The 72,089-nt window shown below is 39.0% G+C and overlaps 1 protein-coding gene across 1 annotated transcript; it reads right to left on the bottom strand.

Moving 5' to 3' along the window:
* Positions 1-35,054: 35,054 nt before the first annotated feature.
* LOC148047034 (vomeronasal type-2 receptor 26-like) lies at positions 35,055-46,521 on the bottom strand. Its single transcript, XM_087707691.1, has 6 exons — positions 46,508-46,521; positions 45,294-45,539; positions 42,245-42,464; positions 39,162-39,386; positions 36,975-37,101; positions 35,055-35,965 (listed from the first exon to the last, which is right to left on the bottom strand). Exons 1-6 carry the CDS (start codon positions 46,519-46,521, stop codon positions 35,055-35,057), a joined length of 1,743 nt encoding a protein of 580 aa, XP_087563817.1.
* Between the last annotated feature and the right edge of the window lie 25,568 nt (positions 46,522-72,089).

Genomic DNA, 72,089 nt, shown 5'->3' with positions numbered 1-72,089 from the left:
GCATGGAAGTCAATGTCCTCATGAACCTTTGTCCGCTGTCAGTATCTGGAGCAAGGAGACCCACTAAGGTCCACCTGAAATGGAGGACCAGGTTCACCATCCCTGGGTACTGAAGTCCTTCAGTCGGGATCATTGGGTAGAAGAAAGGAAACTGGATTTTATCACTCAGAACCTGGGAATCAAAACCGCAATTGATCTGAAAAGGAAAATAAATAAAGAAATGCTATTTTATTTAAGTACCATGACATCAAAAATCTAGCCCTAATCGAAGAATTGTTTCACTGCTAGCAAAGAATAACCTTTTGTAGGGACCTGTTTGGTCATTCTGCTCCTATTTTGCTTCTTCTCTCACTTCAACGTTGTATTTTTTTTTCTTGCAAATAGCTTGCAGAGATGCCCAGTCAGCATTAGGAATATACAAGGGAGGAATCTGTGTGCTCGGATCATTCTCTCATTTCATAGATTCATCCTTACTTCATACAATTCCCTTCATACAATTCCCAAATGAACTTGGCTCTTCATTTATGGTAGAAGATGTTTGAAAGTTGCCTGTCTAAAAATATATATATATATTTTCAATACAGACACACCTGTGGTATTTTGTAGGTTTCCAACATGGTAGAAATCTGGATGGAGATGTCAGTATTAGCCTCTTCTAGAACAGCCACTGTGTTTCTCTGCCTTCCACAGCTGTAGTTGGGAACGTTGCCCTCCCCCTCCGAAAGCAGGTCCAGCAAAGCCTCTGAGGTCATTGGTTGGTGGAAATTATTTTCATAGATGTTGTAACCAAAGGTGACATTGAATGAAGTACTGGGATCCTTGTTGATCTCCTGGATGGCAAAAAGGAAGGACAGCATTTTCCAATACTCTGGTGCTGCTTTCCTGAATATATTAGAAGATAATCAGTAGGAAGAACATTTAATTAACCTCTCTGAACAATAATAGTTTTAATCCACCCAAGGCTGAGAGTTTTGAGAACATTGAATTCTGTATGAGACATAATTTTTCAAATCTCATCTATTGGATTGTTTAATCTTAATTTAAGATACTGATCACATACATAATATATCTCAAGCAATCTAATTATTATAATTTTGCCTAATTATTTCTTTAAATTTTATACTTATAAAGATTTTTTTAAATAAAATAGAATATTAATAAAAAGAAAAAAGAAAAGCAAGAGAGAAAGGAAGAAAAAGATGCAAGGAGAAAAAGAAGAAAAGCTTTTGGTTTAGAAATATATGAATGATTTCCAGCCTTCTTTTCAACAGATAACTTGTCATTTCTGTAAATTCTGAATTTTTCATAATCTATTCGTCCCATTGTGGAGATGCCATGATTTCCCCATTGTTATGCATAAAATAATCTTACTGCGATTACCATATTTAAAATTCATTCATCCACTATGAATCTTTTCTAATTTAATATTCAGAAGTAGCAATAAAAATAATGTTGGTTTATATTTTAAATTATGATACAGTGTAAACTGAATACAGGTTGCCGAAAAATTCCATCTCTATTTCATATCCAAACTGAGTAGCACACTTAATAATGCAATCTGTAACCTGTTACATTTTACATCTGTAACATCTTACATGTTATAACTGTAACATGTAAAAAAAGAAAAAAAAGTCAAGGAAACTTTGGTCTATTAACAGGAAAAAATGGCAAGAAGGTGACAAGCAGTGGGGAGAAAGCAGAACTGCTTAACAGATTTTTGTGCATTTGTTTTACATAAAACGAAAAAACAAATAACCTATTAAAATTAAAATGCAAATTAGCAATGCAAGTCAAAGTAGTCAAGAAAATGGTAAAGGAAACCTATCCACTCTAGAAGAGTTCAAATCATCAGGACCAGATGGATTGCACCCTCACCTGTTGAAGAAATTGGCAGATGAGATCTCAGAAACATTTTCAAAGATCCTGGAGAAACAGGAATTACTAGAAGACTGGAAAAGGGCTGATGTAGTCCCTCTCTACAAAGAAGAAAAGTGGACCCAGGAAACTACAAACCTATCATCCTGACACAGGGAGGTGCAGTATTGTAGGCTAATTCTGCTGACTGCCAGGGGTTCGATCCTCACTGGCCCAAAATTGACTCATCCTCTCATCTTTCTGATGGTTGATAAAAATGAGGATTCAGATTGTTGGGGGCAATATCAAGGTTTCAATACTTGAAAAAAATTCTGGAAGAGATAATCAAGCAACAAATCTGAAAACACTTAGAGGAAAATAAAGTTATAAGCAGAAGCCAACATCGATTTCTCAAAAACAGATCATTCCAGACAAATCATTGCATTCTTTGACAAAGTAACAAAATTAGTAGAGCAGAGAAATGCTGTAAATACAAATACTTAGATTTTGCACAGCATTTGATAAAGTAGATATTTGCACAGCATTTGATAAAAGAGCCAAGGTGGTGCAGTGGTTAAATGCAGCACTGCAGGCTACTGCTAGATCAGCAGTTCAGCGGTTCAAATCTCACCGGCTCAGGGTTGACTCAGCCTTCCATCCTTCCGAGGTGGGTAAAATGAGGACCCAGATTGTTGGGGGCAATATGCTGACTCTCTGTAAACCGCTTAGAGAGGGCTGAAAGCCCTATGAAGCGGTATATAAGTCTATTGCTATTGCTATTGCTATAGACCAGAGCCTACTTCTTGGCAAGCTAAAAAAATGTGGGCTAGACAGCAGGACCACTAGATTAGCTTGTCATCCTTAATGGAATTGTATCTGCATGGAGGGAAGTATGCATTGGTGATAGAAGGGGAAATCATCAAAATTGCAGATGACACCACGCTGATAGGAATAGCCAACACTCCAGGAGATATGTTCAAAATACAGAAGGATCTTGACAAACTTGAACCTTGGCCCTATCTAACAAAATGAAATTCAATGTAAAGAAAACTCAGGTTTTACATTTAGATGAGAAAAACCAAATGCATAAGTATAGAATTCTTGGAGATACCTGGCTCAGCAGTAGTAACTGCGAGAGAGATCTTGGAGTCCTACTGGATTATCACTTAAATATGAGCCAGCAGAGTGCTGCAGCTGCCAAAAATGCCAACACAGTTCTAGGCTGCATAAATAGAAAGATAGAATAAAGATCACATGAAATATTAATACCACTTTATCATGCCATATTAAGACCACACTTGGAATACTGCATCTAATTTTGGTTGCCAGAATGTGAAAAAAGATGTTGAGACTCTAGAAAGAGTGCAGAGAAGAATAAAAAAGATGATTAGGGGACTAAAGTCTAAAACATTTGAAGAACAGTTGCAAGAATTGGGTATGTGTAGTTTAATAAAAAGAAAGACTAGAGGAAAAGTGATAGCAGTGTTCTTATATCTAAAGGGCTGCCACAAACAAGAGGGGGTAAAGTTATTTTCCAAAACACCTGAAGGCAGGACAAGAAGCAATGGATGGAAACTAATCAAGGAGAGAAGCAAGCTGGAATTAATCATAAGTTTCCTGACAATGAGGACAATTAACCAGTAGAACAGCTTTCCTTCAGAAGTTGTGAGTACTTCATCACTGGAGGTTTTTCAAAAGAAACTGGGGAGCCACTTGTCTGGATATACTATAGGATCTCGTGCTTGAGGAGGGAATTGGACTTCAAGATCTCTAAAGTCCCTTCCAATTCTGTTCTTATTATGTTATTCTGTTTCAGGCATGTTCACAATAGAGACTTTAGTGACATTTAACTCATCAAATGATTAGAATCCTGGAATCCACTCAAATGGGATTCACACATATAAAAAGGCAATTCTTATCTGGAATCTATTCACTTAATATTTGAATTAATAGATGACTCCATACAGAATAAAATTAAACATTTCTGCATTTTTCAAGCCCTTCTTGTGACCTTATTGTGCATAAGAATGGAAGTCTTTTGTCCCTCCACATTCCAGCCCAGCTGAGTGGATATCAATAAAAGTGGATGCTTCTGTTTCAAGATAACATCTCTACTGATTATTTGTATATGAGTTTCAAATCAGTTGAAAAGAGGCAAATGGATCCCCAAGAATGAAATGAGACAGAAGGAGAGATAAACTAGCAGATCAATAAGATCAAACCGTGAAGGAGAGGAGCCTGGAACAGTAGACCTCAGGGTCGAATGGAGAGGCTCTAATTCTGTGCGGAAACTTTAACGTACCTAAAAAATTGAGTCAGGGGAGTTTTGTTGAAGCTTAGTGGTAAAAATTTAGCCTTTCTTGCAGAGACAATGCCACCAATGATTAACTCTCCTGGTCTGTAATAGTTCTCTGGGTGGACCTCATCCCTCTTCAGAGTCAGGTGGCATTTGGCTGCGAGGCTCACCAAAACTTCCTGGGGCAGCAGAAGCAGCAAAAGCAGCAACATGATTTGTGTTCCTGACTGAGTTTCCAGCCCTGGGTCTACTTGAAGGAAACACGGATATGCTGGAATAAACCAAAGCCTTTTTAAGACAGAAGTGTCAGAGGTTTCTTAATCCAGACCGAGTCCAGCCAAGACTTCACATCTGAAGGGGAGGGGAGTAAATACAGTCCCTGCCCGTCCTAAAACCCTCCAGATTCTCTCTTTCTCCAGAAACATTTATTCTCCCAAAATTTTTTTTAATGCAAGGACATTTGGCAAAAATCCTTTGATATGATATCAAGGTGAAAGCATATTATGGCTGTGTTTGTGTGACATCCAAAAGCTTTTTTCTAAATGTCTTTAGAGATTTAGCATCCACACAGCAAATAAATCACTATGATTTGGATAATAGCCACAAGGAGAGACATCAACTCCTAAACTCTGAGTGAATCAGCAGGCAGGTGCTTAATGGGAAGAGTCATAGATGGGGTGAAAATCTGTCAATGTGCCAAGGAGTGAGAGAGAAATTGCTTCCCAAATGTCTTTTAGAAAACCTTTTGGAACCTTCCATTCTCCAAAGAGAATTTTAGCATGAATTTGACATTTCAATCCTCAACATGAATGTAGTTGATACTGGTTTTTGGTGGACTTTGGCTGCCTTTGTTAAGAGATGGGTGGATGCTCTTGTTCATATAATTCCTTCTTCTCTCTTATAAGATACCAAACCAGAACAAAATCTTTGAAAATTACTTTCATTAATTATAGTCTTGGAATATTTGACTTCAGGTTCTACTATTGGGCATTTCCATTCTATAAAAAAGGTAGATATTATTCTTTGAGAAAAAGAAAGATGTTCATTGTTTGTGAAGTTGCAACTCAATCATAGAAGAAACCAGAAGATGATTAGTGTCAGAGACCAGTGCATAAAGAGAGAGAGAGAGAGAACAGAGCAATGTATCTATATCATTGGGGATCAATTAATAAATAGGCAAAATTGGTATTACATACCATTTTTAGATGTAAAACCTATGAAATCTGTTGAGCCCAATGGAGGTAATGAAACCAAATAAAATCTACCATCTATAATAGCAATAGCAATAGCAGTAGACTTATATACCGCTTCATAGGCCTTTCAGGCCTCTCTAAGCGGTTTACAGAGAGTCAGCATATTGCCCCCAACAATCTGGGTCCTCATTTTACCCACCTCGGAAGGATGGAAGGCTGAGTCAACCCTGAGCCGGTGAGATTTGAACCGCTGACCTGCTGATCTAGCAGTAGCCTGCAGTGCTGCATTTAACCACTGCGCCACCTTGGCTCTTATATAAAACTTGTCTACTTTATTTGACTCTCTAGAGCAGTGATGGCCCATATCCCAAGTTCATTATTAAAGTTGTTCTACCTGCAGCCATCAGTTTCTACTCTCAGAGTTTGGCTAGCAGATCCTTGGTGCCTCTGGGTTCAAGTTGTTGCTTTTGGTTGCTAGACTGACACATAACAATGCTGCTATCATCTAGGATATTACCTGCCATCTCTCACTGAAGCCTTGTTGGGTCCAGAGGAAAGGATATTCCATTGGAAATTTGTTCAAACCAGAGGTGGTATTCAGCCTGTTCACACCAGTTTGCACAAACCGCTAGTAGAAATTTGGCCTGGATTGCCAAACCGGTAGCAACCTGTGGCTGGCCGTAGCCCATGTTTACCCACCCAGTTGATGCTTCCTTTCCCCACCTGCCTGCTTGATGCTCACTTGCCCTGCTTGCCTCCTCAATGATCGTTTGATACATTCAGCCTGCTCACCCACTTGCTCCACTCCACCCAGTCACTCCTCACCTATACTGTGTGGGTCCTCGCTTGAGCACAGTCTCTGCTCTGCAGCTTGGGTGCCTGAAGCACTGCACCCCAACTGAGTGGCCCTGATCAGCCTGCCAGTTAAACCTGCGAGTCATGGCCTAACTAGCTGCCCCTCCCCCCAACTGTTCCAGCCTGCTTCCCCAACTCCCTTCCATGTGCCACAGTTCCTCCCTGCTTCCCTGCTTTCCCTGCCTTTTTTGACAGAGTGAGCTGTGATTTTGTTTGGATGAAAGGGTTTGTGGGTGTTTAAGCTCTTGGCTATGAAGTGAGGAATGCTGCCTGTATTGTGTTATAAGGAGGAATTGGAAACAGATTTCTTGTTAATTTTTAGAAGACAAAATCATGGGGTTTAATATAGCAGAGCAGCTCCAACTAATTGTGTTAGACATTCTCTTGACTTTTTTTTTGCTGCCAACTTTAATGGTGGACCTGTCATACACCCTCCTGTGGTTGCATTATCCATTCTTCTTTCTCTGCAACATTTTCTCAGTAGAAATTTTCGCCTGTGCACGTGAGTGGGATGGGGTAAATCCAGACTTCAAAGTTTCAGATTCTGTATTATGTATAATCTGGCTTTCAAACTTAGATAGATAGATAGATAGATAGATAGATAGATAGATAGATAGATAGGTAGGTAGGTAGGTAGGTAGGTAGGTAGGTAGGTAGGTAGGTAGGTAGGTAGGTAGGTAGGTAGGTAGCCTTACACTACAACTGAATCCAAAGCTTCTGTTACTAAGCAAGACAATTGATAAGTGAGTTTTGCTCCATTTTTTCACTACAATTGTTAAGTGAATCACGGCAGTTAAGTTAGTAACACAATAACACAGTTGTCAGGTGAATCTGGCTTCCCCATTGACTTTCTTGCCCAAAAGATCACAGAAGGTAATCACATGACTCAGGAACATTGCAACTATCATAAATACATGCCAGTTTCCAAGTGTCTGAATTTTGATCACATGATCGTGGGGATCTTGCAATGGACGTAAGTGTGAAAGATGGTCATAAGTCAATTCTTTCAGTGTTGTTTTAACTTTGAACAGTCACTAAATGAATGGTTGCAAGTACCTGTAGTCTATGTAAATTTATTTCTTCTGTGGTATCTGAAACTTGTTATTTAGTGTTAGGATCAGGGAGATTGGTTAGCAGATAACAAATATTCCACCTTTCCTTACATGAAATCTGCCTATATAGTGGAGTACCCCAAGGCTCTGTTTTAGGCCCAGTACTCTTCAACATCTTCATCAACGATTTAGACGAGGGAATAAATGGGGAACTCATCAAATTTGCAGATGACACCAAGCTGGCAGGAATAGCCAACACTCCAGAAGACAGGCTTAAGATACAAACTTGACAAACTTGACAGACTTGAACATTGGGCACTCGCTAATAAAATGAAATTCAGTGGTGAAAAAAAGGTTCTACATTTAGGCAACAAAAACGAAATGCACAGGTACAGTATAGGTGGTACCTTGCTCAACAGTAGTAACTGTGAGAGGGATCTTGGATTCCTAGTGGACAACCAATTAAATATGAGCCAGCAGTGTGCAGCAGCTGCCAAAAAGGGGCACCATTTAGGAGTCTTTTAAGGCAACCGTCTCCATCTAAAAGTTTGTTTTGGTTAGGAAGGTTTGTTAAATGTGTGTGCTCCCTTTTTCATTCCAATTCTCAGCCACCTTTGGCCATGAAGTCAGCTCAACTGAGCAATGACTGGAGATAGCTGGCAGGGGGAATTTGGCTATGGAGAGGTGAGTGTGACCTTTCCCTACTTATGTGGGTCATTATGAGTCTCAGGCAAAGACAAGGAGCAATCATGTTGTCTGGTGTGAACCTTTAGAAGATCTTATGATAAACTGACTTGAGGACCTAAGTTTGACATGAAAGGTTTGTCTTGGGTTGAGATATGGCAACCCCTTGTTTAAAAAAAAACAGTCCATGTGTTTGTGTGAAGTTATTTGGTAGAGATTCCCCAAGACCAAAATGAAGTTTTTGTGTGTAAACCTTTAGCCATGTTATTCTTTAGAGAATGGAGGACATGCAGGGCCTTCAGCTCATCCAATTTCTTAACAAACCTCTCTGTCTGCAGCTCCTGTACAGCCTCCGCCATAGTGAGTTCCTCACTATTGGGTGTTTAGAAAGAAGGGGACAGAGTGAGGAATAAGGAGGACCATTGATAATGTCTGCTTGTGTTCCCTCTTCTTGCATCAGAGCTTTGAGCCAGGAAATATGCCTGCTGCCTTTGACTCCCCTTTTGGGATGGAGCTTTTCACCAGGAAAGTTTCATCAGCCTAATTTGACTGACAGTGTTAGCTTTAATAAATGAGGTTTTCTGACTTCACTGCCAAAAAGGAAATATTTTACTCCAAAAGAGAAGGGAAAGTTATGTGGAGTGTAGGGAGAGGAGAGACAGGGCCCATCACCCCCACTGCTGCTCAGGTCTCCATTGAGTTATGGCAATTTACTATTTCTGCTTATCAGTAACAGTAATGAATCAAGATACAGTTTTTGTGTGAAGATATTGGAAGCATTTTTAAGAGGGAAGTTGAAAATGTTTGTGAGGAATGTTTTTCGGGGAAGGAAGAAATCCCATGAACAGCAACGGATGCCAGTGATTCAGAAAGGGAGGAAGAGGGCACAGAACAATTTCTTTCTCTTCCTTCCCAACCTCTATTCAAAATCAATGTGCTGCTTTGTCAGCCTCACCGGCACATGGTGCCATCTATAAAATATCTTATACAATTTTTTTATTATAACAAGATTACTATTATAAATATTAGGATTTAATACTACTATTATATTTTTATTAGAAGATATGTTAAGAGGGAGAAATGAATATGTTTATCATGTTCAATATTAGTTTTGTAAGATCAGAGAATCAATATTAATGTAATGAATACTGTTGTAAATTTTGATCATTACTGCACAAAGATATTTGTACACAGACAACACACTGTTTAATGGAAGATGGAAATAAATAAATTTATCTCTATCTCTATCTCTATCTCTAATCTATCTATCTATCTATCTATCTATCTATCTATCTATCTATCTATCTATATCTATCTACCTACCTACCTACCTACCTACCTACCTACATACATACATACATACATACATACATACAACCCAGACACAGAGAGACAGAGAGACAGAGACAGAGACAGAGACAGAGACAGAGACAGAGACAGAGACAGAGACAGAGACAGAGACAGAGACAGAGACAGAGACAGACAGACAGACAGACAGACACACACACACACACACACACACACACACTCCTGTGTCCTTTCTTCTGTTCATAACAAAGTTTTTGCAATCTCCACCTCAACGTGTGTTTCATTGAGCATGGTACACCAGATATGAAGCCAGCTTATTGGGACAACATAACTGAAACAGTCTATGGATCAGTGGCTCTACTCCACCCTGCTACAGAGTCAAGGGGTTGGCTCCAAAATCAAGTATCCCAAGTTTGGCTGGATTTGATGCTTGGACTATAGACAGAGACTTTTTTCTTTCTGAAGTGGCTTCTTTGCCCATGTCAAAATATGAATCAGTAACAAATTAAAGCAAAGCAAAGCATTTATAATGGGTTTGTGTGTGTGTGTTTAAGTGTTTTTATAGGGTATAGAAACAAATGATCCATATATTTGATATTTGTGATATATCAGAAAGCAAGTGATCAAACAATAAAAGGCATCAATTACCTGTGAGTCTTGAACAAGGGAAAACATTGATTCTACATAACATTCCACATGTAGCAAATTTATGGGTTACCTTAAATTTCCCAGGTGAGTTTCTATCTTTCTTGAAACTTACAAATGTATTCAAGGACTTTCAAAATACCTACACTATGTTGGAATTGCTGAAATAGCAAGCTCTCACAAATTTCCAAGAAAAAAATGTTTTCTTAACATTAAAAAAGAAGCCTAGATTGTCATGTTAAAAGTGCTAATGTTATCTTTAAAAGGGTTAATAAGAAAGCCAGAAAAAAAATCTATAACTGTTTAATAGATAATATAAGAATTAAAGATAAATTTACTTATTCGATCATGATTATAAAGTGTTTACATTAATTTTGAATGATTGATTATAAAGCAAATTACAAGTTTAGGCATGAAGATCAGTGTAGATTTTTATCCAGAAGACAAAAGACAACATGAGAACTATATTGAATATCATAGTATATTTACAAGAATTTAATGAAAAACAAGCTGGGTTAATATTCCTGGATGTAAAAGAAATAATGTGGCAATTCGAAGAGGATAGGTGATTAAAAATATAAAATACAAATAAATAAATAAACAAACAACAAACAAACACATAAATAAAGTGAAGATATTGACTTTATTAAAAACATAAAGAAATTACTGTATTTTTCAGAGTATAAGATGCAACTTTTCCCCTCAAAAAAGAGGTTGAAAATCTGGGTGCATCTTATACACTGAATATAGCATTTTTTGCCTCACCAATCCCTGCCCCTTCACCAAAATGGCCATGCATAGCCTCTAAGAAGCTTTCAGAATGCTCCTGGGGGTTGGGGAGGGCAGAAATGAGTGAAAAACGGGCCAGTTTTTGCTCAATTTTGTCCTTCCCCCAGCACTCTATAAGCTTCCTAAAGGCTATGCATGCAATTGTTTGACAAAAAAACAGGCCCATTTTTGTGAAAAAAATGGGACATTTTGGAGAGGTTAACAGAGTGCAAAAACTTTTTTTTTGATTTGCCTCTTCAAAACCTTGGCGCATCTTATTCTCTGGTGCATCTTATACTCTGAAAAATACGGTAAGTTTTTATATTCATTTCAGAAGACTCAAATTATGGTTAAAGGTAATGATCTAACTAAACCATTTGACCATCCAATAGAGGGATATAAGACAAAATTGTCTACTACCCTTTTTGTTTTTCATTTTGGCTCTTGAAGTATTGACTTATCATGGCCCAGGAGGAAGGAGAGCAGAAGGGGAGTTTCCATTAGGTTAGTTGCCTAGCAACAGAGTCAAGATTCCGATCACTGACAGTTGGTTGCAGCAACATTCCGAGGAGAGAAAGCCCATATAAAATAAACTGGGTTTTCTCTCTTCTCTTTGCTGGAAATAGAAATAATGTTCAGCTCAAGTGTGATTCTTGTGTATGAATTCACTCTTGAATCTTAGATGTTTGGACTGGCTGATACTTTGAACTTGGACTAGCTTTAGATGTCTCTTTTGCAAGGTCCTCTTTGAAAAACAGACTTCCTTTGTTTGACATTGCTCAGTGTATATCATTAGAAGAAGATTCTGGTTCAAATCCAGGCTGGGTCTTCCAAGGAGCACACAGTGCAAATTGCTTGAGGCAGAGGCAAAGTTCATTTGACATGGTTACTTTTATAGAGCAGCTTTTCTATCATCCCCAGAAAGCACATGAACTCACCTTGCCTTTTGGGGGTTACTGGAAGGCACAAAGGATCTGGTACAGAGGAAGACATGGCTTCGCCCCCTGGGGGAGGTTAAAAGTTAGCTTTTGTCTATCAATGGTGGTAACCTTGAGGCTGGGGAATTTATGGTAGGAAATGTGTCATTGGAATGGAGAACTTGTAATATCTAGCGAAGATAAATATCCAATAAATGTCCAATTTCCTTCCAACACTACACAGACCTCAGGGGAATGGGAAGACTGATACCCATACAGTTCTTAAGGAGATAAACTTGAGTCCTTCCTAAATAATTTTGAAGACATCTACCAAGTTTTTTCAGGGCCCAGGGCATCGCTCATATGTGTTCTCTCTTAAAGGGTTGATTAAGTCAAATATTAGCTAACCTATGTATGGAAGACATGAAGGACTACCAACAGTTTAAACATATTTACTTGAAGTAATTGGTCTCTCAGCAGAAGAAATCAGAAGGAGATGTTTCTCACTGAGGAAGGTGAACAAAGAACTGAGGAAAGAGCTTAGTTCAAGCACAAGCACTGGCATAGAGGGTTTTTTTTTCATGAAAACTTTTATTTCATTTTCATTTTCCTTTTTATACAATCACTTAAATACTGTGCAATTAAGAAAGCAATAAACACAACTCATAACACTTCTATCCTCCATACACCCTTTCTTCTCCCCCTCCAACTTTCATTTCTCCCCTCCAGCATTCCCCTCTTCTACTTCCCCTCCCCCTCAGACATTCCTTTCTACCCTTCCCTCCATCTCACCCTCCTTACATTCCCCTCTCACTCCCTCTTGACTCCTCCCTCTTCTTTCCCTCTACTCCTCACTTCGGTGTATTTCTACTATTGATTAATCTATTCATTTTGTAATTTACACTAAAATTATAAGAAAAGAAAAAAAAAGGAAAATAAAAGGAAAAGAGAAAAAAGAAAAAAGAGCAACAGTATACAAGTGCATTCATTGTTTTGGAAATTGATTCTATATTTCCACCCTCCCCCCCCCCCCGTGAACCCCCCTCCCTAGCCCCCATCTGACTTCCCAGGTCCCATTCCCGACATAACTCTTTATCAAGCACAGTCTGGAGTATATTAAAACCAAATAGATTAGAAATTAAAAGATAAAAAATAAAGGAAAAAAGAAAGGAATAATAAAAAAAAAAACCAAAAAAAGAAAAAAAAAGAGAAAAATCAATAAACTCTCTACTTTAAGCTCAGCTTCCCATCATTATTAAAACTTAAACAGTGTGCATCATTCCTAATCTCAATTAATTTATTACTTGCAGGATTTCAAACTATGTTGAAACCAAGTGAGTTAATCAAATAAAATTCTACACTAGCTAGGGGCCTTATCTCTTTATCTAAATATGTGTCCATTTCCAAACCTTTAATTTGTCCCTTTTACCTTCTTCTCTATAAAGCAATTTAAACACCTCAAATATTTCTCTCGGTTTCCATTCCAACTCCTCTCATCCTGCCTCTACCCGTGTTCATATATATATATTATTATCATCCATATTCCTCTCATATTTGCTCTGCCTTCCTTCGAACTCCCTGATTATCTCCTTCCAAACATTATATTCAAATAAGAATTTCTATAAAAATCAACATTCTGGCTCAAAATAAGCTCTAATTAAACCTTCACTACCCTCCCGTCTGCGCCACCCTTCCCAACTCCATTCAACCTAAACCACAATCCAAAAGCATCACAATCTCCGCCCTCCTCACCCAAGAGAATAAAACATAAACAATTTATATAAAAATTCAAAATTATCCATCAAGTCTTTTTTAAGTCCCATACAGTATATTTTCCGAGGAAATCAGCATCATTTCTTTCAGCCTTAATGTCTCTTCATCGGTATACCACTATACCATTTTATACAAGACAGAGTCACAAAGTATTATTCAGGTTAAAATTAAGCAAATGTTTTGGAAGCATAATTAAATCCTTGTTCTCTGCTCTTCTGCCCTTCCGGAGGGGAAAAACGATACCTCCCGCCTTGTAGTTGTGTGTTTGGTTGTTTCTCTTCTACTTCTCCTTGTCTTTCTCCAAGTCCGGGTAATTCAGGAAGTCCCGCCTTTAGGATCTTGTAGTAAAAGTCTCGAGCTTCACAAACTGAATTGAGGTGATGTTTTTGATCATCAAGTGTAACTGTAATACCAAATGGCACCTCCCATCTATACTGTATCTGATTATTTCTAAGTTCTTTAGTTAGGAAAACATAGTCTTTCCTGGCTCTTAACATTTGGGGTGGTATTTCTTTAAAAACGATCAAGTCCTGTCCATCAATTCGCAGCCTGTTATTGTAAAACTCTTGTAGTATCGCGTTTCTGGATTCTTTTGTGGCAAAATATATAATTATATCCCTCGGAAGCTGTCTCTGTTTTGCTGTCCACGAATTATGGCGGTAAATTTTTTGGATCTGCCAATCAAAGTTGAGTCCTGGACTTCCCACCAAACGACTGAAAGCCTCAAAAAAGGTCTGCTTCAAATTCTCCTGTTCGTTTTCACGCAATCCCCTAACTCTTATTGCAAATGCAGTCTTTTTATAGTTTGTCATAACAAGTTGTCTCTCTGCCTTTTCAACTTCCTGTTGCAACATTTCAATTTTAGATGTCAGATTAGAATTGGCTTCTTCCAAAAGTTCCAGTTTATCCTCCATTCCTGCAATATAATCTGTCATCACAGTTATGGTATCCTCCTTTGTTTGAGCAATCTTGGCATCAAGTTTATCACATAATTCCGAAATAAGTTGCTTCATTTCCTCTCTAAATTCTCTAAGGGCTTCAAAAAGAAATTCTTTCGTTAACAAATCTCCAGTAGGGGGCGTAGAAGGCAAAGACTGTGGCTTTATAGCAATTACTTGGGATGTATTGTTAAAAAAACGTTTAGATTGCTTTGACTTGGGAGCCATTATAAAAGAAAAAAAGAGAACAAACAAAGTCTCTGCGCACCTTGATTTAAAATAAAATACTTTCAGTAAACTTTGGCAATTAATAAAGAGAGGTCTTCAAGAAAACAGTGCTGATTAAATATATCATATATCAACTGCAAAAGCTATAAAATCGCCATTTTGAAAAGCAGTTAAACAAAGGAGTTTTTTGTAGAATTGAAGCTGGTATTTTGAATAATAATAAACAAAAAGGTTCTCGGAATGGTCGCTGCTCGGATCGATTTTAAATAGCTTAGATTTGTCCTGAGGGGGGGGGGAACGACCTGCCTTGAGCTGAAAAAAACAGCTGAGAAGATCTGGCTGGAGTAAAAAAAAAACTCAGCTTTTGTTGAACCTCTTCTCCGTTCACAGCGAAAAACAAAAGGCTGTGAACTACAAAGAGAGTCTAACGACTGAGTTCCTCCCTGCCCCTTTCTTGCCTGAAAGGAGAGATATCTATAGATTTTTTAGATATACAGACCAGAACTCTGAGGGCAGCTCCTTTGAGCCACCGGCAATGGCAGGCTCCTCCCCCGGAAGTCTCGCATAGAGGGGTTTTTTTAATGCGGATTTCAGGCAACAGATCCTTTTTCACCTCTATCCATGGGCTTGGGAATTGGTTAAGCCTGTCTGATTTATTTGATCACCTTATCTCAAATTTCAAGGCATTTCGAATAGAGGCAATGAACAGAGAGGGATGTCACACATGAGCTATCTGCAAACACAGGCAAACTTTATTCCCAGTAGTACTCCAGCTATGACCTTTCCCCTTTCTCCCTTGGTTGTTTCTTCAAGGAAGGGAGAAAAGATCAGGGAATTGATTTTCAGCTCCACTTGCTCCCCTGTTTGAGTTTCAGCTCCAACTCTTTTGCCACCATTGGACATGACAAAGACAGTTCCAGGAACTCCTCTAGGAAACTTCTGGAGAGTAACATTTCAGGAATGACATTTTCTATCCTACAGTCTTTCCCCATTCCCATACCCATGGTACAAAGTGCTAAACACTTTCCATTTCAAGGACCAGAGTATCATGTGGTGTGAGGATATTTTCTCTTGTCTTCCCTAGATTAAGTCTTCACAGAAGTTGTTGAACACTCCAGGTGCTGTTTTGCTGTTGGATCATCACTTTTAGGTTATGTCCAGAAAGTGATAGGACAGTGATAACTCAAGACCAAAGTCATGAAATTCTGAGATCCCACAAAGTCTGTAAAGTCACACAACACCCGCAAACATAACTGGCATGGATCATCTAGAATGTTACAACTTGGGTCCACCTGCACATTCTTGACACCCAGCTGTAGTTTCTCCATCTACATTTATTAACAAGTCATAGAAAGAGAGTATGTTGAAATTTTCATATATACCCCACTTTAGGCAATGTATTCTTTCTTGCTTTCTTTTGGGAATATTTTCTCCTCTGCATTTCTCTCATGTTGATATAACTGTCTTGTTTCTTAGCTATATTTTACTATGTGATGATTATATTGGATTGTAATTTGATTAGTCTTAAACTCTTTATATTCCTATCCTTTTCATTTGTAACAACTTTAATTATCAAACTGATACAAAGGAAGCAAGGAAGCAAAACAATAACTGCAATGGGATGGAAAGTCATGAAATCCTTCAAAATATACTGCAGCCAAACTCACAGCATTAATGCTGTCTGAGCTCTGAAGGACACTTGCCTCCTGCTCCCCCCCCCCCCATAGCCAGAATTCCTATGAAATTATAAACTCTGGGGAAAGTCACTTTCAGTTGTTTAGCAATGGCGGCTTTAAACAGAGCAGATGTTGGCCCAGATCTTCTTTACTGTATCTTTTTGATAAATAACATATTCTTTCTCCAGACTGGAGCCTTTTTTAGGTTGCAAACCATAGACTTCTGGTCTGTAGAAAAAACTGCTTATCAAGTGAAACTAGCTTGTCATTATAAAAAGCTTTACTATGCACAGCCTTTGCATATTACCATTCTAGCAAAGATGCTCATTCTGGAAACCATTCTACCAGATGGCTAAATCATCCATACAGTTGAGAGCTACGTTTATTGTTACATAAAGACTCCTTCAAATCCAAAAAAAGAAAATAAAATAAAAATGAGATGGTATGAGCCTAAAACAGTTTCACTATTATTTATCTATTTTTAACATTAGATGTTCTTTAGCATTTAGATCTGGTCTCAGGATGATAATATAGCATTTGGGGAAGAAAATACAGCCCAGCAGCCCAGCACTGGAGGATAAGATGGAGAAGATCTGCACAACTATCATGGACTTTCCTTTGGTGCTCAGGTAAGTGGGCACAAAAGTGACCCAGACACTGCAAAAGACAAGCATGCTGAAGGTGATCAACTTGGCTTCATTGAAGGCCCCAGGCAGGTTTCTGGACAGGAAAGCTACAGTGAAGCAAATGGCAGCTAAGAAACATGTATAGCCAAGGACAACATAAAATATAACAACAGAGCCTTCATTGCATTGAAGGATGATCACTCCAGGCTGGGAGTGGAGGTCAGAATCAGGGAATGGGGGAGACATTCCCAGCCACAGGGTACAGATGAAAATTTGAACACCAGACCCAGAAAGGATGATAGAGTTGGCCAAGCTCTTCCCCAGCCACCTTCTCATCCTGTTCCCTGGTTTTGAGGCCATGAATGCCAATACCACTGTGATTGTCTTGGCCAATACAGAAGACACAGCTACTGAGAAGACAATGCTGAACACTGCTTGCCGGAGAAGGCAGTTGGCTTTTCTTGGTTGACCAATGAAGAGTAAAGGAGACAAAAAGCAAAGCAGGAGGGAGACCAAGAGGATGTAGGAGAGGTCCCGGTTGTTGGCTTTGACAATGGGAGTTTCTCTGTATTTAAGGAATATGACTAAAACAAAACCTGTGGTTAGGAACAAGAATAGAGCAAAGGAGACAAGGATAATGCTCAGATGCTCTTCATAGGACAGGAAGGATATTCCTTTGGGGATACACTGGACTCTGTTCTCATTTGCATATTGATCATCTGGGCATTTAGTGCACTTTTCTGTATCTGAGAAAATAGAAAATAGTATTTATTTTATAGTCTCTCCTTTCACATTTCAAGAAAACCTTTCCTGGAATGACTGCTTATGCTGAGATGTGGGAAAGCCCTAATAAATAGTAAATAATACCTGTACATACACTTATACTGTACATCAAAAATTATATATGCATTTATATAAAGAATTATGGAAATAACACCCAAAGGAGTAATACCTGGCACCACCATTACCTTTCACTGAGTCCATCCACATTTTCATCCTGCTCCAAACTCACCCTATCTTAATGCCTCAGGGAACAGTCATTTCTCTGGAAGTTAAGAAGGGTAGCGGTCTGTCAGATATTAACAGGGAGGTTGTCCTGTAACTATGATAGTGAACCTATGGCATGCATGCCACATGTGGCACGCGGAGCCATTTCTGAGGGCACACAAGACTTTGCCCTGTCAGCTCCAGCTCACATGTGCACACTGAACAGCTGATTTTCAGCTGTTTTTCACCTACCGGAGGCTTCTCTGAAAAACAGCCCAATGCAGACTTCCAGTTTGTACATTATGCTGTTTTTCAACCTCCGGAGGATTCAGGGAAGCACCCTGAGGCCTCCGGATGGAGAAAAACAGCCCAAAGGGAACCCCAAAGTTTATTCTCAAACTTCCGGTTTGCGTGTTGGACTGTTTTTGCCCCCATCCCCAGCCACCATGAAAGCCATGCGTACATGTGTGGGGCAGCAGGGGGGGCATGCCCATTCACAGGGGGCATGGAATGGGGGTGTTAGATTATGGGAGTGATCACGTGAGTGTACACCATAATATTTGCGCGTGTGCTTTTGGCACCTGAGGCGAAAGAAGTTCACCATCACTATTCTATTAGATGGCGGCTGCAATAGAAAAGTCAGGCTTTCTGTGATACACAAGTAGCAAACTTTTAGGGAACAGACCTGGAGTATCCCTTTCATATCTGCCTTAGAGGGACAAGTAGGTATCCTCAAAGAATGGACCAATGCTATGTGGGTTTTTAAAGATAAACCTAATTGATCTTGGGAAGAATCTGGGAGCCTGTGCAGCTCACATAATGGGGCAATAGTATTATAGAACATAGGGGAACAATACACAGTCCGTTCCATTGCATTCAGAGCCTTTTTTAAAACTGTACACAGCATTATTTGAAAGAAGAAGGATCCATGATGTGAACAAGGACTCCTCGGCCAAGGAAAAGCACAACTGGTACACAAGAAGAATCTCTGTGAAGATTAGTCATAGTGTCCACCTCCTTTTTTCATGCTTGTCATGATTCTAGTAGGACTCCTAAACTGTGCACCTGGGACTGCTACCTGTCTAGAATAAGAGATGGATTTGCTGTATATATCAATCCCTCAAACCCCAGGCCGAGGAAGTGGCACATATGCTGACCAGCAGAGTAAGATTCTCACAGATGTTCAGGTTAATTTTTGAACTCTCTTCTCACTTCTGAGCTATCAAACTTTGATTGAAGTTACTATTTCTTGGGCTTTCAGCTTTACTTGTAATTGGGCTTATGACATGTTGCTGCATTCAGTATCATCCCAGTCTGATGTCCTGTTATCACCAAAACATTTTAGAATGTAAACCTGAGAGAGCCACTTGTCTCTCCACAGTGGAAGGACATTTTTTTTATCTTTTTCAACCATGATGGCAATAACTTTTCTGCCTCATCACACTGCTTGCACACATTTTAATAAGGCACAGAACCCTGTGTGGGTATATATCAGAACCTCAAAAGGGAAATAAGGGGAAAGATTCGTCTGCAGTAACCTAACAGTGATATTAAATGAAGCTGACTAAAGCATCTATGAATGTCAAAAAGAAAGAAGGGATTTAGAAGAGCTAACACCTGCCTTGAGACTAATCAGAAGAACCAGTGATAGGAAAATATTGGTCTAGCTAGCTGGTTATGTATTTGTAACATTGCTGAAGCAATTTGCAAGTGGGCTTCTTATTGGAATACGGAAAGCTAACTTTGCTTAGCTGTGGTCAAGAAGGACTGGGTTCAATAAAGTTCAGAGGTTAAAAAGTTCATCATTAGCAGGCAATGCATACACAGAGAGAGAGCTAAGGTAATTAAGAGCATCCTACATGCTCATTATGGTTTGCTATCCTTTTTGGAAGTTAAAATCCACCCCCCTCCTAGAGAAACAAAATATTTTAGGAAATACTAAAAAAGCAGAATATTTCCCCTAAAAAGAGAAGTAGAAACTCAAGAGAGATAGAAACTCAGCCACTCCCACCTTTGCCAATGGGCCATTAAAGGTCTGGCCCACCCGTTCTACATAACAAAGATAGGATTAGCCTTCTACAAAAACTCACCGCAAGGCACCTGGGAAAATTACATCAGCCAGCAAGGCAACCAAACTTGGACTCAAAGCACAGCCTACAGAATTGCCCCTGCATAGCCCCATGGGAGTCTCACAACCAATCAGAATACAAGCTCAAGATCAAAGGCCAGAGAGGGCATAAAACCAGAGGCTTTCAGCATCTCAGCCATTTTTCTTCTTCACCCAACATCTTGAAGCGTGTTATCACCTTTTCTGCTCAGGAACTCAAGCCCTGTGATCCTGTTCATCATTAAAATCTTTTCAAGCAGCCTCCACGTTTCCAGTGTCTTTTTCCCCACTTGGAACTGAACCTAGAAGATTATTTCATCGAACACCCTAAAGTGAATATCTTCAATAAATCAAGAACAAGTGAGGAAAGTGTGCAGAAATAAAGTAATGAAGTCTAGTTTCCTGTCTTAGTATGGACTGGGTCAACAAACTAACACCAAGGTGAGAGCAGCCACAATACTAGAGGCCTTCTGGAAATCTCTTAAACCATGTTTCTTTCAATGAGGCTTGGAATTTTCTAACAGGGTCCCTGAGCATTGGTTGAATCATATGTAACATATTGAAGTATTCACTTCTCACAATCTTGTAGTTTTTTTTAATGTTTCATTGTTTTAAACTGGGTTTGCAAAATGTTTTATTGTTGTTTTTATTGTATGCTATTCGATCTTGCTTTCTATGAGATGGGTGGCCATGTAAACTTGAGAAATAAATATATTTAAACAAAAAGTCAATAATTCAGAAGTCATTAAGCATTTCAATGGCTCTAAAAAAGAGAAAATGAGGCAAAATATTTTGATTAAAGATTCAATAACAATTTTAAAAAAGTGACACCTCAGCTATTTTTGTTAGGTATAATTACTGACTGTACAGCTGTAGAGATTAATTTGATTTTGCACTTGATAACTGCAGCTAGATTGTTGGTGGCACAGTACTGGAAGAAGGAAGATTTGCCTACTATCCAAGAATGGACACTGAAAGTCACAAACTTAGCAGAGACGGCTAAAATATCTGCATATCTTAAAGACTATTCAAACGAGAGATATAAACGAGACTGGAAAAAATGGAGGGGGGCAAGGATAGTTGATGCGCCAAATATAGCCTCTCAACTATCAAACGACAACCCGGCCTTCACGTGGTGCCCCCTGTTCCCACCAATCGGGCTCTGTCGACCCTTGGGACTGGCGTCCCCTTGGGTATATCCAGCCGAAACAGCTTCCATGGATCGCCATAACTTTCCATGGAAGTCGCCTATACCCACGTTGGGTGAAGAGGCGTCGAGTGAGTGAGTGGGGGAAAAAATGGATTGACTATATTCAAAATAAATATGGGTCTAGGAAATTTCATATAGCTTATGATTAAGATCAGGAATGATACAAATTGTTTATAGTTAGCCTAGCAAGGAGGAGCTAAGCTCAATTTAAAGACGTTATTAATTTTCTACTTTCTCTTTAAGGATATTTTAAACTGTTTTTGTTAAAGACTTGTATTGGTTCTGGGAAGTGGGGGGGAGTTTGGGCAGGGTTGGGGGGGAGGTTGGGAGGGAGGGAAGTATACTAGGTTGGAGGAGGGGTGTTGGATTTTAAGGTAATATGATTGTACATGTATACTGCTATCCCTTAGTGTTTCTTTCTTATTTTAAAACAAAGATATGTTATGTATATTGAAATGGAATTATAAATACCATCAACACAAAATGGAGTTTGCTCAGAAGCTGAAATACACCAAGTGAATGAGAGGAAGAGTGGGAAGCAGAGGAGAGAAGAAAGATAGGAAGAGAGGGATAGGAGAGAGGGTAAGGGGAAGATGAAAGTTGAAAGATATAAAGAGGAGTGGTAAGGGGAGAGAGGAGAAGGAGAAAGAAAGGGGAAGTAGAGTAGAAAAGGATGATGGAGGGAAGAAAAGAGGTAGAGAGGGGGAGGAGTGAGGCGGAAGAAAGTGTTGGATAAGGTATAAATATGGTGTATGGAGAGCAGAAGAGCCAATAATTGATTTTTTTTCTGGTAGTTGATGGCAAGATGAATTGATGTAATTACTTAATAATACAACGTGATATTGGTTATGTAATAGTATACATGTGATTATATGTTATGAAAATGGAAAATAAAAAAAAAATTATGCAAATTTTTTTTTTTTTAAAAAAAGTGAGCGAACTCCACAAAGATACAAAATGGGTATTAGGCAGATTATTTTTTAATTCCCCTTTTCTCCTTCCTTTATCTGAGGTCTGCTTCCTTTCAATTCCTATACTGTAGGTGAATTTTTTTTCTCTAGAGAAATACAGCTATGATCCTTTTTGGTTCATGATGTAATTGTTTCTACCTCACTAATGACCATGAAAATTGGAAAGATAAGAAGTGGGATGGCTCAGTAGGAATAATACCAAAGAATCCATGGTGGTGGTTATGCTGGACTGGGATTGTTGAACTGAGCTTCAAACAATTTTTGTATTTTACCTCTCAAACTTGAACATGCATAATTAAAGCACTGGAGAAAGAAAAAGATATAGATTTTATCCCTAATAATGGTAAATTTGTGTCCAAGGATTTAATGTTGAGTCTGCTATTTGGTTTTCTCATACACCTTGAACTAACTTCTCTCCCTCTATGGTGCAGAAATAAGTAGATATTTCTGTTTATGAATCTCTGTGAACTTAACACTTTGTTTCCTCAAAAATAAAATCCGGTCTTATTTTCTTTGGAGCTTGAAAATAAACACCCAGACTTATTTTCAGGAAGATTTTTTTTAAGTGCAGGATGCAGCAAGCAGAGGGGCTGATGGGAGTGGGAGCACAGCTACTACTGGCCCCATCCTCTCCATCTCACTGTCTGCTTGCCAGCAGCTGCAACTTCTCAGCATGCAACTACTCATCATGCAACATCTCAGATGAATCATCTCAGCATGCAAATGGGTGAGGAAGAACCATTGACCCAAAACCATTCCTCATGTTTCCAAGAATTCAGTTCTTCCTAAAAAAGTTATACATGGAAGGACACTTCCAAAATGAAGAGAGATTTCCTTGGGCAGAAGTAACCTTGCCCAATCCATCATGTCATTCTATCTAATCCTACCTCATCCTTCAAGATCTTTTTCTTATTCCTTCCATTATGGAAGAAATTAGGCATTTTGAAAATTAAGAGCAACCACAAAATAATTAAGTTCAGATGTGTCTGTTTTAACATGAACATTGATCAAAATGCTCTGGATGAATCTAATACTCTTTCCTGTGGTGTCTCCCACCTTCTTGAATGGAGATAGTCCCCTCTGGACAAGAAATGCAGTCATAACAGCAAACTGGCTCTCCTTCCCGAGTCTGCTTGAAAAATCCAGGACGACAACTTTCCACACACTTTGATGGAGGAAGAGGCTAAGTAGGAAAAGAATAAGCATGAAAGGAAATATGTCAGGACTCAACATCCATGGAAAATGGTGGTCAAAATTAACATTAGTTTAGTAGCCTACATGATTCCCTTTGATAAATATGAAATCTCTAACATGATCCAAACAGTTGCAGGAAATAAAACTACTGCCAGATTTAAAATGGCCCCCAAAACAGCCTGAAGACATCCCCAAATATGGCCTAAAAATGGCCCAGAAAAATGCTCTGGAAAATGTATGTGCGTGCCAGAAACCAGAAAAGCAGCTGGTGTCTATGCATGGCCCCACAGACAGGGCTCTGCATGCGACCTCAGGCACATGTGCCATAGGCTCACCATCATGGTTCTAGACTAAATAAAACATTGTGAAGCTGCTCCCCTTTGAAAGTGATCCAAAACAGTGTGCCCATTAAGATTCAAATGACAATTTCCTTACAAATTAACTTTGTCAACCTTAAAGGAGATATGATTTGTTTATCATTACATTTATTTTTTCAATTTATATGGCTGCCATGCTGGTAAATTAAGACTAAAACTGACTGTCTAGAACTGTACTGAGATGAGACAGAAGTGAGGGCATGAGAACTGTTCCCTTAAACAGGGCAAGTCAAGCATCTTTTGCTGCAACACATGGGACATGAGCCTTGGGTCAGAAAGAGATATTTCTAAGGCTCAGTTTGCTAGCCAAGGAAATGTGTTGAAGAATTACAATTAGATGGCATGGATGGGTGAAGAAACTGAAGTAGCTTCTTGGATGAGAAGCGAAACATCTTCAAAGAAAAACCAGAAGGTCCAGTTGCCTCTTCAAAAAGCACCTTTGGGACAACCATGATCTGGATGACTGAGAATCTCTATAGATTCTGATCTACAAATATTCTCCTTTATTCTAAGGGTTGTACTCCCCACATTCAAATCTCTTGATTGTTTTTGATGATTAGGATTAGTCCACTTGAAATGAGTCCTAAGGCTTTGCAAAACATAGAAAAGACACCAATATTTTGCCCACCTTTTTCAGCCATTTCAGTTGTGAAAGAATATTTTGGTTGATAAGAAGTTTCTGTCTTTCAAAGCTCCCCAGGTCCTTTATGATGCAATTCTTCTTTGGGAAAACCACCCAACTCCAGATGTTCATATCTGCTACCAAATCTCCATTTCCGTCCAAGTATATTTTCATCTCAGAAAGATTGCAAAATTTATTCTTCTGCAGAAATGGATGAAGCTAGAATGGAAAAATACAGGAATTTTAAATGCAGAAACCTTCATTTCTTATCCCATGTGATCTTTACACATCTGGATTTTTCTTCTACAGTTGTCCAACTAGGAAATATCCTTCTTAGGACAACAAGTGTCAGCCTGATTTTCAGAATGGAAGAAGAAAGGTTCAGCAATAGTTGTCAGTCATAGACTGATTAGATATATATTGACAAACATAATAATGTGTCAATTATATGGAACATTCTACAGCAGGTCACAGGTAAATTGAATGAATAAAGGAATAAACTGGTACTCTCTGGAAGTAATTATGCAATTACCAAAAAGCTAAGAAAACAAAGGTTCAGAGAAATTTCTCAATCATATCTTGACAAAATACATATTAACAGATTAAATAATTGACAAAAAATGTCCATTACAGGGAATAATAAATTGAACCAAAAGAAACAAGCAAGCAAAAATAAACAGATTATTCATTTCCTTAAAATTTGTCAATGAGAAGTTTTCCAGGCTAATATTCTGCAAGGTAGTCCAGATGAGAAATATGACTAGATAAGCTAATTCTACTTTATTATAGCTCTGTATTAAAAGATTCTTGCAAGCTTGAAATTTATTCCACCAAACTTTCTTTTGACAGCCTGAAAAGTTATGTAAGATCATACCTGAGTTTCTTTCTCTGCATATTTAGCAGCTATGCCCCCTCTTATCAAATTATTCTATAGAAAATATCTCTTCACCTCATCCCTCAAATCGTTCCCACATATAATTCAAATTTATTAATAAATTGTGGGAATGCTGATTATATAACTTGATTTCAGAAGAATATTGAAAAGGTACTTCATGATGTTATGATCAGAAACCTAGTTAAGTAAGGGCTGGATGGTGTGCTAATTAAATTGACAAAAACTGACTTTAAAATTAAACTCAGATTGTTTTCAAAGTTTCTCATAAACTGGAGAGTTATGAATAACAATTAGTCCTTGGTCATTTATTATACTTTTTCTTCATAAATACAAACAATTGGAGTTCATGCTTTTGTGATTCAACATCAATACTAACTTCTAAGCAACACTATTCTGATGTCCAGAAAATATTTATAGGTAAAGGTTCTCCTCACACATATGTGCTAGTTGTTCCCAACCCTAGGGGGCGGTGCTCAACTCTGTTTGAAAGCGAAAGAGACAGCACTGTCCAAAGATGTCTCCATGGTCATGTGGCCATCAGAACTAAACACCGAAGGTGCACGGAATACTGTTACCTTCCCACCAAAAGTAGTTCCTATTTTTCTATTTCCATTTTTAACATGCTTTCAAACTGCTAGATTGGCAGAAGCTGGAACAAGTAACATGAGCTCACTCCATTATGCGGCATTAGGGATTCAAACCGCCAAACTGCTGATCTTTCTGATGGATAAGCTCAGTGTCTTAGCCACTGAGCCATTATGTCCCTTGAAAATATTTATGAGTTCCTGCAAATTGAATGTGTATTGACAACGTGATGGAAATAATGAAAATGCTTCAGAAGAATCACAGGAAATGAGACCACAGCTTAAATACCAGCTACCCTTGTATACACCATGCTTGGAAGAGACTTTGCATAAAAAACTGGATCAGCTTTAGGAAGGGCAAGAACAGATACGAAGAGCACTGTTAGCCTTGAGGAAAGAACAAAGAGAAGAGGCATGTTGGTTTACAAGAGGTGAAAATCAAAAGGAGATTGGGAGCACTTTTCAAACTAGCAAAATCAGTTGGAAAATGGAGGATACAACACACTAACAATTACTGAAAGCTGTTGCATAGAAGCTTTTTCTTTTCACTATTATTACAAAGTGTGGGAAATGAAAAAATGAGTTCAGTTGCAAGAGAGGAGATGCTGGGTGAATGAGAGGGAAATCAATTTCAATTTCAATTTCAATTTAATAAAATTTGTATGCCACCCACTCCCTTGGGACTCTGGGCGGCTTACAGGCAAGATAAAAAAGCATTTAAAAATGTAAGATAAAAGATACAATTATTAAAATTACACACCATCCATTCTGTCTAAGTGGGGCTGGATATTGATCAATAGCTCCAGGCCTGCCGGAAGAGCCAGGTCTTGGTGACTTTACAGAAGGCCGGGAGAATGGTAAGGGTCCGGATCTCTACGAGTAGATCGTTCCACAGGGCCAGCGCAGCTACAGAGAAGGCCCTCCCCCAGAGAGCCTCCAGCCGGCATTGTCCGGTTGACGGCACACAGAGGAGGCCCAACCTGTGCAATCTTATAGGTCGTTGGGAGGTAAGTGGCAGGAGGCGGTCTCTCAGGTAGCCAGGTCCTAAACCATGTAGGGTTTTAAAAGTAACGACTAGCACCTTGAAGCGCGTTTGGAGACCAATAGGGAGCCAGTGCAGCTTGCGGAGGATGGGTGTAACATGGGTGTATCTAGGTACACCCAATATCGCTCGTGCAGCTGCATTCTGGACCAATTGCAGTCTTAAATCATCCTTAAGAGAGGAAAACTTTTAAACCTGAGTCAATGAACCAGTGAAGTTCAGCCTCACCTTCAATGATTGTGTTAATGCGCAAACTAAGCTGCCCTAAATCAGAAAATATTTAACTGGAATTCCTGTAGAGAGGAAGGGTTGGGCAAGATAGTCTCACAATCGTTTTCAAAGTTATAAAAGTATCTAATGCTAATCACAAACCTACACATACAGTAACTTTTCTTAAAATGTATGGATCCTTTTAAAAAAAAAATTAAGCAGAGTTTAATAATAATAAATCTCTTTCATGGTTCCCAGTCTTGAGAAGATTATGCTTCAAATGATCAGATTGGTGAAACCTTTGTTGGACTCATGTAGGACAGGGAGATTGAAAATGGCTCCCCTGCTTCTCCTTTGGATTCCTTCTAAAAATATCCCCTAAGTTTGATGGATCCTTGTTGGGACCTCTTACCTGCCATGGTTGAAGCTTTGGAGCCCCCAAACGCTCTTCACCCTCCTTCCTTCTCCTCCTGGATATGGAGGAGTATGCCTCATTCAAGGCATAGGCCAGAGTCTTAATAACACTGTAAGGACGGGGGTCAACTCCAAATTTGTAACTGTTCTCTTCATCTTTAGTCTCTAGTGGTACTTTCTGGATGCATCTTTTTCGGCCTTTGACAGAAAAGACATGCTTTGAAAAAGAACAGCGAAAACACTTATGCAGGGGTTTCACAAAGATCGATGATTGATAAGTTTTGTCATATCCTTTTTCCTGAAGATAAAAGTTCCAAATACTATGGACATGTTGATAAACTCTGTGACTTCTCATTGGTATTTCTCTAAAGAGTGTGATGATCCATATTTTCCCTTCAATGGGTCTTGACAAACCTTCAAGCGCAAAATGGACAGCATGAAATCCATCCATCATGCTACTATAATCTGTAAAGAAAACGAAGACATTGGCTTGTCTCCACTTAGAGATGGCATCCTTGAGGAGTGCGGTAGGCACACTCATTGAGAATTGTTGTGATGTAATAACACAAATTCCATTCTTAACAAGCACAGGAGTAAAAGTCCTCATGAAATTATCTCCCTTCTCTGTGTCTGAAGCAAAGAGACCAATCAAATTCCATCTGAAATGGAGGAGCAGTTGGACAATTGCTGGGTAAACGATGCCATCTTTTGGGGCCATCCGGTAGAAATAGGGGAAATGAATTTTATCACTCAGAATCTCTGAAACAAATCTACATGTGATCTGAAAAAAAAAACAAAAAAAAAACCAATGAAGAATGCTGTGTTATATCTGGGGTAAGATCAAGTCCAAAATATTAGCTTTTAATAAATCCAACTTGGTTCTCATAAGCAAATATTGTTGATTAGTTGTGAGACCATATCAAGATGCAGAATATAAAACACAGAACATAACAAGGGCTGGTATAAAAATGGAATAAAAAAACATATTAAGAAAATATAATGGAAATCATATTTCTTCACAGGGTGGGATTCACTTATGTACTTTCCCCACTGGTTCACAAATTCCATTAGTTAGTTGTTCTCATTGTTAGGAAATTTCTCCTTTCTTCTAGGTTGCTTCTCTCTTTGATAAGTTTCCATCCATTGCTTCTTGTTCTGCCTTCCAGTGCTTTGGAGAATAGCCCCCTCTTCTTTGTAGCAGCCCCTCAAATATTGGCACTGCTATCATGTCACCCCTAGTCCTTCTTTTCACTAGACTAGCCATGCCCAATGTCTGGAACCATTCTTCATATGTTGCAGCTTCTAGCCCTCTAATCACCTTTCCAGTCTCAACACTTTATCAAAAATATGACCAAAACTGGATACAATATTCTAAGTTTGGTCTTACTAAAGGCTTTATAAAGTCGTACTAAAACTTCACATGATCTTGAGTCTATCCCTCTCTTAATGCAACCTAGGATTGCATTGGCTTCTTTGGCTGCTGCTGCATATTTAAGAGGTTGTTCACTAGATCCCTCTCACAGTTACTGCTATTGAGCCAGGTTTCATTTAATCTGTATCTGGACATTTGATTTGTCTTGCTTAAGCATAAAACTTTACTTGTAGAGTAATGTAGAGAAATGTGTTTCATTCCATTATTACATTTGTTTCATTACCAAACTGGATAGCATCTCCAGTGTTAGAAAGGACTGAGATTAGCTCTTATTTTATGGATCAATATCTTGTCCTGTCAGTGTGGAGTGGTCTTGGTGGTTCCTTGATTAGACTGTTTTTAACTCCTAGGGTTTTTTTTGTCTGAGTTTGTCACCCAATCTCAGAGAAAATTACTTTGCAATTTGCTTTCTTGGTTTTCCATTAAATAACTATCCATGGCTATGCTTTCATTTTTTAAAGACATTTTTCTTCCTCTTGTTAAATGTCGAAACAGCCATTGCCATCTTCCACCTATCTCTGGTACAGGAGACATTATTTATATACAGTATGTAAACCAACCTGCCAATAAAGGGTCCCACCATCTGGCATATTTTTTGAATGATTTCAGCCAGTAGGAAGTCATAACTATGGACTCTCTTTCTCTTCAAATCTTTTATGACCATTGACAAATTAGGGTAAAAGTAGTTAACATGTTAGCTAATATACTTGTACTGTTTTCAATAAAATAGATTCTAATAAGAATGAGTCCATAAAATATGTGTGTTTCATCAAGGAGCCGAGGTGGGGCAGTGGTTAAATGCAGCACTGCAGGCTACTTCAGCTGACTGCAGTTCTGCAGTTCGGCTGTTCAAATCTCACCGGCTCAGGGTTGACTCAGCCTTCCATCCTTCCGAGGTGGGTAAAATGAGGACCCGGATTGTTGGGGGCGATATGCTGACTCTGTAAACCGCTTAGAGAGGGCTGAAAGCCCTATGAAGCAGTATATAAGTCTAACTGCTATTGCTATAAGAGTAAGTAAGAAAATCATTGGGATTCTGTTCATAAATCTGAGATTTTTCATCATTAGTTTGGCTGATGTCATGTACAAAATATTAATTTCCCATCACTGCTAGAATTTTCTTTTGTACAGAAGACCCTTTGATTGGACAGAGGGACTCTCTTCACCTTCAGAAGTGTGAAGCCGAAGCCCTCAAAGCAATGGAGATAGTCACATGACAGGATATGGTTTCTCCAATTTTTGCCCCATCCCCACTGAGGATTTCAATCTGTAGTCTAGGAGAAATTGGCAGCATAAAAAATTAATAAATAAATAGCCATGATGTCTACAATGGCCACAATAAGAAGCATTGCTTGAATTCCACAGAGAAGGCATGGTTAGATCTATTGCCCCCCATCACCACCCCACTCACTTTACTAGGTAGAAACACACAAAGACAAACCTGTGGGACTTTGTAGATGCCTACTAATGTTGACATCTGAGTGGAGATTTCTCTGTGAGCTCTATCAATAATTGCCAGAAGATGGTCTTTCCTTCCACAACTATAGTTGGGAACATTGGCTTCTCCAGTAGAGAGCATGTCCAGTAATGCATCAGAAGTGCGTAGAGTGCTCAGATAGTTGTCATGGACATTGTAGCCAAGTGTGAGATTGTTCAGGCGCCAGGGATTCTTGTTGACCAATTGAATGGGTAAAACGAATGGCAGCATTTTTGCCAGATTTATATGTCTAGTACTGTACACATATTTTCATGTCATCATCACCATAAAAACAAGGACAAAATATTTCTTATTTATTTCTATTTATCCCCATTAAAAAATTGAGTCTTAAGCCGATATTGATTCAAAACCATAAGCAAATGATAGTCACCCATTACTATATTTGTCAGTTTTGAGAAGACAGGATGGAGATATTCTTCCACCATGGTTAAGAATCACAAAGAAACAATTATTTCTAGTAGTTCTAATTTTCATCTCCGCACTAAGCAGGATTCAACCATTAAAGTAGAGCCACCATAAAAGCAAGAGCATGGATGAATAAACCAAATGAATTCAAAAATCAAGCCATCCATATTCCTATAAGCAGCCTAACATTTAATATGGGGTGGCAGACATAACTACTCTTTCAGTAACTACATGAAATAAAAAACATTATTCTAGGAATGAAGTCAGAACTGGAAGAGGAAGAAATCCTCTGGACTTCTGTCTCTCTATTTTGCAGTTTTCTTCTGTCCTGTCACTGCATTTGAGTCTCATAGAAATTAAGGTAAAACAGAAGAGCCCTATAAATCAAAATGATCCAAGACCTTATACATATGCCACAATTTAGGAATAAGTGAAATAAGAAAATTGGAGGAAGAATGTTAGAAATGCAAATGGAGGAAAAGCAACTCCATCACACCGAATGACTTACAGAGGGGAAGGAATATAACGAGCCCCATTGAACTCTAATGACTCAGGAGAAGGTTTTGCTACAGTTTCAACCACACTAATGATGTGGTCCCCTGGCCCATAATAGTTCCATGGATTCCCTTTGTCCTGCTTCTTCAAAATCAGGGACATTTGGGTCTGAGCCTCCCATAGTTTCTCTGGGTGAGAAACACCAGCAGCATAAGAAGCAGAAGCAGGAGGTCCATTCCTTCTTGGCCTGAAGCAGCCACTTCTCTGTTTCTAAACCTCAAGAAGTTAGAAGAATTCAAAGCACTCTCATAAGGTGGGAAATGCCTAAGGCTTTCCCAATTTAGACAGAGACAAACTGAGCTTCAGAGGAAAAGATAAAGGTATATTCAAGTGTACATCCCCTGCCTGTCCTATATCTTGTGCAAAACACCCAGCATAACTAGAAGTATTTATCCTTTCCTGGATCAAGATTGCTTCCATGTTGCTTCAGTCTGAGTTTACATCAAAGGCAGTCACAGGAGAAATTTCAGACAAGATCTCAAAGTACAGGATGGTGATAATTACAGAGAGGAGCAACTTCTCTGGAGATCTGAAATCTCTTCAAGGACTCCACGTGCAGAGGAGCAGCTGGAGAACAGCATGTTAATACAAAATCATACATATAGTCCTGGGGGCACAATTCTGCCATGGTTCTTTCCCTTCCTACTGGGACATGATAGGAAACAAGTATTTGGAGGATAAGAGTTCAACCTCAGGTGAAAAAAAATCTGATGTCCTTTTGGGTGGTATCTTCTCTTGTGTGAACTTCATCATTAACAGAGATGACTGGGGCAAAGTCACCCTCATGCTTTGTGCTTGGTACTCCTCTATGCTGAGTGGTGGGATGAAGGTTATGTATGCATCTATCCTGCCCCTAACTTGACCTCAATGTGCCCTTCAATAATATTGACCATAGCATCCTTCTGGATGAGATCAGAAGATTGGGATGGGCGGCAAGACATTGCGATGGCTCACCTCCTTTTTCTAGCTTCATTACCAGTTTGTGGTAATTAGGGAGGCGAGCTCCTATTCCTTGGCCTCTACTATGTTGGGTGCCTCAGGGCTCAGTGTTCCCCTATTCAACATCTACCTGAAATCATCATGGTGTGAGCTTTTATCAGCATGCTATTGATACTTGATTTTATATCTTGGATCTTGGTGAATCAAGTGATGCCATGAATGTCTTCTCATTTCCTGGATGCTATGAAGGTTTGGTTAGGGAATAATAGACTTTAGATGAAACTGGCAAGATTGAGTAGCTTTGGGTTTGGGAGTGTCCAGATTGAACAACTCCAATGTGTTCTACATAGGACTGCCATGGAAGAATATTTGAAAGTGTCAACATTTGCAAAATGCAGTGGCACAGGCAGTTATGGATAGTTACAGAATAGCATCTGTCATATCACTGCTCCATAACTGCTTTAGTTGTCAGGGTGCTTAAGGATACAATCCAGGGTGCTGTATTTAACTTTTAAATCACTTTATGACATTGGACCAGGTTATTATCTCAATCCATGGCAGACCTGTCAGGGTAGCCATCCCATCAGACCTGGCAGAGTCCATTTCCTACCATTCAGTCAGAGCTGAAGAAGCTTCTTGGATGAGAAGTGAAACATCTTCAAAGAAAAAAAACAGGAAGTCCAGAAACTCCAGTTGCCTCTTGAAAAAAGCACCATGGTGCTCAGAAAGACATTTTAATCAGTTAGTCATGGGGAACCAGAGACTGTGTATCCTTGAGACCTCAGGAAGGAATCCAAGAGAAAAGGGGGCAGGAAGGGCCTCCAAGCATCTCCAGGGTAATTATGAAGGAGGAGTCCAAAAAAGGACACTGATTCATTATTTTTCACAGCTTGTGGGAACCTGCAAACATCTTAATGTCACATTTGAATCAAAAGATGGCTTTGATATTTTACTGTCACCTTGCCCTGCTTTCCCCATTGCCTTTTCAGTCTTACTTATTAAATTAGTGCAAGGCAAGGCTGATTAAGACCCCTCAGTAAAGTGTGATATTGAGGCAGCCGGGAGAAAATGGCCAAAATATCACCATATCACCTCGGTATATGAGCCCCTAGGTTCAAACTAGCTTTTGAATATCAATATAGACTTAATATGGATTTTTATTAAGTTGCAACTAACCTTACAGGAACAGTGTGGCAAGACGCTGTAAAGGAGGGGCACAGGAAGCCAGGCGTGGGTGTAAGATTGAACAGAGGTGAAACGGCCGATAGCTTAGGACATTATAGGAACTTCTCTTGTTGTATTTTTCCTATGTACTTCTCTGTTTGTAACATTCCAAAATGAACTTCTCCTTTTCAGAATGTTATGTTTGTCTCGTGTATGGAAACCCCTTGATAATGCTCAGTGTGGAACACGGCATAAAAGTAGCATCCAGGGTGGAGCCCAGGAAGTTCAGATTTTGGTGTGTGAACACGCTGAACTTGATGCATCAATAAACTTGCTTCTCTTGCACCTTTGTGGTATCACATCCTGTTTTTCTTGAGCATTGTGGCGAAAGCCTCAATCTGCTGCAACAATATGATTTAGAAAAGGAAAATAAACCAGAATAGAGCACTTCCTCTGAAGACAGCTTTGTATATATCACTCCATACCATAAAATATCATTTTATGTTCTTTGATATACATTGATTTAAATACAGTAAATTATATTCCTGAAAAATGTATTCAGAAGAGTAAGATTTTTTTTTACTTTACTTTTATCATTAGATTTTTCTTTATGTTCAGAGTTAGCCTTAGTACAATAATAAACAGAGCCCCGGTGATGCCATGGTTAGAATTCAGTATTATAGGTCAACTCTGCCCACAGAGCCAGGGGTTTGATCCTGACCGGATCAAGGTTGACTCAGCTCTCCATCTTTCCAAGGTCAGTAAAACAAGGACTGAGATTATTGGGAGTAATATGCTGATTTGTAAATTGCTGTAAAGTATTATGGAGCAGTATATAAGTCTAAGAGCTATTTCTATTACTATAACATAATCTTATTTTATTTTATTTTATTTTATTTTTGGTCCAGGCCAGCCTTTCCTTTTCCTTGTCTTTGAATTCACATCTCTGGCTGTTTCTCTTTCCAATTTAATTTCTCTTTCCAATTTAATGATTCCTTTTAATATCATATACTCCTTTTTTTCACAGCCTGTGGAGCCACATTGGGTTTATTTATTTATCTGGGAAACATTCATTTACCAATCACAGTCTGCCTCAGCATTGTCATACACTTCTTTCCTGCCTAGTTTCAGATTAAGCAATTCATGCATTAAGGTGATAGGGGGGAAAATAAATTTAAAGAGAGCCTAAGGTTTCAACTGTGTCCAAGATAGAATGGTAACTCTCACACCACCAAAGCCAAATTCCTCCTTGTTTCAGTGTCATTTCAGTTTTAGAAGAAAAAAAATTAATGACATTCGGGCCCTTTGTGCTTCTATTACACAATTTGTTGATAACATATATATTCTGGCATATAACAAGATTTTCATTGCACAAGAATTATATTTACAAAACCTGGATGTGGCATTTCAGGACTCAGTTAGGATAAGGGCACTGGAAAGACAGGGTGCCTTGAGAATTAAAAAAAACTCAAATGGACATCTTGGAATTTTACTGTACAAGGTTGGGGATAATATTTTCCCAACACTCTTTAATTATTTCAAGTAAAGTTACTGGCCCACTTATCTATGGAGAGTAGCTTGAACCATTTTTCTAGGTGTGGACGGTTGAGAACTGATACTTAAAATTCTTCTGCCTCAAATTTCTACATTTCTTCTGGTTGTAAGATGCTCTTTTGTATTCAGGTCTGGCCTCAGAATAATAATATAGCACTTGGGGATAAAGATGCAGCCCAGCAGACCAGCACTGGAGGATAAGATGGAGAAGATCTGAACAGCTACCATGTATTTCCCTTTGATGCTTAGATAGGTAGGCACAAATGTCACCCATACACTGCAGAAGATCAGCATGCTGAAGGTGATCAGCTTGGCTTCATTGAAAGCCCCAGGGAGATTTCTGGCCAGGAAAGCCACAATGAGGCAGATGGCAGCCAGGAAGCCCAGGTAGCTGAGTGTCATGTAGAATATGAGAACAGAGTTTTCATTGCATTGCAGGATGATTACTCCAGGCTGGGAGTGGAAATCAGGGTCAGGGAATGGGGGAGAAACTCTCAGCCAGATGGAACAGATGATAATTTGGACAGCAGAACAAGAAAGGATGATGCAGTTGGCCAAACTCTTCCCCAACCATTTCTTTGCTCTGTTTCCTGGTTTTGTGGCCAGGAAGGCCAATACCACCGTAATCGTTTTAGCCAAGAGAGAAGAAATGGCAACGGAGAAGATGGTGCTGAAAAATGTTTGTCGGAGAAGGCAGGTGGCTTTCCTTGGTTGACCAATGAAGAGAAGAGGAGACAGGAAGCAAAGCAGGAGGGAGACCAGGAGGATATAAGAGAGGTCCCGGTTGTTGGCTTTGACAATGGGAGTTTCGTGGTATTGAAGGAATATGATTAACACAAACCCTGTAGTTAGAAACAAGAGTAGGGCAAAAGAGACGAAGAGGATGCCTACACATTCCTTATACAACAGGAAGGTTATAACTTTGGGAATACATTGGACTTGGTCCTCATTTGGATATTTATCATCTGGACACTTGGTGCATTTTTCCATATCTGACAAAAGCCAAAGAACAACATTTCATCAACTTTCTGCCATTTTAACTTTCAAGAAATGAATTATTGGAGCAACAGCTGATACCCAAAACATTTTCAAAGAAGCATTTTTTTAAAAAAAAAATGTACTGTATGAAGTAAAAAAGATCTGAAGAATATAATTTCAAATGTCTGTCTGTCTGTCTGTCTGTCTGTCTGTCTATCTATCTATCTATCTATCTATCTATCTATCTATCTATCTATCTATCTATCTATCTATCTTGTCATTTATCTCCCATGAAATGTGCAGAACCTCCATAAAACCTAAAGTATTAGAGGTTATTAAAGAATCAGTTAATCTTTCCAGAAAACTTCCTGAGTCCTACAGAATGGACTTCTTAATATACTGGATTCAGAAGATGTCTATGGTGAACTCTAGTAAGCTTGCAGAGAGAGCTCTACTCATGGAAATGGCTAATAGGAGCAATGGCGAATAGGAGCAATGGTAATATGGGTGGAGAGTAATAACTGTCCATAGCACCTCATTGTGGATCAACAATGCCTTCCTAGTGTTTCTTGGGAGGCCCATATAGAAACATTGCAATAATCCTTGCAATAATTATTTTGAAACTTCAAATAAATCAGCTGTTTCTTGAAGTCAAAATGTAGCAGGTACATCCAAACTAAAAAAAAACAACAACCAGAAGAAATATTTTATCTGGCAGTAGTAAAGGTTGCCCAATTGACAAACCTGTCTGAGAAATTGTGCAGTTTCAAACTAAAGAAGACAATAGTTGAGCTTGAATCTTTATTTTAACCAGTGGTGGGCTGCATGCATATGTGCGGAAGGTGCACAAGGGAGCAAAGTGCATGTGCCGAAGGCTGTATGAATTCACGGAAGGCGAACTTTCGGTGCTCGACAAACCGCTTGTTACATTATCCCCACCTCTGCTTTAACTTGCACTTTCATGAAAATACTCTGGATGAATTCAGTTCTACTAGGCCCTTCCTTTATTTTGGTGAAACCCACCTTCCTTTGTGCTGATGGTCCCCTCTGGACAAGGAATGCAGTCATAGCAACACACTGGTTCTCCTTCTCGAGCCCACTTAACAAATCCAGGACGACAATTTTCCACACATTGGGAATGAGGCAGAGACTAAACATAAAAATGTGGAATCCCGAAGAAAATATGTTAGGACTAACCATCCATGGAAAATAAAAGTCAAAATGAACATTACTCAAAGACCATCTGTTCTTCACTTAGATTAATACAAACTGTGAAACTAGTTCCAAATAGTTACAGGAAAGATAATTACTGACAGATTCTTCTTTTAGTTCCTCTATTTTGCGTTTGGAATATCTGACTGCAATAAAAGATTTTTCTACTTAATAAAGTTAGAAGGAATGGGATTGAGGAAAGTTTTAAGCATTAATTGACAACCAGTAGGTTCTTTGTCATGCCTGTATAAACATTAAGTTTTTCATTCTTCATATATCCATGAGTTTAGTATACATTAAACTTTAGAATGAAATATATTCTGAAAGATGTATTAGAGTTTTATTCCATTATATTTATGAAGATACAATAAATGTGAGGAAGAAAGCAATTTGTGACTGATAGGATCTGATTCTTACAGATTTCATAAAACATTGCAAAGACACCACATAGACACACACTTTGAAAGTACTCTAAAATAGTGTCCCAATTAAGATAAATAGGATATGTTGCTTACAAATTAGAGCCATGAACCTTAAGGAGATGACCTTGTTTATTTACATTTTGTATTTATATAATTGCAACCCTGGTAAAATGAGACTAAAACTTAGTGCCTAGTTTCTCGAACTGTAGTTAAATGATATAGACGTGAGGTTATGAAAACATGTCCCTCAAAAAGTCAAGCATCCTTTGCTGCATGAGAAGAAGGTAAGTATGAGCCCTTCATTGGAAAATTGGAAAGGTTATTTCTAAAACCAAGCTGGGTAACCAAGATTAGGTTCTTTCTTTTGAAGAACTACAACTAGATGACAACAACTGGCAGGGAAAGACAGACCCATGCTCATTATTATTTAAATTGGAGCTTCATTTCTGCCTAGAGAGATTTAAAGTAGCTAACAGTCATGATAAACAATATCATTCAATGGGTTTTCAGACGAAAGACCCTCTTATAAGCCAAAAGCCAAATCCAAGTAACATTTCCTTTCAAATTGTCCCTTGTTACTTCCATTATGCTGAAGGGATTTTTATTTTTATTTTATTTTTGGATCAAAGTTATGTTTCAGTGGTCCAGTTTTCTGGGTCAGGGCATTATCACACATCAGACCAGCCATTGTGACTACAGGTGAACTGAATGCCTTAGACCTCCTTCCAATAAGCAAAAGACCCATTGGTCTATCCCAACAGGATGAAATAAAATTATAGATATTTATGGCCACATCTGGTCTGCTTAATAGCAATAGCAATAGCAATAGCAATAGCAGTAGACTTATATACCGCTTCATAGGCCTTTCAGGCCTCTCTAAGCGGTTTACAGAGAGTCAGCATATTGCCCCCAACAATCTGGGTCCTCATTTTACCCACCTCGGAAGGATGGAAGGCTGAGTCAACCCTGAGCCGGTGAGATTTGAACCGCTGACCTGCTGATCTAGCAGTAGCCTGCAGTGCTGCATTTAACCACTGCGCCACCTTGGCTCATAATGCTTAAAACATTACTCACTATGGATCTTCCCTTTCAAGAGACATTGCTCCAGCTAGGACAATCTGAATCCAAAGGCATATTTGCCACAGGGACCAAGAAGGTATCTATCTAGTCTTGATTCAATTTTTTTGGATTCAGTCCAAACCTGAACTTGGGACCAGTTTAACAGAATTGCCTTTTCCTTTGCTATTTTAGAACAAGAAAGAAGCAAAAGTGAGCCTATCAGTATCACAATCATCGGCACTTGAAAGCCTCTCTCACTAGTTTTCTGGAGACACCAGATTAAAGAGGATCCACAAAATGTTCATGACTTGGATCTTAAAAGAGGACAATTCTCGATATTTTAGCATGTAAAGGACACCTTGATCAATAGACACTGAAGCCTTCCAAAGTGTCTAAGAACACTCTCAGATTTCTACTCTACACATTCAATTCTCAATGAAGATTACTCATCTTGTTGATTAGCCTTAGCAAATTTAAAATGGGTCCTCAGGTTTTCAGAAATAGAGAAAGGGCATACATATTTCTCCACCTTGTTGACCAACTTTAGCCATGACAGAGTATCTTGATTGATGGTAAATTTCTCCCTTTCAAAATTCCCCATTTGCTTGTCAATGGGATTCAACCCAGGAAGAAGCACCCAACTTATGATGTTCAGATCTGCTGTTACATCTCTGTTTTGGTCCAAGTACAATTTCTGATGGGAAAGATTGCAAAACTCATTCTTTTCCAGAAATGGATGAAACTAAAAGAGAAACATGTCCAGGAATTTAAAAAATAGAAATCTTGGTTTCTTATCTCAGGTAGTATTTTCACATTTGACTTTTTCTTCTAACTTGTAAATATGCTCAGTTGGGAGAACAAGTGCTACCATTATATTCAAAAGTGAAAAGAGCTCGAATAAATTGATCTACCATAAGTTGAAAACAAAATCTGTACTGATAAAATTTATTTGATCAAATTTGTCTATTCCAAGCAACATTTTAGAACACATCACCAAAAAATGAACAAAGAAACAAAGATTATTCAGAAACACTTTGAGAGAGACAACAGGATGATTATCAAAAAGCTTGTAGTTTTCAAGAAGAAAATTGCCAGATTAATCTTCCAAGTAAACCAGATGGGAAACATAACCAGATGAGCTAATTCTGTGTCTGGTTTAGTTAAGTGCAATACTTGATTTGCAGCTGTTTTTCATGGTACTTTTTGGAAGTTTGGATACTGTCCTATTTGTATGCAGATTGCCAGTTTCTAGTTTACATGGACAGATTATTTGTGTAGTTTAGTTAGTAAACTGTTGTTAAATGAAATGAAGGTGAAGTTATGAAAACATGTCTGTCAAAAAGTCAAGCATCCTTTGCTGCATGAGAAGAACATAAGTATGAGCCCTTCATTGGAAAGGTTATTTCTAAAGCCAAGCTAAGTATCCAAGACCAGGTCCTTTCTGTTGAAGAACTACAACTAGATGGCAATAACTGGCAGGGAAAGACAGACCCATGTTTATTATTATTTAAATTAGAGCTTCATTCTGCCTAGAGAGATTTAAAGTAGCTAACAGTCATGATAAAAAATATCATTCAAGGGGTTTTCAGATAAAACACCCTCTTAAAAGCCAAAAGCCAAATCCAAGTAACATTTCCTTTCAAATTGTCCCTTGTTACTTCCATTATGCTGAAGGGATTTTTATTTTTATTTTATTTTTGGATCAAAGTTATGTTTCAGTGCTCCAGTTTTCTGGGTCAGGGCATTATCTCACATTAGACTAGTCATTGTTACGAGTCCTCTTTCCAATGAGCAGAAGATCCATCGGTTTATTCCAGCAGGATGAAAAAAAAACTATAGATAATTATGGCCACATCTGGCCTATTTAAAAACATTACTGATTATGGGTCTTCCCTTTCAGGTCACACTGTCCCTAGCCAGTGCAGGAACTTAACACGATAGGCTGTAGTGTTACTTTTTAGAGGTTTTATCTATATACTAGTAGCTGGGTACCCATGCTTTGCTATGAAACTATGTGATCAGACTTGATAAATTGACAGTTAAAGCTTGAAAATTAATGAGTAGTTACAATCGGGCTTGATAACTGACACTTAAAGCTTGAAAATTTATGTTCAATGTGTAACTCCTTATCATCAGAGCGTATTTAATATAATGCAACTGGCAAATGGAACAGAGTTCTTTTCAGGTGGGGAGGGGGAATAGAGTGTCTAAACTCTCAGCCCACAGGCTGGATGTGTCGTGCATTGGCCATGCCCATGGCTGATTTAGGGAAGGGTAGCATCAGAGTGTTAATATAAGGCAACTGGCAGTTGGAAGAGAGTTCTTTTCAGGTGAGGCGGGGGAGTGAATGTCTAACTCCTTAGCAGCAGAGCGTGTTAATATAATACTGTATAAGAAATACTAATGATGTGATGGTCATTTTGAAAAATCCTTTCTCAGCTGGCACCTAGAAGCAAAGAGGAACATATGTGCCAAGTTTCAAGTTTGTAGGCCTTACAATTCTGGAGATTTTGTGATGAGTGAGTATATATATATGGAGGGAGGGAGGGAGGGAGGGAGGGAGGGAGGGATAGAGATAGATAGATAGATAGATAGATAGATAGATAGATAGATAGATAGATAGATAGATAGATGATAGATAGATAGATAGATAGATAGATAGATAGATAGATAGATAGATAGATAGATAGATAGATGAGGAACAAAAAGGAAAAGGTCAGCCTATAGTGTTCAGGGTGTGGCTAAGAAGTGTTGCCAGGATTCAGCCAAAATCTCTTGTCTCCCATCACCCACAACATTATTCTGTGAGTGATTAGATTGGCCAAACTGCTGGCTTTTTGTAGCAAAAGGAGGTTGAGAAGATTCTTCATGGAAACTGATAAAAGACTCCATACCTGCCACGGCTGCAGCCTCAGAGCTTCCAACTTCTCTTTGCCCTTCTTGTCTCTCCTTCTAGAACTGGAAGAATATGCAGCTTTTAAGGCATGGGCCAGAGTTCTAATAATCCTCCGTATTCCATCGGCCAGCCAGTGTCGGCTGGCAACTACAAGGAGGAGGGCCTTCTCAGCAGTAGCCCCGACCCTTTGGAACGAGCTCCCCGTGGAGATTCGTACCCTCTCCACCGTCCAGGCCTTCCGCATAGCCTTGAAGAACTGGCTCGCCCGTCAGGCCTGGGGATAGGATAGTTACCCGCCCGAATGATGAGTGTTTGTTGTTTGCTATTTTATTACATGTTTTGTCCTACTGTCTGTATTCCCCTTTCCCAGTTTTTGTGTGAGCCGCCCTGAGTCCCCTCAGGGAAAAGGGCGGCCTACAAATTCTAATAAAATTCTAAAAAATTCTAACACTGTGCAAATGTTGGTGAAAAGGGATAAATATCTTTCTTCTTTCCTGTATAGGCTCCAGAGGAGCTTTCTGGATGCATCTTTTCCGGCCTTTGACAGAAAAAAGGGGCTTTGAAAAAGAACAGTGAAAACGCTCATTTGCAAGATTCACTGAGTGTTTGTTTCCAAAGGCATCATATTTTTGCTCCTTTTTCCCCTGAAAAGCAAAGCTCCAAATACTATGGACATATTTGTAAAGATTCCAATATCCCAATACCACATACTCGATGCTTCCCACAATCCAGACTTTCCCTTCAGTAGGTCCTGTAATAGCTTCAAATGTTAATTGTAAAGTTTTAATTCTGTCCCAAACGCTAACATATTCTATGTAGTTCACAAAGACATTGACCTGTCTCCACTTAGATATGACATCCCTGAGGGGTGTTGTATGTCCAGTCTCTGAGAATCGTTGTAATATAACAACACAAATTCCATTCCTGATAAGGACAGGAGTAAAAGTCTTCATGAAATTCTCTCCCTTCTCTGTGTCTGAAATAAATAGCCCAATCAAGGTCCATCTAAAGTGGAGGAGAACTTGTATAATTCCTGGGTACTGGATCCCTTCTTTGGGGAGAATCCGGTGGAAAAAAGGGAATTTACTTTTATCATTCAGAGCCTCTGAAACAATTGCATCACTGATCTGGAAAAGCAATGAAGAACACTGTGATATATTTGTGGTCAGATCAAGTCCAAAATACTAGATTTCAAAAAATACAGCTTCCTAGTTATGTACATCTTAGAATAGTTTATTGTGGTAGTACAGTGGTGTGTGTATGTGTAATCTTAGACCAGAGGTATTTTCATTGGGTATTCTGCAACAGAAATATAGCAAAAAGAAAACATATTTGATTGTACATATAATAACAGCAGCTAGAATTGTATTTGCACAATACTGGAAAACAGATAAAATCCCATCAGAAGGAGAGATAATAAAGAATATATTAGATTGTGCAGAAATGAACAGGTTGATATTGAGAATAAAGGACAAAGAGGAATCAGTGTACTACAGGACATGGGTATGATTTTACAATTGGAAAAGAGATATAAATAGAAAAAGAAAGGAATAAAGCATGAAATAAAATACAAGTATACAAATTAAAAAATGGTACAAATGGATTTAATATTAGGAAGCAAACTGTTACAGAGAAAATTATTTTTATGTAAATATAAAGTTGGGATTGCTGAAATGCCATCCGGAGAACCCATCAGAGAAAGCAATAAGCAAGGGCAATAAAGAAAAGGAGGGAGGATGAGAAAGGAAAGGAAGAAAGGGCAAAACAGAGGAAGAAAGGGAGGAGAAGTAAGAGTAGGAGAGAGGGTAAGAAGGAGGAGAAGAGAGGAGGAGTGGGGGAAAGAGAGGGGAAGAAGAAAAGAGGAGGGAGAGGAGGAAAGAAGAAAACAGAAAAGGGAGGTTGAGAAGATGGAAGGAGCAAGAAATGTTGTAGAATAAGATGGAGACACGGGGTGGCAAGAAAGTGACCCAAAATGAATTTTATATATTTGTAAGAAGATAGTGATAAATATTAATGGTTAATAGATAAACGTTAAGAGCATTTATAAGAATGTATATTTGTGAATGTATCTCAGGGGTTGCCACAAAGAAGAGGGAGTCAAGCTATTTTCCAAGGCACCTGAGGGTAGAACAAGAAGCAATGGGTGGAAATAATCAAGGAGAGAAGCAACTTAGAACTGAGGAGAAATTTCCTGACAATTAGAACAATTAATCAGTGGAACAGCTTGCCTCCAGAAGTTGTGAATGCCCCAACACTGGAAGACTTTAAGACGTTGTTGGATAGCCATTTGTCTGAAACGGTATAGGGTTTCCTGCCTAGGCAGGGGCTAGAAGACCTCCAAGGTCCCTTCCAACTCTGCTATTGTATTGTATTGTATTTGAATGGGAAAAATAAAAAAAAATATTTTCGAAAAAAAGAACATTGTTACTTTCTCTACTTGCCTCGTGGTATCTATTTGTCTACCTGCATTTGTATGCTTTTGAACTTCTAGGTTGGCAGAAGCTAGGTCAAGGATGGGATCTCACCCAGTCACACAGTGCTCAGGTCTCCAACTGCCAATATTTCAGGCAACAAGCCCAGAACCTTAACTGCTAGACTACCACCCCTTACAGACAAAATGTGGTTGGATTTATGGCTCATCCATTGCAACCCCACTTATGTTGCTGGTAGAGAAGCACACACACCAACCTGTGGGACTTTGTAGGGACCTACTAATGTTGACATCTGGATGGAGATGTCCATTTTAGCTGCATCCAAAAGAGCCAAAAGGTGTTCCTTCCTTCCACAGCTGTAGTTGGGAACGTTGACTTCTCCAGTAGAGAGCATGTCCATCAAGATATCTGAGGTACCAAGAGCAGTGACATAGTTGTCCTGGACGTTGTAGCCAAGTGTGAGATTGTACAGAAACTGAGGATTTTTGTTGACCATTTGAATGGCAAACATCATGGTTCGCAGTTTAAAATAATTAACCTTACTGTAAAAAATGTTCATGTTGTTATCATCATCAACAAAATCAGCATTTCTTTACAATTAAATCCCCTTTGTCACCCCACGCTTACTTTGCCTTAACCCAATACAGATCCAAAGCCAAAGACAAATGAAAGTCACCCAAAAGTAGGTAATTTTATGAACATTGAGAAGATAGGATGGAGGTAGTCCTCCACCAGGCTTAATAATTACAAACGCACCATTATTTGTAAGTCCAGTAATTTGTATTCAAAATCATTCACATATTAAAGTAGAATAACAAAAAATAAAGAATATGTTTCATAAGTGACCCAGAAAAGCAACTCTAAAAAGAAATAATCCTCTATTTCTCTAAAGATCCAGTATTGAATATCTCTGAGCTGTTATATAAATATGGAAATGGGCTGGACAGAGACATCTACAACACTTTCAATCACTACTTTAAACTAGACTCAGAATTCAAGTGATGAGCTCAGTATTGGATGGGTATAGATAAATAATCTGGGTGCGTTTCAGGTTGTATTTGCCACATATTTGGATTTGGATATTCCACGGAAGAAGGAAGTGATGGAAATCAAAATGATTTAAGAAATTAGATCGGTCCTGCAATACAGGAATAAATGAAATAACACAGAAAATAAGACTGTTACAGTGGTGGGCCAGCCTTCCTTAAAGCTGGGTGGTGAGTACGCATGCGTATCGGTTGCAATGGGATCCGGAACCCACCACTGGACTGTTAGAACTGCAAAACAAGAGAACGTAACTGCATTACAGTGATTAACTTACGAATGAGATTGACTAGTAGGAGTCATGTTGAAAGACAACATTTTATGTGATATTCTTGTCATAGAGTTGACTATACCAACAAGATGGTCTCCTGGTCTGTAATAGTTCCATGTTTTTTTCCCATCCTGGATTTCAAAATTCAGCAGGCACTTTCTTCTAAGTGTCACAGAGACTGCCTGACACACCAGCACCATCAAAAGTAGAAGGTCCATAATTTTGAGGACTGAATCAATCCCCTTCCTGTTTCTAAACAAAAGCAACAAAAAGGATTAGAAGAATTCAAACCATCCCCACTTTCCTAATTCGGACAGAGACAAACCAATCTTCACCTGAAAAGGAGAGAAAGGCACCCTCTCTGCCTGTCCCAAAACTTGTACCACACAGAGTGTGACCTGAGGCATTTATCCTTTGTGGATGCGATATCCTTTCATGCTGTTTCAGTCTGATGTTTACATCAAAGGCAGTCAATAGAGGAGTAGCAGATGAGGTGTGAAAATCCAGGATGGTGATAATCACAGTGATAAGCAAATTTCCTCTGGGGAGCCTGAAGTTTTTCCAAGACTCCATGTGCAGAGGGGCAGCTGCAGAACAACATGGAAGTGAAAAGTTACAAATATATCCCTGGTGGTGTTGTGGTCCTTCCTATCATGACATGTCCAGAAAGTGAGGCTGATGAAGTGGAAAATAGTTCAACACTAGAGTATTGACTTCTGTTGTCCATCATCATGATGACTTGTCTCCAGAGACTGCTGAGGAAGGTCATTCAGAGTTATGGAGTTTGATTAAACTCTACATTGATGACACAACTCTAGTCTTTCCTGCCTTCTAATTAAAAGGAGGCAGTCGGTATCTTTGAACCCTCCCGAATGTTAAGAGGGGGTCTTTTTGTGATTTTATTTTTGATGAGTGCTCCATATACTAATAGAGGAGCTGATTTTAAAATTCTTGCTTGGGAGAGCCACCCAGAGCTATAAAGTGTGATGAAACTCTAGGTTGGTGACAGTTAACACCAGGGCTTCCTTTTTTCTAATGACATGGAAGTAATCAGCACACTTGAGCCCAGCGTCATGTTTAGAGTAGGGCCTGTTTGTGATTTTATTTTCTACTGTGTTTCCCCGAAAATAAGACAGCCCCATGAAATATGGCCTTGGGCTTATTATACGGGAGGGCTGATTATTTTCTGGGGCAGGTGAGAAGCGAGGCGTGCATTTTACCTTTCCAGCTCCATCGCGTTCCTCGCCATTGTGTTCAGGGAAGCCACTGGTAAAAAAAAACCCTTCTCGCGAGTTCAATAAAACTTCTTGAAGTCGCAAGAAGGGCATTATTTTTTACCAGGGGCTTCCCTGAATTCAATGGAGAGGAACGCAATGGAGCTGGAAAGGTAAGAGGTGCGCCTCACAGCCCAACACCGCCCACCTTGCCCCAATGGTAAAGGCAGCCTGCTTGGTTCCCTTCCCCGCCGTCCCTTTAGCGAGGGGTGGCAGGTGAGGGGGAGAAGCGAGGTGCACCTCTTCCCTTTCCAGGTCTGTTGCGTTCCTCGCCCTTTCACCCATTGAATCCCCTTGTGAAAAAACCCTCATGAGTTCAACTCGTGAGGTTTTTTTTACAAGGGGCATCAATGGACGAAAGGGTGAGGAACGCAGCAGAGCTGTCAGTCTCTGGTAGCACTAGGACACACATCTCGCTTCTCCCCCCCCCTTCACCTGCCTCTGGCAGGGAAGGAACCAGGCAGGCTGCCTTTACCATTGGGGCGAGGTGGGCAGTATTGGGCCGCGAGATGCGCCTCTTACCTTTCCATGTCTGTTGAGTTCCTCGCCCTTTTGCCCATTGAAGCCCCTTGTAAAAAAAAAACTCATGAGTTGAACTCAATGCTTTATAGGCAAGTGCTCTCCATGCTACCCTGTCAAGCACAGATTCTTTCAGTTGTTGGATGTTCAACTTTACATCAGAATTGATGTTATCAAGCCAGCTTTCTCCTCCTTCTTGTTCCACTAATTCAAGGACTACCTGTATTATAAACAACACCACTGAATTACCATTGATAATGTCATTGATTTTTGTCTCCATAAGAATGCTTGAGGGAATTCATTACACAACATTCTCAGAAACTCTTCCATTCATGAAGAAATATAATTCTTGTGTTCCTCCTAGGCCCCAAGTTGGTGGAGGGGGGCTCTTTTTGCACACCTGTCTTTTTTTCTCAACCACTTCAGGTTGAGAAGCAAAATAAACCCTATTCAGATTACTCAAAGAAGCACCATTAGCTCTGATGACTCTCATGATGCATTTTACATCATGTATGAAAAAACTTTGAAGCATGCATAGTTTCATGTTAAAAATGAAAATGAAGAGAATGTGTTAGGTAAGCTCCCCATTGGGAGAGCGAGTATGTTCAGCAAAGCGTTGTGAGAGTTGTGTTGGAGAACACACAAACCAGCCTACAGAGACACTGCAGTTTAAATAGGCTTTTACTTTCGTGGCAATAGAGGTATCAGAGTCCATCAAACAGTCCAAGTCATACATGGATAAGACAGTCAGTCATCAATGTCTCTCAGTTAAGGGATAATCCAAATAACATAGTCCAGTATCATATAATCAGTTCGGTACTCAAAGTTTGCTAGCAGTTGCAAAACTTACAATAGCTCACAGCATTTTCTAACAGCCAGCTTCCAAAAACACTCAGATCAGCCCAGCATCTAACAAACAGAGAGCTAACAGTCATTCTGGCTCCCTCTTATGGCTGATTGAGGAAAACAGCAATCAATCACATTTTACAGTATGATTTAAAGAAACAGGTACAACATTGTTACAGTATATTCCTAACAGGTCTGTTGGAACATGTGGAGAGTTGACATTCCTCTGTCTCACATCTCTACATATATTCTGGTTGTAAGCTGTTCCTTTGCATTCAGGTCAGGCCTTAGAATGATAATGTAGCATTTGGGTATGAAGATGCAGCCCAGAAGCCCAGCACTAGAGGCCAAGATGGAGAAGACCTGAACAGCCACCGTGTATTTCCCTTTAGTGCTCAGGTAGGTGGGCACAAAAGTCACCCAGACACTGCAGAAAACCAGCATGCTGAAGGTGATCAGCTTGGCTTCGTTGAAGGCCCCAGGCAGATTTCTGGCAAGGAAAGCCACCGTGAAGGAGGTGACAGCTAAGAAGCCCATATATGAAAGGGTGATGTAGAACATGACAACAGAGCCTTCATTGCATTGCAGGATGATTAGTCCAGGCTGAGAATGAAAGTCAGAGTCAGGAAATGGGGAAGAAACTCCTAACCAGATGGAACAGATGATAATTTGGACAATAGAACAAGAAAGGATGATGGAGTTGGCCAAGCCCTTCCCCAACCATCTCTTAACTTGGTTGCCTGGTTTTGTGGCCAGGAAAGCCATCACCACCATGATGGTTTTGGCCAAGAGAGAAGAAATAGCAACTGAGAAAATGATACTGAACACTGTTTGTCGTAGAAGGCAGGTTGCTTTCCTTGGTCTACCAATAAAGAGAAAAGGACACAAGAAGCAAAGCAGAAGGGAGACCAGGATAATGAAGGAGAGGTCCCGGTTGTTGGCTTTTACAATGGGAGTTTCTAGGTATTGAATGAATACAATTAAAACAAGGCCTGTGGTTAGGAACAAGAGTAGGGAAAAAGAGTCCAGGATGATACCCAGATGTTCTTCATAAGACAAAAAGGAGATAACTCTGGGAATGCATTGGACTCTGTCCTCATTTGGATATTTATCATCTGGACATTTGGTGCATTTTTCTGTATCTGAAAAAACCAAAATGCAATATTTATTAAATGTTGTGTCCTTTTATATTTAAAGGAATAAATTGTTGGGATAACAGCTGTTAACCAGCAGCATTTTTTATGATACATTTTTAACATCTCTAGAAAAAGAAGGCAAGAATATCATTTTTTTCTATGAAATTGGGGAAGTCTTATTCCCTGAAAGATTTACAGCAAAATATGCCGATCCTCCACAGCAACCTATAAGATTAGAAGTAAACAATTAATCAGTCTTTCTAGACTAACTTTCTGGGTCCTATTAGAATGTACTTCTTAATATACTGGACTCACATGCTGTCTATCTTTTGAAATCTAATTGGCTGGCAGTGAAAACTGCTCCTGCAAATAATCTGGACTGGTTATTGGGAATCATGGTAATATGTGTGTAATGAGTGTGTCCATAACTGTTCACATCACCTGACTATAAACCATCTATACTTTCCCAGTGATTCACAAGGGGAGGCCCATGTAGAAAGTATTGCAATAATCTTTCTAGAAGATGGACCTAAGACAATTACTCTAGCTTCTAGGAATTCAGACATTCTTAGAATGGTACGTGTAGACACATTCAAATGAAAAAAAACAACATATATTTTCACTTGCAGTAGTAATAGACCTATGTCTTCTTAGCTCTTTCATCATCCCACTTTGGTACTTCCTTTGAAATAACAATTGTGCAGTTTGAAAATAAACAAGAAAAATTGAGTTTCAATGTATCTTTTAAATGTGCACTCTCATGAAAATGGTCTGGATGAATCTACTTCCATAAGGTCTACATTTTTCTTTGGTATTACCTACCTTCTTGATTGGAGACGGTCCCTTCTGGACAAGGAACACAGTCATAGCAGCAAACTGGCTCTCCTTCTCTAGCCCATTTGAGAAACCCAGGACGACAATTTCCCACACATTTGGACTGAGGCAGAGACTAAGAAGAAAAAGAAGGAATGCCAAATAAAATACAACATGTGAGGACTAAATCATTCATGGAAAATGAAGATAGTCAAATTGGGCTTCACTTAGATAAACATGAAATCTCAGACTAGTTCCAAATAGTTGTAAGAGATAGAACTACTCACAGATTTTTCATTTAGTTCCTCTCTTTTTCTTCTCGCACATCACGCTTCAATAAAAGAGGTTGTTTTTTTTAATTTAATAAAATCTGAATGGATCAATTAGATTTAATATTGTGACAAGTAGTTTTATACTTCTGTATAAAAAATTATTTCTTCGTTCTTTATATATGCATAATTTTAATGCATTATATTGTATTCATGTTAACTTTTAGAATAAATGTTAATGTAAAAGATTTGTTAAATATTTATTCTAATAAAAGAAAATGTGTATAGCTCAGGGTCAGTGGTGGGATTCAGCAGGTTCGCACCTATTCGGGAGAATCGGTTGTTAACTTTCTAAGCAGTTCAGAGAACTGGTTGATGGAAGAAATCTTTTGTTTTTTCCCACTTTATAAGGCTAATCCTGTAAGGAAGGCAGGAAGGAAACATTCTGGTGTTTTTCTATCCTAAACTTTATTGCCCTGCTTATAGAAACTGCCTCTTCGGTTAACCCTTATGACATTGTAACAGCTAAGGCGAAGCGCCCATCGACCTGAGTGACCTTGAGTTGACCACGCCCACCCAGTCACATGATCACTGAGCCCCGCCTACCCAGCTGGTCATTATGGCAGAGAACCAGTTGTTAAATTATTTGAATCCCACCACTGCTCAGGGGTGAAACGAGGGGCCCTTGATGCTCTCTGAGCTTGCTTGTTTTCTGGCAGATGTTCCATTACCCTAACTAGGTAACATCATCAGTGCTAATAAGGAATGGGGCTTGCTCTCAGTTTTATGTTCTGGTGCCTTGCCTGTTTGTATGGGTGGGGGAAGTCTTAGGAATTCTTTGGCTGGGCTATTTACTAATGGGTCTTTGTCAGGTTTTTGATTGGGGTATTGCTTATTTATTTGTTGGTTTGAAGTTGACCTTGGAGTTCATCTATGCTGATATGAGTGCTGATTACTGGTGGAGAGGCGCTAGAGTCTTTTCCCCTTTGAGGCTGGTTGACTGTTTCTTTTGCATAGTCTACAGGTGGGTTCCTACCGGTTTGGCCAAGTAACTCAGCTGGCCACCCTCCCGAACTGGTTCTATCAGTGGTGCCATAGGCACGTCCATCTTGCTTTTTGCTTCTCTGCATGCACCGAAGGGATTTTTTAATTACTGCACAAAGTGCAAAGTGCGCCCCTGAGCGAACCAGCAATAACAGAAGCTGGAACCCATCCCTGATAGTCTATAGATGTTGTTGGTGTCTATGTGTCTATTGGTGGCTGATTTGTCAAAGTGCCAGAGTTCTAGAATTCCTTGGCATTTTTGTGTTTGATCTGGTCTAGGATTGACACATTTTCCAGTTGAAACTATGGTTGTGAAATTAAAGAAGTTTCATCATGCCTCTGATTGCCATTTGGTGCTCATGGATGCATTCTGCCAGCCTTCTGCCTGTTTGTCCTACATAGTGGTTGTTGCGGTTCTTATATTGTATGTTGTAGATGATTCCTGGTTTTTTTTTATTCTGGGGTTTCTGGGACTTTCAGTTTGGGTGTTTTGGAGGGTTTTAGTTGGCTTGTGTGCTATGCTGATTCCATGTGGTTGTAATAGTCTATTTGTGGTTTCTGATATATTCTTGATGTATGGCAGTGTAATACTTTTTAGAGTTTGTGTTGGTTGTGCTGTATTGGATTTTGTGGGTATTTATTCTGTTAGATTTATAAAAATAGAATTAAACTGTTAGGAAGAAAGAAATGTATGACCTAGGGCCTAGTTTCTAGAACTGTAGTTGGATGATATACAGCCAAGGTCATGAGAACACATGCTTCAAAAAGTCAAGCATCTTGTTGCACAAGATGAACATGATTACGAGCCCATTGTTGGAAAAGGTTATTTTGAAAGCCCAGCTAGATATCCAAGACAAAGTCCTTTCAGTTGAAGAAGTATAACTAGATGACACCAACTGCCATGGAAAGGCAAACTCACATATATTATTACTTAAATTTGGAGCTTCATATCTGCCTAAACAGACTCATGGTAGCTAACAAATCGTGAAAAATAATATCATTCAAGGTATTTTAAGATGAAATGCTGTCTTACAAGTCAGAGGAAGAATCTAAATTATGTTTGTTTTCAAATTGTCTCTCATTACTTCCAACATCAGGAAGAAATTTCTTTCCATGAGTATCATCTTCCAGTTCTCCAGTTTTCTGGGTCAGGGCATTTTCTGGCAGTTATTATGCATTCAAGTAAACTGAAAATCTTAGAATTCCTTCCAAGGGGCAAAATCTCAGTGGGGTAAAAGAGAAGAATGAATTACTCTGGCCATGTCTTGGCTTCTTAAAAGCATCACTGACTATGGATCTTCTCTTTCCAGGGACACTGACTGTCCCCAATTTGGATGGTCAGAAGATCAAGGCTTATTTGCTATAGTGACCAACAGGGCATCTATCCAGTCTTGCTTCAGTTTCATTGGATTTAGTCCAAACCTGAATTTAGGCACCTGTTACCATAACTACCTTCTTATTTGCTTATTTGCACATTAAATTCTCAGTGAAAATAAATCACCTTAATGATTAGGCTTAGCCAATTTAAAATGGGTACTATGACTTTTGGTAATGAAGGAAGAACACCAATATTTCTACTACCTTGTTGCATAACCTTAGCCATGACATGGTATCATGATTGATGATTAGTCTCTGCCTTTCAAAACTCCCCATTTGCTTGTCAATGGGAACCATCCTGGGAAGAAGCACCCAACCTATGGCATTCAGATCTGCTGCTACATCTCCATTCTGGTCCAAGTACAGTTTCCGATGGGAAATATTACAAAACTCATTCTTCTCCAGAAATGGATGGAACTAGAACAAAAACATCAGGAATTTTAAAAGCAAAAACCTTGGTTTCTTACTCCAGGTGGTCTTTTCACAATTGACTCTTTCTTGTCTAATTTGCAAGTATTGTGAGTTGGGAAAACAAATGTTACTACTATCTTCAGAAGTGAAAAAAAGTTGTGATAAGTTTGCCAATTATATATTGAAAAAAATGTGTATTGACAAGATATAACTGACCAAATTTGACCAAAAGGGAACTAATGATAGACCACAAATAAATTGAATGAAGAAACAAATGAAGACGTTATTCATAAACTTGTTGGAAAAAACCAGGGTGATTACCAGTAAGCATGGATTTGTCCAAAAGAAAGTTGCAGGCTAATCTTCTCTCAGATAGGCCAAATGAGAAACCTGGCTGAGAATATCTGCCTGGATCAAAGTCCCCAAGTTGGCTTTTATGATTAAGATGGGACTTGAACTCATGATCTCCCTCTAGCTTTTACATACTAGTGTGTAAAATAAAAAGTTAAGGTCGTAATATATTATCTTCTACTGTGCTAAAAAGTGCTATGTCAACATTTTTGTTTTCTTTTTTCCTTTCTACCCTACATATTCTCTTGTCTTTTTCCTTCCCCTAGTTTTCCATTACTTTTTATTTCCCTTTGTATTTTACATTTTAATAAACTAATATAATTTGTAAATACAAGATGAACCAGATATAAAATCGAAACACACATCTTGATGATTTATCAAATGGTGCTAAAAAACAACAAAGAAAATCAAAACAAATGGAAACGAAGAAGCCATCAGTTAGAGAAGCATTAACTCAATTTCTTGCAGTTAGGCTAGATGGCCTCATAGTGTTCTTCAAATATATAAATGTAAAATTTTATGATGCCGATCAGAAAACTACACATACTAAAATTTATTTTAAAATGCATAGCTGTGTTTAATATCAAAATATATCTACTATGGTGGCTGCTCATTGGAATATTATGCCCCGACAGATTAGATTGACAACACCTGTTGGCCTTTTGTAGTACAAGGAGGATGAGATGATTCACCTCCATCTTATTTATTTAGTTTGTCAAACATGTATGAGATAGCAGGTATAAGGATCAACATGGACATGAACACAGGAAATGGGTACAAATGAATGGCGACAATAGGACAGGGATGGTAGGCATGCTGGTGTGCTTATGCACGCCCTCTTACAGACCTTGTAGGAAAGGGGTGAGGTCCATGTTAGACAGCTTAAGGTTAAAGTTACGGGGGTTTGAGGATGTAACAATGGAGTCAGGTAGAGCATTCCAGGCATTAACCACTCTGTTGCTGGTCATATTTTCTGCAATCAAGTTTGGAGAGCTTTACCTTGAGTTTGCATCTATTGTTTGCCCATGTATTGTGGTTGAAGCTAAAGTAGTCATTGACAGGTAGGACATTGTAGCAGATAATTTTGTGTACTATGCTTAGGTCTTCTTTGGATTCCTATTCAACAGGAGCTAAGTTTGATGGATCCTTGTCAGGATCTCCTACCTGCCATGGCTGCAGCTTTGGGGCTTCTAAAGCTGCTTTGCCCTCCTTTCTTCTCCTCCTGGATCTGGAGGAATATGCAGCATTCAAGGTTTGGGCCAGAGTCTTAATGACACTGTTCAAATGGCGGTGAAAAGGGATCCATATTCTCCTCCTTTCCTTCCCAGTCTTCAGTGGCGCTTTTTGGATGCATCTTTTCCGGCCTTTGATAGAAAAGACCTGTTTTGAAAAAGAACACTGAAAAGAACGATATTCATATTGAGGGTTCACAAAGGAAGTGTGTTCAAGGGCATCATCCTCTGGCCCTTTTTTTCCCTGAAAAGCAAAAGTCCAAATACTATGGACATATTTGTAAAGACTCTCATGTTTTAATATCAGATAATCAATGGTTGCCACGATCCAGACTTTTCCATCGATAGGTCCTGGCATACCTTCAAATGTTAATTGGAAAGTATGAATTCTGTCCCAAACATTCATATATTCTATGTAGTGCACAAAGACATTGACTTGTCTCCACTTAGAGAGGGCAACTCTGAGGGATGCTGTATGTCCAGTTGTAGAGAATTGTTGTGATATAACAACACAAATTCCCTTTCTGACAAGCATTGGAGTCAAAGTCCTCATGAAATTCTCTCCATTATCTGTGTCTGAAGTAAATAGACCAATCAAGAACCATCTGAAATGGAGGAGAACTTGGACAATATGTGGGTAGACGATCCCTTCTTTGGGGAGCATCCAGTGGAAAAAAGGGAATTGCCTTTTATTACTCAGAGCCCCCGAAACAATTGCATCACTGACCTGAAAAACAGTGAAGAATGCAATGTTATATTCAGAGTCAGATCACCTCCAGAATATTAGCTTTGAATCAATACAACTTGGTTCTCATAAACAGAATAGTTTATGGTTGATCAGTTAGTAGACAATATCAAGAAACAGGATATAAAATGCAAAACATTAACAAGTCCCCCCCCTTTTCTCTTTCTCTCTCTCTCTGTATAATATATATGACATATACCCTGTTTCCCTGAAAATAAGACCTCCCCAGATAATAAGCCCAATAGAGGTTTTGAGTGCATGTGCTAAAATAAGCCCTCCTGCAACACCATGCTCAACACCTCCTGCACCTCAAAAATAATAAGATCTCCCCGAAAATAAGGCCAAGTGCTTATTTCAGGGGTCAAAAGAAAATAAGACCCTGTCTTATTTTCAGGGAAACATGACATACAGACATACACCAACCAAGAGTTAGTTCCTACTGTTATAATAATAAAGGTGTAATAATTAAAGAATAATATTGTAAAATCAGAATAAAAGATGGTGATATAATAGGTATTTCATTCTTTAGACGTGTGCACTTCAGAATCATTCATTCGTCCTATTAACTCATTTATATGTAAACAGGCTTACAATGGTTGAAACTTTGTTTTCCCCTTGATGAGTATAGATCCTACTTCTTATGGCTTCATTCATCCCAAAGAGCAGGCTCATGCAAGTGAGTTTTAAAAGAACTTTGATCAGGGCCAAAAGTCTGGGCTCCATTTTAAATACTATCAGTTTTCCCCGTAATATTTCTCTGTTTACTATGTAAAAAAAAAACACCTTCTTCTGAGGTTCCATTTCTCTTCAGGTATTTTAGGATGAATTTGATCATGTATATGTTAGAGTGAAAAACAGCTGATATGTTGTCTAATGCACTTGCAGTGTTTTTTTTTTAATAAAGTGTAGTCCCAACAAGTCAATAAAACACATATGTTTTATCAAATATAGATAAGATAATCATTGGGATTTTTTTTTCACAAAACACATATTTGTTCACCATTGTAAATATCATTGTTGGTTAAGATTATGCATCTAAATTACCATCACAGCTGCACTATCCCTTTTACAGAAGACCCTCTGATTGGTCACAAATGTGCAGGAGACATCCCCAAAGCAATGAGGATGGTGTCACAAGAGGATATTTTTGCTTTGATCCATGCACCCTCCTCATTGTGAATCCCAATCACTAACCATGATAACAACAACAATTGGTCATGGGGAAAAGCAGCTCTTGTGTTCCATAGACAAAATATAGTTGGATCTATTGCTCATCCCTGACTATAGATAGACAAGCATACACACATACCTGAGGGATTTTATAGGTGCCTACTTGTGATGACATCTGGATGGAGATATCCCTTTCAGCTCCATCAACAACAGCCAAAAGGTTGTCCTTCTTTCCACAGCTGTAGTTGGGAACATTGGCTTCTCCAGTAGACAGCATGTCAAGCACAGCATCAGAAGTTGCAAGTGTGTTGATATAGTTGTCGTGGATGTTGTAACCTAATGTGAGATTGTGTAGGAGCTGGGGATTGTTGTTGACCACTTGAATGGCAAAAATCAGGATTAGCAGTTTGAAATGATTTGTCCGTGTTCTCCTGTAAAAAAAAAATCAGGTTATTATCAACAACAATAGAAACAGCAAAATACTTGTTTCAATTTAATCCTTCTTCTCTCCTCAAGCCAAGTGACTCTTAAACAATTCAGATCCAAAGCTAGAAGTAAATGATAGCTACCCATCAGTGTTTAATTGTATGAGCATTAAGGGGATAAAATGGATATCTCTCCACATAGATCATTATTTGTAACAGTTCTAGTTTTCATCTGCCCAGTAATCAGGATTCAAAATTATTCAATCATTGATGATTGAAAATTATTCAATCACATGATTTTTCATGTGGTCCAAAAAAAGCCGTTCTAAAAATAAGTCTATTTTTATAAGAATCAGGTATTGAATATCAACAAGCCTTTACAAAAATATGGAACTGGCGAGGAGAAGAAGGCGGGGCTTAGCAGTGAGAAGATGGAGTTTCAGGCTACTCCTGAAATTTAAGTGGATCCTTAAGTGGACTCCTTAAGTGGATCATAAAATTTATTTTCTACTCCTGAAATTCCTCTATACCGAAGGATTTTTGGACGGGTTCTTTGAACCCCAGCTGTCCCGGAGACGACAGTGAAGGTGAGGAGAGACCCATGACCTCAGAGATACCCGCAAATCTCTGGGGGGGGGTATTAACTCCTCGTGCCAATTCCTTTCTGGATTAACTGCGTGCTAACTGAAACTGCAGGTTGCCCCTAAGAATGCTAGAAGTGATGTCATCTGGTAAGCTGATTTTATTATCCAAGAGAAACTGTTCGTGTTAAAAATTTAAGATAACTGAAACCAAAGAACAAGGAAATTTAGCGGCGACTTGGCTTTTTCTAATGGATTTATGGCTGGTGGTTACTTTACTTCTTAAATGCTTCAAGAAACTCCTCGACACCCTCCCCCCTCTGAATCTCCTTAAGTGGATCATAAAATTTATTTTCTACTAATTAGCCCGTCACGATTCGACACTTTTATTACTTTACTACTCGGCTTTGTTTACAATCACAGCCTGTGAGAGACTAAGAAGTCTGTGGAAAAAAAAAAAGAGTTTGCAATTTTTAACTGCGACACACATCATGGCGTCCCAAAATACCTCTTTCGTTTCAGAGACTTTTCTCCGCATGTAAAGGACTCTTTGATTCTTACCAAACACTGGAAAGAAAATTGGATCATTTGATTTTAAAATATGAAGCAAAAACTGAGATTGTTGAATGTTTAAATGCTCCTGAAATACAAACGGAAAATGTGAGAAATGGTGTCTGGTCTATCTCAGAGGAAGAAAGGAGGGGGGAAGCTATAAAGAAGATTCATTTAAAAAGACAGAGTGCAGGAGGAATGGAAAATCCACCCTTGAGAATTAAAGTTAATTTGGAAAATTTTACAAGCCCAGGACAACATTATTATTTCATCAATGGCATCCAGAGTTCAAAGGTGCCAAAATATTTCTGTCTGGATTTGATTATGAAAACATTTGGTAAACTTATCCAACGCGTGGCAATTGGCTGGAGAAGATCTTGCTATTGGAGAGACACTGGCTGATAGATGGAAAACGTAATTTAAAATCTAGCTAAATCTGATTACCTTAATGTGTAATAGATATAGCTGAATAATGACTGATATGGATAGTAATATATATAATTTGGAACTGGCTGATAGATTGAAGAATACAATTGAAAACTTGTTAAATCTAATTGCTTTTTTTTGTAACAGATATAGTTGAATAATAATTGATATTGATAGTAATGTATAAAATGTGGAGCTGATATAACTAACAATTGGAAGATTATACATAAAGAGTATTAACTATAATAATTATCACTATTAAAAAATTAAATAAAATACATACAATCAAATGTTAATCAATACTGGGAAAATGTTATGATATATGATATAATTAAATATTATGGATGTCCAGCTAAAATAGGATATGAGGATTTGATGATAATAGAGGATTTTACAAATAAGTAAATGAAATGTCAGCATGTGTTATGGATTAATTATGTAATGCATAGCTAAGGATGAAGGATAACCATAGGTAATTAAAACTGGAGGTATAATGATGTTGATATGGTAAATATTCGAGTTGAGATATTTGAATTAATATGAGTTAATGGAAGAGAAGCACCAAAGCATGTTGTAACCAGTTGATATACTTCTCTTTTTTTTTCTTATGATAGACACCTGTGTTCTGTTTTGTTTTCCTGCCTTGTCTTTTGTCGTTTTTGTCTTTTTTTGTATTATTTTTATTTTTTATTTTAATTTTTATTTTCTATCGGTCCTCTTTCTTTTTCTTTCTTTTTTTTCTTTTGATTCCTTTCTCCCCCACTGGAGTGGGCAGAGATTGTTCAAGATTATTACTTTCATCAATATTCCTAAATAATAATTACAGTTAAATGAAAATGGATATATAATAATGCTTTAGTTAATATGAGTTATGTTGATTGACTGTGGAGGAGATGTACCAAAACTTATCTGTAATTGATTGATACATTTTCTAAAGATGTAAAGAAAGATGTGTACCTGTTTTAAACTAAAATTAAAAAACATTTATTAAAAAAAAATATGGAACTGGCACTACAACCTATTCAGTAAGTACAATAAACAAAACACATTATTCAAGTGCTGAACTCCAGATTGGAGGAGAAGAGGAAAATAACTTGGACTTCTTTCAGCCTTTTTTCTGCCCCGTCTTTGGAATTTTGCCTCTTTCACAAAATAAGACAAATGAGGGAAGCAATGAAAATGATCCAAGAAATTAGACAGGTACTACAATATATCAACAAGTGAAATAAGGAAAAATGAAGAAGAGTGTTAGAACTGCAAATCGAGAGAATGCAACTCCACCACATTGAATGACTTACGAGTAAGAATGAGTATAAGGAGCCAAGTTGAAAGGTAGGTGATAAGTAGGTATAGATGTTATTTTTGTTTCAGTGATGACTATACTAATGAGATGGTCCCCTGGCTTGTAAAAGCTCCATGATTTTTTTCCATCCAGGTTCTTGAAACTTAACGGGCACTTCATTTTCAACTTCATTTTAAACTAATCCCAGAAATGTGATGAGATACCAGCAGCATCAGATGCAGAAGGAGGAAATCTATAATTTATAGAGCTGAATCAATCCTCTTCCTGTTACTAAACTATAGCAAAAAATTCAAACCACTTTCACTTCTCTCATTTAGACAGAGGAAAAAAATGTTTCATTTGAAAGGAGAGAAAGGTACATTCAAGAGCACAGATCCTGCCTGTCCCAAAATCTCTGCTATACAGAATGTCACCTGAGGAAGCTATCCTTTTTATGTATTTTTTTATTTCATCCTTTCCTGATGCAATATCCCTTCCATGTTGTTTCAGTCTTTGTTGACATCCAAGGAAATCACTGGAGAAGTAGCAAAAAATGAATCAATGTCTGGGGTGGTGATAATTATAGTGAGAAGCATCTTCTCCTTTGAGGATCCTGAAGTTATTCCTTGGTTCCATATGCAGAGGGGAGGATGAAGAACATAATGAGTTTGCAAGGATTTCATTTTTTTTCTGTTTGTTTAGCAAATAAAATAAAATGACTCCAAAAGTTATTCAGAGTCCTTTCATAGGTCAACTGTGATGAAGAGTTGGCAAAGCAGTCCAAATTCTGGAACACAACTGGCATTAGGTGTGGCATTGGCATTCTTCCATCGTTTGTGTTTGTGAGTCCTTTCATCTTGGTGTATAAAAAAGTTTTGCTGTTCTTTGCATGTATAAAAACAAAGTGCCATATATTTGTTTCCATTTGATTGTCCCATTTTATCCCAATTTATTGCACACTCTTAAGAATGCAGCAGAAGCCCCCATAGTTATGGGGATGCTGTCGTGGGAAGATATGGCTGCTTTGATCCTTGCCCTTTCCCTATTTTCCCTACCTCCCCAATCTTTAGCCATAAATCCTACAATCATCGTGATGATAAAACAGTTCTGGGATATCATGGAGACAATGTGACTGCAGCTATCAGTCACCAATCACGAATTTCACACATGACTACACTGTCACACAAACAGTGAAAGTGAGCTAGTCCCTTGCTACATTCTTGTTGATAGCTTTGGCACTATGCAAAACTAGGACTTATGTATTGAATAATATGATATAAGTTTTCATTGTCTAATTTTGTGTTTTCAGCAGGCATATATATACATACGTACCAGTGGTAGGTTTCAAATTTTTTTAGAACCTCTTCTGTAGATGTGGCCTACTTTGTGGGAGTGGCTTGCCAGCCATGTGACCGAGTGGTAGTGGCTTGGCAGTCATGTGACTGCTTGGGCATGGGCAACTTGTAAAATGTGGTGAAACTTAACAACGGTGTTGCTTAGTAACCAAAATGTCTCAGAAACTCTGGCATTTGAAGCACGCAAGTCAAGTTACTAGACCCTTGCACCCCAACCCTTTAGGAAAAAAAACCAAGGGTGTTCAAACTTGACAGCGTTAAGATTTGTGGACTTCAACTCCCAGAATTCCTCCTCTCGCTCTTCATCTTGATGATATGCGGACGGGCAGGGGGAGGGAGCTGGAACTGGTTCTAAATGGCTCTGTAGATTTGTGGAACCTCTTCTATAGAAGAGGTTAGAACTGGCAGGAACCCACCCCTGATACATACGTACACATAATATCTACCGTATATACTCGAGTATAGGCCGACCCGAATATAAGCCGAGGCACCTAATTTTACTACAAAAAACTGGAAAAGTTATTGACTCGAGTATAAGCCTAGGGTGGGAAATGCAGCAGCTACCGATAAATTTCAAAAATAAAAATAGATACCAATAATGCCATTGCCCATTGAATAACATATACAGCCTGCCTGTGCCCATTAAATATACAGTAGCCATTGTAAAAATTTGCTCTGCATAACAAATTATTATCACACAATACCGGTGTATTCAATGAAATACTTCACTCACCTCATGATGCTGATGTCCCGCTGTGATGATGATGTCCCGCCTCCTATGACACATGGCACAGTGATTCCTATCATTGGATCACTGTACCAGAGGAGGTGGGACATCGCTATGTGGCTGCTTGCCATAACAAGGAGGAGGTGGGACATCGTTGCAGAGCGGCAGGAGGGGGAGGAAGGGGAATCGTAAGATAGCCCTGCATTACATTAGAACATGAGGAGGGGGGATGGTGCGGTGCACGCTGCACGGCAAACTGACACAGAGGGAGGGGAAACTCACAGGGGCGCTGGGCCATTCACGAGCGTCACCCAGCGGCATGGCCCCACCCTTTTTTCTCCTCCATTTCAGGCAAATTTTTCACTGACTCGAGTATAAGCCGAGGTGGCTTTTTTCAGCCCAAAAAGTGGGCTGAAAAACTAGGCTTATACTTGAGTATATACAGTACATGTTTTTACGTTTGTTTATATACATTTATCTCCCCCAGATTTAATTCTCCATAGTATTTCTTTATTAATAAATATCAAATTTGGCATTTTAGCACAAGGAATGATTGTCTGGCTTTTCCCAGTGAAATGTCTTTGTTGTGTTTCCTTGGTTCTATGATTGCAACAAAGCTGTGGAATTGTGTAAAGGAACATCTGCAGAAACTCACGGCTTCTGCCAGAATGATCTTTGCAGCTTCACAAGTTCAAGCTGCAAGCTCCAACCCTTTGGAGCATATCTGATGTCACAATGCACTTAAGAGAAATGGGAGGGGGTTTGTTTGTTTCCATCACTCTGGCTCTCCAGTGAAAGTGATTTCCCCATATATTCCCTACATGGGGTCTATGTAGCAATATGGTCATTTTTGTGGGAGTTTTTAACATGCTGCAAATGTCTGATAACCAGACATTGATTTCCTAGGTCTGCTGTAGTTGCTCTTTGGGGACTGGCCACACCATTGTATCCCCATTTTGTGGTGGGTCCTTGACCTCCTATCAAAAGCCAAATCTGCCCTAAAGCCAGAAAAGGTACAGGAGACCCAGCCTGAGACTGGTAATGTGGCCTCACAAGATATAATAAAAATATTTTTAAAAAGACAGGGAGTTTATTTATACACATTAACCATATTACATATTTTATATGCAGCCCATGTCAATTCCTCTTCACTCAATGTGTCCCAGGCAAGCCAAAAACCTAGACTCCCATGATTCAGAATCTAAATCTGCATGGAACTCTTTAGGACTCCAGCAAACATGGATTTTAGCTAACCAGTGTTGCTTGTTCTTTTATCACCAAATCTCAGCATTGATTCCTTTCAGCTAGAAAATCATTTTACCCCTCATTGAGTAGTATCCAAGGCTGTGAAAACATGAAAGCCAGTTCTTGTTTACAGGCTCACCTCTATAGCAAAGCTGCTATAGCATGTATCCACTTCTCCCCTATAATTATGGAGCCATTAGGGATTTCTCCTCCCCTCTTTTCTCTTCCAGGGAGTTTAATCAATTGTCACGCCAGAAACAATCCTGTAAATGGGAAATACAAGGATTAATACAAAGTTATGTCCTACCCAAAACCAGAGGCCCTAAATAGAGAGAATTCCTGGCTTGGCCTAATTTTTTGGCATTATATATCTAATTTAAGACACTGGCCTTTCTGCTATCATGGCCCTTTTCTTTTAGAGATGCTTATTTCAAAATGCAATGTCAGTCCTTCAAGACACATTTCACTCCTGTTCCAGATATGCACTTAAAAATATTTTAATCCATCTTGATTTAGTCAAATTTATGGACACAGTTATAGTCCAAAGCATCAATGGCCCCTTTGGTCTTCTTTAATACCATATTAGAATGCCATTCCAAGTTCTAAGATACCTTCCCTTTTTCCTTTCATCAAAGTCATTAATAAAAATGTTGATGAATACAGAATCCAAAGCAGAATACTGTGACAAATCCAATTGTTCATGTTTGTTCGACCACTCAATAAGCCCACCTTGGATATATTTCTCAGCCAACTTAATAACCACTACAGCATACTACACTGGTGTTCAGCATTGTCTTCTTAGTAGCTGTGTTTTCTGTGATGGTCAAAACAATCACAGTGGTGTTGGCATTCCTAGCCTCAAAACCAGGAAACAGAATGAGAAAGTGGTTGGGGAAGAGCTTGGCCAACTCCATCATCCTTTCTGGTTCTGATATCCAAATTGTCATCTGTGTCATTTGACTGGGATTTTCTCCCCCATTCCCTGACACTGATCTCCACTCCCAACCTGGAGAGATCATCCTTCAGTTCAACAAGGAGTGTGTCACAATGTTTTATGATGTGCTCGGCTCTATTTCCTAGCTGTCATTTGCTTCACCATAGCTTTTCTGGCTAGGAACCTGCTTGGGGCTTTTAACGAAGCCAAGCTAATCACATTCAGTATGCTGGTCTTTTGCAGTCTCTGGGTCTCCTTCCTGCCACCTATCTAAGCACCAAAGGAAAATCTATGGGAGTTGTGCATATCTTCTCCATCTTGGCTTCCAGTGCTCTATAAAGGTAACCATGTCAAATGAACTCTGCCTCAAGCAATTTGCACGCCAACCACTATTGATTTTATTCCATTGAATTCAATTTCCACTACTATAAATCTACCATATTCATCTGCTATAAGTAGCTTGAATTTAAATTGGTGTTTTATGAATAAAACAACCCCATTGAAGTTTTTTAAGAAACCCATACCTGGCCAGAGTTTTCATTCCAAACTTTCACTCCATTGGGATTGTGCAAGACTTTCTCCTCCTATAAAGGAGGTCCAAGACAGTGGTGCATTGCTCCCAGTTTGGCCCGGTTCAGCTGAACTGGTAGTAGTGGTGTCAGGAGGCTCCGCCCACCCACCTGGATGCTATTGTGCATGCACAGAAGCATCACACACATGCACAAGTGCGCACAGGAGCGGGCCCGAACCGGTAGTGAAAAAATTGGCAACCCACCACTGCTCCAAGAATTTTTGTTGACATGGAATCAAAATGATTGGACTGCTAAGAGGTAATGCCCTGAGCCAGAAAACTGAAGCATTAAAAATTAATTTTGACTCAAAAGAAAGGCCTTTCTTAATATCTGGGGAAAAAGAGGGACCATTTAAAAGGAAATATTCCTTAAATTTAAGCTTTGGCTTGTAAGAAGGTACCATCTAAAAACTATGAGCAGCCCAGGCAATCTTTTCTTGCATACACATCATCGAAGTTTCCTGAGTCACCTAGTGATTCATTTGATGAAGAGGAATTTAAAAAATATATGTTTATATGTGTATTGGAGAGGAGAGGAGAAATAAGGCAGAAGATTGTTATGGTTGACAATGTTGACAAACTTACCTTGAAACCCCATCCTTTCCCCTTCTTTTTTTCAGAGAATCAAAATGATGTTTATGTTCCTTGGACATTAGATCTTCACTCATTTTCTTTTTTTATTACATAGATTTATATCCCAAATTACTTGAGAAGCTCAAAGTAGTGGGCATAGTTCCACATTCTTTTCTTTCCTCGACTCTACCTACCACTGAGGCAAAGGGTTGAGTAAGTATCATGAAGTTGCCCATGAATTTTCCATGGTGGACTTGAACTGGGTCTCCTGCTCCTCATCCAATAGCTTGACTTCAGCATCACAGTTGATCTGAACTCTCCCTTAATAAATGTGATTTCTTTTCCAGGATTCACAGCCTCATCTAAATTTTCTTTCCATCTTTTGTATAGATGGGTGGAAAATATTTTTCTTAAGATACTCAAAGTTGTCAATTTAAAAAATAATAATTCTTCTGCTGCTCACTCCAAATTCTCCTCTCTTTTTTCATCCTAATTACTGGGCCAATATCTCCAAGACATAATCTGTAAGGTAGACTTAGTTTAAAAAGTAGAAGCAGGGAAACATTGGGGAGAGGAATAACTTGTTATATTGGAGAACTTGATTTTAGGTACTATCAAATTTGACTTGAAGTTCAAAATACAAAATACTAATAAATTCCATGACATTAGTAAGAGATGCTTATAAGGAAAAAAAAAGTTCATGTTATAAAGGAGAAGCCTATATTAATAAAGTAAAGAACCTTGGAATCTTTATGAATTCATTCTAACTCTGAATGAATTAAAATTCATATCTTGAATTTCAGGATGAAGGATTTGACTTGAGCAATAACACTAAATTAATGAGGGGAAAGCTCAAGATGAATGATATGATATGACAATGTTAAGAAGCATAACATTTAAAAAGGTGACATTACAGAGAAATTTCTAATAATGTGAACAGAGAGAAGAGAGAAGAAGATAATGGATTATATTAGAAGTTTAATGAAACTCTGAGAAAAAAGATGTGAAATAAATACTTGATGGAAAGAAAAATATTTTACTACAAAAAACTACATAACCCCATTGTCAAGAATACTAAATCTCTGAAGAAAATAATGATCTTCATAGATGCAATTACATTTGAAAAAATAGGAAAGAAGGACACCACTGGGTTATACAGAGGAAATACTCACAGTGGTTGCAACTACTTTATAACCAACCATCCTTTGTCATTCTCCACTTTCCTCTTGGATTGATGAATATGCAGCCCTTAAGGCCCTGGACACAGTCTAGATGGAGCGATAAGTGGTGTAGCTGCTGAGAGACAGGATCCCTTCAATCTTCTCTTGGGGCAGAGCTTCTAGGTCTACTTTCTCTAGGCATCTTGTCCAGCTTTTCATGGTTGCAATAAGGACAATGGAAGCATTTTGTACATAAAATCTATGGTGGAATAGTAACTAGATAAAAAATCACCCTATTTGGCATTTCTGTCACTCTAGATCACAAAGGAAAGAAAGCCATAGAGGGACAGAAAAAAATCTATGATATATCCTGTAAATGCAAAGTAAAATCCCACAAAGTTGCAGTGATCTTTCCAATTGTGGCTTTTGTATGCAGGTAGGTTTCAAATATCTACTGTGTAATGATTATCCCCATTATGGGGAAATCAATTTCCACAGAGTAAACAAAGACAATGATTTGTGTCCACTGGTGGAATAGAAGATATTGAGATTTTGTTGCCTATTGGTATAAAAGTGGTGCCTTTTCCTTTCTTGTTTAGTATAATTTATTTGTCTTGAGGCAGGAAGGCCCTGCAGCTGGCTACTTGGCAATCAGGAACAATATCTTTCATGAGAATTCTTTTTTACTCTTTTAGACATGTGAAGGTTCAGCAAAGGAAGTTGCTAAATGTTGCAGAACCTGCTTCAATTTCACCCTGTCCCAAAATGAATTTCAGACAACTCAGGTTCTTCTTACCATAATTCAGTCATGTCTTCTGTGGTCAGACCTGTATTTGGAGATTTCTGTGTCAGGTTTAGCTGAAACCTCAATGGATGGGCTACCCACCTTCACAAAGATGGAATTTTATTTATTTATTTATTTATTTTTCCTATGATTCTATGTTCCACATTGAAGTAATTTGTCTCAGTAGGAAAAAAAAAAACAGAAGAAGGTTTCTCTCACTGAGTGAATACAGAGAGTGAACTGAGTGAAACACAAATACTGGCCCAGAGTATTTTAAATATGGATATTTCAGATTCTTTTCAGTTAAATTCTTAGCCTTGTAACTAGCAAAACCTATCTGGTTTACTTAATCACCTTTTGCCAAATCTCAAAGATTCTGAATAGATCTTAGCACTGAGGGGAAGCTTTGAGGCAAAACCAAGACAGAGAGTTGTCTTCGATAAATCACCTCAGTACTCAGACAAGCTTTATTCCAAACAGAGATCCAGCTATGAGTAAAGTGGCAGAGGAAGCAATCAACCAATTGAACAGCTTGTCCTTAGAAGTGGTGGGTGCTCCATCACTGGAGGCTTTCACAAAAAAAGACTGGACAACTATTTCTTTGAAATGTGGTAGGGTCTCCTACTGGAACAGGGTTTTGGACTAGAAGACCTTCAAGATGCCTTCCAACCAGGGGTGAAATTCAGCAGGTTCCCACAGATTCTGGAGAACCAATAGTAGAAATTTTCAGTATTTTGGAGAACCAGCAAATACAACCTCTGGCTGGCCCCAGAGTGAGGTGCGAATAGAGATTTTTCAATATCCTTCCCCCAAAAGTGGGGTGGGAATGGAGATTTCACAGTATCTTTCCCCTGCCACACCCACAGAACCAATAATAAAAAAAATGAATTTTACCACTGCTTCCAACCCTATTATTCTATATTCTACATTTTATCTTTCTTTTCTACCTTTCACTTAGAGTTATTTATTTAAGGGAGGGTGGGAAGATCAGGTAATGGACCACCAATTTTTCTTCCTCTCCTGTTTGACCTTCAGCTCCAACCATTTCCCCTGCATTAGGGTGATGCAAACAATCTTGGTCTATAGGTAGCTTCCAGAGAAGGTGGGCTCACCCTGCCGCTCCCTAGCTAAGTCTGGATAGTAAAGCCTTAAAGATGACCTCCTGCCATTTTCCATTATAGAATATTTTCCCATTCACATAGCAGACTTCTGAAACCTTTCCATTTAGAGGCCAGCAGATCATGTCATTTATTTGGATAAGAAACCAATGTAGTTTCTTCCCTCTTTCCTGGATCAAGTGATTCCTTTTGGGGATTGTCCAGAAAGGGCGTTGAGAGATTTATGACTCAACACTAAAATCATGGAATCCAGAAGTCTTCCAAAGATCATGATGTCACCAAACAAGTGCAGAAATAACTGGGGAAGGCCATCCAGAGTGTTGCCACTGGAGGGGGGGGTATCATCTGCATGTTCTTAACAATCAACTCTAATACCCTCATCAACTTTCAAGAATTATTCATAGAGAGGAGAGAGCAGTGTTGAAAGAGATTTAGGTCTCAGTATTTATCTCAGTTTAGACCATGTATATCAAACTCACCCTGTCACATAGCCATCATGTAATGTTTCACAACAATTTTATCATTTGTGGAGCTGAGGTGGGTGTGGTCTGCGTGTGATGCATCTGGCCTTTGGGCTGCCAGTTTGACACCCCTGTGTTCAACAATGGATTCCTTCCCCTACTGTTTGGGGAATCTTGTTTTCCCTGGCTGAAAACAAGTTTAATTATTCATTCATTTATTTTACCATTTGGAATATAATTTCAGTAGTCTTACAATATTATTATTATTTATTTCATAGACAGAGATCATATTCACATAGAATTCCATAATCATCGCACCTATTATGATTATTAATTTGTTTATTTTACTGATTGATTATTATGTTGGAATTTAATTTCATTAGTTTTGCACTCTTTGTAAGTATTTTTTCTTGATTTTAAATAATTGTATTTGCCAAATTGATGCAAAGGAAATGTATAAGAAAATAATAACTGCAATGAAAAAATAAATATCATGAATCTAAGAAACAATGTTAACGTTATTTCCGAACTTTTATCGTCAGATGTTCCTTAGTGTTCAGGTCTGGCCTCAGGATGATAATGTAGCACTTGGGGATGAAGATGCAGCCCAGCAGTCCAGCACTGGAGGCCAAGATGGAGAAGATCTGAACAGCTACCATGTATTTCCCTTTGGTGCTCAGGTAGGTGGGCAGGAAGGAGACCCAGACACTGCAGAAGACCAGCATGCTGAAGGTGATCAACTTGGCTTCATTGAAGGCCCCGGGGAGGTTCCTGGCCAGGAAAGCTACAATAAAGCAAATGGCAGCTAGGAAACACATATAGCCAAGGACGACATAAAACATGACGACAGAGCCTTCATTGCATTGGAGGATGATCTCTCCAGGCTGCGAGTGGAGGTCAGAGTCAGGGAATGGGGGTGAAACTGCTAGCCAACTGCAGCAGATGATAATTTGGACAGCAGAACAAGAAAGGATGATGGAGTTGGCCAAGCTCTTCCCCAACCATCTTCTCACTTTATTCCCTGGCTTTGTGGCCAGGAAAGCCAACACCACTGTGATTGTTTTGGACAACACAGAAGATACAGCTACTGAGAAGACAATGCTGAACACCGTTTGTCGGAGAAAACAGGTGGCTTTCCTTGGTTGACCAATGAAGAAAAAGGAGGACAAAAAGCAAAGCAGAAGGGAGACCAGGATGATGAAGGAGAGGTCCCTGTTGTTGGCTTTGACAATGGGAGTTTCTAGGTATTTAATGAATATGATTAAAATGCATCCTGTAGTTAAGAAAAAGAGTAGGGCAAAGGAGACCAGGGTGATACCCAGATGTTCTTCATAGGACAGGAAGGTTATCCTTTTCGAGATACATTGGACCCTGTTCTCAGTTGGATATTGATCATCTGGGCATTTGATGCACTTTTCAATATCTGAGAAAAAAGAAAGTAATATTTCTTTTATATTGTCTCCCTCTGCATTTCAATAAATACTTTCTTTGGATGACAGGAGAGACAAGAAAGTGCCATACTAAATGGTCAATAGGAGCCTGCATACATATATAAAACATTTGTCTGACTGATTATCTTATACCTCTCTTAGGGCAGCTAAAAGTCCAGCAAAAGGACTACCCAATATATACCACTGTACCAACTACAAGCAGAAAAAATAACCCCAAAATACAATTTGTTGATGCACAACAATCCTTCACTAATGCAATCCAGCATATTCTTATCCTACACTAACTTCCCCTTATCCCAATGGTGAAGAGAAAAATCAGGTCTCCTGAATTTTAGAGGAGTCTGGGCCCTTTGGAATTCAAGGAAGTAATTGATTAATACTGCAGGAAATGCAACAGAAAAGTTAGGCTTCCAAGAACATGTCTTCATAAATCAAGGTAGCCTTGTTTTATGAAAGGATTTGGAACATGCCTCCTATACTTGCTCTAGTGGGACAAGCAGATAACCTCAGGAACAGGAAGTCTGACTGAGATCTTGATTCTGTGCAAGATGCAGCTTTAAAGTGATTTGAATTGTACTTGGAAAAACACTATGAAAAACATGCTGAGCCATTTGTCAAGTCACACGAGGTGTGGCCCTGTCAACTGTCCAACACACATGCGTGCACTAGACAACTAACTTCAGCCTTCTTTTCAGGCCATTTTCCGGCTTCCGGAGGCTTCCTTAAAGCCTCCAGAGCACGAAAAACCGGCCCTATGGGCAAACTGGAAGTTCGGGAACAGACTTCCGGTTTGCTCGTAGAGCCAGTTTTGGCTCCCCCTCCTCCGGGGAGCATTCAGGGACCTCCAGGAATCTACCCTGAATGATCCAGACGGCTAAAAGAGTCCATAACAAACAACCCAGAAGTCTGTTCCTGAACTTCCGGTTTGCCCGTAGGATTAGTTTTTCGTGCTGCAAAGGCTTTGGGAAAGCTCCGGGTGGAGCTGTTTTCACTCTCCCCTGGCTCCTATAAAGCCTGGGGAGCCTGGGGAGGGCGAAATAAGAACACCAAAAATAGGGAGGAGTGCTAGTTGTGCACCCATGCGCTCTGGGGTCATGCACATAGCATTATGGGTGTGTGGCACACTTGTGCATGACCCCCTGCTGTCCCCCCTCTTTGGCATTTGAGCCAAAAAAGGTTCGCCATCACTGTTCTAAGTGGTCTTCAAGAGTGGACCCATGTATAACAACTGCAATAATTCAAACAGGAAATGAATAAGGCAGGTCAGGTAAGGGCATAAGAATAATATCTGTGAATGTCCCTTTCGGGATGGCATCCACTCTAGCCATGAATCTAGGAGGATCCTCATATTGGGAACCACTGTCATCCAGGGAGTGACATCCCATTCAGAGTCAGGGATGCCTTTTTACTTGTCCCTTGGGGGCCAAAAACAGAAAGACACTCTAACTTTCCTGGGTTGAGATGAAGTCAGATTCTTCCCATCCAGATACATACAACTTCCAGATGCTCTTCAGCACAAGAACAGCACCACCTGACTGGCCACAAATGGCATGCAGATGTATTTATTTGTTTGTTAAGTTTATTTGCTACCTATCTTGCTGTGGGTTTACTGTAGGCAACTTACAATAATAAAAATGGAGAAATGAACACATGTATAAATGTAACAGTGGTAAAGTGTGAGAATAAGTAAGGAAACCCACTGCAAATCAATGTCTCCAACTCCCAATCCCCAAATCCAAGACAAGGTCACAGTGCTCTGGATGAATCCAATATCTTGTCCTCCAGGGTTACCCACCTTCCTGAGTAGAGATGGTCCCCTCTGGGCAAGGAACACAGTCATAGCAGCAAACTGGCTCCCTTTCTCGAGCCCTCTTGACAAATCCAGGACGACAATTTTCCACACATTTGGATTGAGGCAGAGACTAAGAGGGAAAAAAAAGGCACACAGAAATGTGTTAGGACTCATCATC

This window comes from Thamnophis sirtalis, unplaced genomic scaffold (assembly GCF_051295495.1).
Source record: "Thamnophis sirtalis isolate CommonGarterSnake01/CBP01778 unplaced genomic scaffold, rThaSir2_p1.2 scaffold_3, whole genome shotgun sequence".
NCBI lineage: Eukaryota > Metazoa > Chordata > Lepidosauria > Squamata > Natricidae > Thamnophis > Thamnophis sirtalis.
The sequence above is the reverse complement of the archived record's forward strand: the minus strand, read 5'-3'. Positions and strand labels throughout refer to the sequence as shown.

What these genes read in the sequence shown, in the direction of transcription:
- LOC148047034 (XM_087707691.1), bottom strand. An exon ending in TGGGAAGCATCGAGTATGTG is followed by an intron (nt 39,387 to 42,244) that starts GTATTGGGATAT and finishes TTTCTCTTTTAG; the next exon opens with TTTCATCCATTTCTGGAAAA. An exon ending in TCAACAAGGTGGAGAAATAT is followed by an intron (nt 37,102 to 39,161) that starts GTATGCCCTTTC and finishes TTTTATGTTTAG; the next exon opens with TCTCTGCCTCATTCCCAATG.